The sequence below is a fragment of the Oncorhynchus masou genome, chromosome 29, assembly GCF_036934945.1.
Source record: "Oncorhynchus masou masou isolate Uvic2021 chromosome 29, UVic_Omas_1.1, whole genome shotgun sequence".
In the NCBI taxonomy this organism is placed as follows: Eukaryota; Metazoa; Chordata; class Actinopteri; order Salmoniformes; family Salmonidae; genus Oncorhynchus; species Oncorhynchus masou.
Window position 1 is genome coordinate 21,636,924 of NC_088240.1, and position 72,089 is coordinate 21,709,012.

Consider the following 72,089-nt stretch of genomic DNA (forward strand, 5'->3'; position numbering starts at 1 on the left):
GCTGCAAAAGGAAAAACTAAAACTAAAGAATAAAATTCTTCAACTGGAAATGCAACTAAAACAATCGCAACAAAAAAGCAACAAATTACGAAAGGGCATGCAAAGGTCAAATAAATTAAAACGCAATCCAAGTTAAAAATACAGGCCACGAGGGAAAAAATATATATCTTTAGTGAGGAAAACACAGGTCATTGCATTTCTCAGTGGAGATGAAAATAGTTGCTTTCTCTCAGGGAAGACACGGTCACACAAACGAAGAAGGTTCAGAGGCGCATACTCATGAAATCTCTAAAAGAACTCCATGCAGAGTACAATTCAGAGGTGGATGGGACACTCACTGTCATACAGACAGTTTTTACAACTGCGGCCATTTTACATTACAAAGCCGAAGGCACATGACCACAACACCTGTGCGTGTCTCGATCACGAGAATGTGAAACACATAGTTGACAGGTTGAGCCAAAGAGGGTTGCTGAAAACCTCAAGCGTTTCCGAGTTACTGTCTTCCATTATGTGATCTCAAGAACAAGCAATGCATGTACCGTGTTTGTGCAAAGTGTTGCTATGAGTGTCATTCAGTGTAACAAAATAGCGTCATACAGTATAACACCAGTATTTTATATTAAAATACAATAACTTTGTTTTGTTGACTCAGAGACAAAACAAATGTCATAGGATGAAGTGAAAGATATTTTCATAGATTTAGATTTTTTCTTAGTGCAAGGCAGGAAGGTTTTGGGAAAAACCTTTAACAAATTTTGAGTTGTACCTGTGACACATCAAATATGTGGTATTCAAAATAAAATGTAATTTTTTCTAGGTAGTTATATTCCTGCCAGTCTAAGCATGAACCTTGTGATTATGAAGATTTTTTAAAGATTTTTTTTAAACACTTAGTGTTTTACTGAATTACATTTTACTAGGGTACATTCATATGAATCACAATAAAAATGAATTATTGGCTTTATTCTTGAATATAACGGCCTAGGTGACACTCCACTGAACATTAAAAAAAGCCTTTTAAGGAATTGTAATTGCTGTTTTATTTTTTTGCTACTTTGAAAACCTTATACGTCTTTGACCCTTATACATTTTCTGAATATATAAATGTTTTGAATGTGCAAAGGGGCAAAGTTGTGAGTGACAAAGTGTACATTTTGTGGTTTACTGGGTATGTGATGCAAGGCAAATTATATAATCTCCTCTCATAAAATAACCAAGCTTGACAACAGAAAAGTTAAAACAAATGTAAACTTTATGGAGGTTGTGGGCTGAACAACCAGTTGAGAACATTAACTAGGAAGTTGATAGTGGAGGACGGTTTGTCTCTGTACGTAGCGGTGGCTTGTTGGTCCTGTATTCTTAGTGCAATGCACAGTAGCAAACATTCCTGGGTAAAATGCATATGTCATTTGAGGTGTGCTTGATTTAGTTAGTTCTGTACAATGGAACCATTTGAATAGTCCATAAAATGCAAACTCCAACCACCCTTGCACATAACTCAGCTAAACCAAGTTACCTCAGCTAAACCAAGTGCACCGCTAGAATTACAAAGGATTTGACATATGCATTTTCCCCAGGTCTTGTAGAAACGAGCATACTCGTTGGGATTAAGGCACCTCACAGGGACGAGGTGTGGGCTGACCACAGAGGTCAAGGTTCTACACTGCCAGCGGTCGGCCTGGTCAGTCAGTCATTTCTTAGACTCCGTACTTCCCTTTCAGTTCCTCTACCAAGGCAATGTACTCCTTCCTGCCATCCTCTTTGCTCTTCCCTATGGGAGTCAAGTAAGAAAAGGAAAACCCATTTAGTTAACAATGAGCTACTGTTTAAGAACTGTCTGTCTCAACCAGTATACTTTATGACAGTGTAAATGCATTGAGCTGAGGAGATCCACAGCTGTGTAACACTGATCCCCTAATTTAGGTGAAGCTCATCACTAAGCTAAGGACTCTGGGACTAAACACCTCCCTCTGCAACTGGATCCTGGACTTCCTGACGGGCCACCCCCAGGTGGTAAGAGTAGGCAACAACACGTCTGCCACGCTGATCCTTATCACTGGGGCCCCTCAGGGGTGTGTACTTGGGCCCCTCCTCTATTCCCTGTTCACTCACGACTGCGTGGCCAAACACAACTCCAACATCATCATTACGTTTGCTGATGACACAACAGTGGTAGGCCTGATCACTCACAACAATGAGACAGCCTATAGGAAGGAGGTCAGAGAACTGGCAGTGTGGTGTCAGGACAACAACCTTTCCCTCAATGTGAGCAAGACAAAGGAGCTGACCGTGGACTACAGGAAAGGCGGGCCGAACAGGCCACCATTAACATCGACGGGGCTGTATTGGAGCGGGTCGAGAGTTTCAAGTTCCTTGGTGTCCACGTCACCAACGAACTATCATGGTCCAAACATACCAAGACAGTTGTGAAGAGGGCACGACAAAACCTTTTCCCCCCTCGAGAGACTGAAAAGATTTGGCATGGGTCCCCAGATCCTCAAAAGGTTCTACAGCTGTAACATCGAGAGCATCCTGACCGGTTGCATCACTGCCTGGTATGGCAACTGCTCGGCATCTGACCGTAAGGCCCTACAGAGGGTAGTGCAAATTGCCCAGTACATCACTGGGGCCAAGCTTCCTGCCATCCAGGACCTATATAATAGGCGGTGTCAGAGGAAAGCTCATAAAATTGTCAGAGACTCCAGTCCCCCAAATTATAGACTGTTTTCTCTGCTACTGTACGTCAAGAGGTACCGGAGCGCCAAGTCTAGGACCAAAAGGCTCCTCAACAGCTTCTACCCCCAAGCAATTCATAAACATTGCCACCGGACAATTTACATTGACCCCCCTCTTGTACACTGCTGCTACTCGGTTTGTTGGCTACCTATGCATAGTCACTTCACCCCACCTACATGTACAGATTATCTCAACTAGCCTGTACCGCTGCCCTCTGACTCGGTTCCGGTGCCCCCTGTATATAGCCTCGTTATTGTTATTGTGTTACTTTTTATTATTACTTTTTATTTTAGCCTACATTGTAAATATTTTCGTCTTCTTGAACTGCACAGTTGGTTAAGGGCTTGTAAGTAAGCGTTTCACGGAAAAGTCTACACTTGTTGTATTCAGCGCATGTGGCAAATAAAGTTTGATTTGAGCAGTGCCCTCTACAGGCTAAATGAGGAAGGGCTACAGGAAACACACCTTTCTCCTTCTCCCAGGCGTCCCATTTGGCTTTCCCAGTGAAATCCAGCACCCCAGGACAAGCTTCAGAAACAAAGAAAAACACACACAATCAACTGACTATACAATGAGACTTCTAGGATGGAGGGGTATCACAAAGCACTGGAAGGACGCCGACTGGCTTACTGGTGTTGACGTCGCCCACTTTGGCCTGTTTGAACAGAGCGTAGACCCTGAGCATCTCCACATCTGCTGGCTTAGCCTTCAGCTGCTTCACCTCCTCTGCAGCCTTATCAAAATCCACCTGGATGGAGGGGAAGCAAAATATGCAGTTAAAGTCAGCTAAACATGCACATGAAAATTGCTGCTCCCAAGTTAAATCAGTTATATGATGGACAGGTTCCTGTACAGTGTCATTCGAAAATGGCAGCAACCTTACAGTAGAATGAGCAGATCTATGTCTGAAAAGGGTTAACCTTTCTAGGGCAGGGGTTCCGCTAGCGGAAAGGCAGTGCGCGAAAGGCAGCGAGCGAAATTCCAAAATATTTTTTCGAAATATGTAACTTTCACACATTAACAAGTCCAATACAGCAAATGAAGATAAACATCTTGTTAATCTACCCATCGTGTCAAAATATGATTATGTTAGGTCATAGCCAAGTCAAAAAAACACAGCCATTTTTCCAGCCAAAGATAGGAGTCACAAAAAGCAGAAATATAGATAAAATGAATCACTAACCTTTGATGATCTTTATCAGATGACACTCATAGGACATCATGTTACACAATACATCTATGTTTTGTTTGATAATGTGCATATTTATATCCAAAAATCTCAGTTTACATTGGCGCGTTACGTGCAGTAATGTTTTGATTCCAAAACATCCGGTGATTTTGCAGAAATACTGATACATAAACATTGATAAGTGTTATTCACAGAATTAAAGAAGGACTTCTCCTTAATGCAACCGCTGTGTCAGATTTCACTAAAACTTTACGGAAAAAGCATAATCTGAGAACGGCGCTCAGAACCCAAAACAGCCAGAGGAATATTCGCCATTTTGGAGTCAACAAAGTTAGAATTTACACCATAAATATTAACTTACCTTTGATGATCTTCATCAGACGGCACTCCCAGGAATCCCAGTTCGACAATAAATGACTGATTTGTTCCATAAAGTCCATCATTTATGTCCAAATAGCCACTTGTTGTTAGCGTGTTCAGACCAGTAATCCATCTTCATGAGGCGCAGGCACTTCGTCCAGACAAAAACTTGAAAAGTTCCGTTACAGTCCTTTAGAAACATTCAAGCGATGTATGGAATCAATCTTTGGGATGTTTTTAACATAAAACATCCATAATGTTCCAACCCGGAGAATTCCTTTGTCTGAAGAAAAGCACTGGAACGAAAGGTAACTCTGTCGGGAGCGCGCGTCATGAGACCAAGGCACTCTGCCAGACCACTGACTCAAATAGGTCTCATGAGCCCCTCCTTTATAGTAGAATCCTCATTCAAGTTTCTAAAGACGGTTGACATCTAGTGGAAGCCATAGGAAGTGCAACTTTATCCATATCTCAATGTGTATTCGGAAGGCCAAGCTTTGAAAAACTACAAACCTCAGATGTCCCACTTCTTGGTTGGATTTTTCGCAGGTTTTCGACTGCTATGAGAGTTATGTTATACTCACAGACATCATTCAAACAGTTTTAGAAACTTCTGAGTGTTTTCTATCCAATACTAATAATAATATGCATATATTAGCATCTGGGACAGAGTAGGAGGAAGTTCACTCTGGGCACGCTATTCATCCAAAGTGAAAATGCTGCCCCCTATCCCAAAAAGATTGAGCTAGATCAGGGGTAAGCAACTTTAATGGGAGTGGGGCCACAAAAAAGCTGAAGTCATCATGAGGGTCCACAGTTGCTCATTTTTTTTTTTTACCTTTATTTAACCGGGCAAGTCAGTTAAGCACAAATTCTTATTTTCAATGACGGCCTGGGAACAGTGGGTTAACTGCCTGTTCAGGGGCAGAACAACAGATTTGTACCTTGTCAATTTGGGGGTTTGAACTTGCAACCTTCCGGTTACTAGTCCAACGCTCTAAACACTAGGCTACCCTGCCGCCCCCATTGGTAAGTGCATTGATCAGAAAAACAATCAGTATCTGGTGTGACCACCATTTGCGTTATGCAGTGCGGCACATCTCCTTCGCATAGAGTTGATCAGACTGTTGATTGTGGCCTATGGAATTGTGTCCCGCTCCTCTTTAATGGCTGTGTGAAGTTACTGGATATTGGCTAGAACAGGAACACGCTATTGTACACATCAACCCAGAGCATCTCAAACATGCTCAATGGGTGACATGTCTGGTGAGTATGCAGGCCATGGAAGAACTAGGTCATTTTCAGATTCCAGGAATTGTGTACAGATCCTTGTGACATGGGGCAGTGCATTATCATGCTGAAACATGAGGTGATGGCGGTTTATGAATGGCACGACAATGGGCCTCAAGATCTCATCATGGTATCTCTGTGCATTCAATTTGATATCGATAAAATGCAGTTGTGTTTGTTGTCCGTAGCTTATGCCTGCCTAAACTATAACCCCACCGCCACCATTGGGCACTCTGTTCACAACGATGCAAACCTATCACCCACATGACACCATACACGCTGTCTGCCATCTGTCCAGTAAAGTTGAAACCAGGATTAATCTGTGAAGAGCACACTTCTCCAGCATGCCTGTAGACATCGAAGGTGAACATTTGCCCACTGAAGTCGGTTACGATGCCGAAATGCAGTCAGGTCAAGACTCTGGTGAGAACGGCGAGCATGCAGATGAGCTTCCCTGAGACTGTTTGTGCAGAAATTGTTTGTTTGTACAAACCCTGTTTCATCAGCCCTCCGAGTGGTTCATCTCAGACTATCTCGCAAGTAAAGAAGATGTTTTTTGGAGATCCTGGGATGGTGTATTTACACGTGGTCTGAAGTTGAGGCCAGTTGGACTTACCACCAAATTCTCTAAAACAACATTGGAGGTGGCTTATGATTAGAGAAACTAACATTAAATTATCTGGCAACAGTTCTGGTGCCAATTGCACGCTCCCTCAAAACTTGAGACATCTGTGGCATTGTGTTGTGTGACAAAACTGCACATTTTAGAGTGGCCAATTATTATCCCCAGAAGAAGGTGCACCTGTGTAATGATCATGCTGTTTAATCAGTTTCTTGATATGCCAAACCAGTCAGGTGGATGGACTACCTTGGCAAAGTCGAAATGATCACTAACAGGAATGTAAACAAATGGGTTAACAAAATTTGAGATAAAAATATGATTTTGTGCATATGAACAATTTATGGAATCTTTTATTTCACATGTTGCGTTTATATGTTTGCTTAGTTTACTATTCTAACTAGCAACAGTAAGCTAAGACCCCGACTGAGGAGGGAGGGGGTATCGAGAGGGGCGGTCCGTGGGCCTCCAGTTGCCCATCCCTGAGCCAGATAATCACTAGAGCAATTGATAGAGTCAGTGCTGGCATAAATTGAACTTTGATCTCATCTGGGTCCATTTTTCTTAGACTACAGGCAGTAAAACCACACCAAAGTCATGATGACATTATATTATATTGATCAACTTGAGCCCAGAATGTCAGAACATAGAAACTGGCCTCAAAACCTTCGTTCAGGGCGCTTCTTGCCTAGTTATCCTGTTATGATGAAATAATTGAACAAAACGCCAACACTTCTTCCTTCATCCTATAACTCCAAACCAGCTATACGCTAGTCGACGTTTGCTATAATAACTTTAACATGCTTCTTCTCACCATGATAATATATAGGCAAGTAATGATATACAACCCAGGAGCGTGTTTTTAGTCCACACACAATCAGCGCCTTGGGCTATGTCGAAAGCCGCTCCACACCCTTAAAGCAGGGTGACAGTTGTGGCAAACGCAATCCCCTGGTTTGGGAGTGAAACCAGACATTGAGCTGGCAAACAAATTAAACCGGGTCGTTTCATCGGGTGGGAGCATGTGAATGGCTCCGTTTAAAAAAAAGGCAATGACCGAGTTAGCGGAGTTTAATTCAAACTTGATACAAAACTGACGGGGACAACTAGTGGTGCAAAGTCAAGTGCCAGCTCCTTAGAATTTGTTATACTAAATTCAAAGCAGGTTGGCTAAAACATTAATACTATTTTGTTATAGCTTATTAAGTAGATAGCTAAACACAATTACGTTAACAGTGCTAACGGTAATGTTAGCCGACAAAGCCAAGTTGACACATTTTAGCGAACCTACACTTGAAACTGAAAATCAACATAATAATATAGCTATGCATGTCATCATTGATTATGGTAACTACAATATAATACCCAAAACAATACAAATTCGATACATACCTCAGACATGATTTAAAATTCCTTTTGAAGACCCTTCGTATAGTCCTAGAACACTAGTGGAGTCCACAGATCAGAAATAACGGAGTCGACAAAAAAATATGCTTTAGTATGAAGATGTCTAAACTGCTTCTCCAATAGAAATCCCCGATCGGGCCAGAGATACTTTTGAGGAGATGGGAAACTCATGTCATGGCTACGTTGGATAGCTAAACTCATGCGCAGAGAAACGCCTTCAGGTCTGACGGTCGTCTTGCGCCGAACTGCGCATGTGCACGCCGTCAAATCAAAAGGCACACCTTCGATATTAAGTCGTTTTGGAAGAAAATAATAACGTTTGTCACTTTCACGAGGTTGGACTACTAACATGTTCAAATACGTAATAAACTGTCTCGAATATAGGTTGTGCCTTTAGATTTCGAGAAAACTAACAACTAAGGAATACTTTTTCACTTCTCAAACCCCAAACCTGGTCTGCTTCACAAGCGTTCCCGGAATTCTCGCATTGTTGCGTCTCTACTTTTAGAAACTCTGTGATCATGCCCTGACTTTGAAAGAAGGTATTGTGTGAAGATTATTTTAGCAACCGCGTGCTGCACCACATTAACAAATATTGTATACCAAAGTTAAGTGCACTTTAAAATTTTACATAAGATTTTTCCATGTAATTCTATGATATCCAAATTTGTGGCAATTGATGGTGTAAATGTACATTTGTGTCCGAATTTTGGGAAAACCTTGCAAAATACATATTTACCATTATGAACACTACCTATGTTTTTGGCATGAAAGATATATGTTACTATTGCAATGATAACAAGGCCACTAAAACATTAACGCGATTGGTGGACACAGTACAGTCTACTATGTGAGGCGTAACACCACAGAGTTTATAACCCAGTTAATAAAACACGTTTCTTTTAGTTACTTTTTTTCTCTCAACTCGTTGCTATTACTTTCTAGCACGTCAAGCTAACTTACAGAGTAGGTAGCTAGGGTTCCCGAGTGGTGCAGCGGTCTAAGGCACTGCATCTCAATGCTGGAGGCGTCACAACAGACCCTGGTTTGATTCCCCCTGGCCCTGGATGGGAGTCCTATATGGCGCGCACAATTGGCCCAGCGTCGTCTGTGTCAGGGTTTGACCGTGGTAGGCAGTCATTGTAAATAAGAATTAACTGACTTACCTGGTTAAAAACAGCTAGCTTGCTTTGTAGCCATAGATTGTGGACCTTCCATATTTAATCAGGAATTTGGCTTAAACTGACTTAAGGTTAAGGACATTTTAATGTAAGATGTTTTATGCAACCACACCCTGGTTCCAAAGTGGCATCTACTGCATCTTGCCTATGCTGCACGGCCATCGCTCCTCCATATATTTATATGTACATATTCTATATTCCTTTACACTTGTGTGTATAAGGTAGTTGTTGTGAAATTGTTAGGTTACTGGTTAGATATTACTGCACAGTTGGAACTAGAAGCACAAGCATTTCGCTACACTCGCATTAACATCTGCTTACCATGTGTATGTGACCAATAAAATTGGATTTGAATGTTGAGCATATGTACTATGATGGCTCTGTCATTCAATCATTAAGTAAAAATGGGGTTTATCTAAAATCAATTTCCTTAATGTCTTACGACTAAAAAATCTTAATCAATCGCTTCAACAGAATCTGGATGAACCTAAACCATGTAACATTGAAAAAATACTGAAAGAAGCTGCAACACCAAAGAAGTTGATTGCCAAGTTCTATCAATAGTTGATTGAATATCCACCTGATAGCTCAGAAGCAATCAAGATAAAATGGGAAACTGATTTCAAGGAAGAAATTGAAGAGAGCTATATCACCTATATGTGAAAATGTTCATATTTGCTCGTACATCCTTATGTAACCGGTGTGAAATGGTGCTAGTGGTGTTTCAATCAGTGACGTCACTTGCTCTGAGACCTTAAAGTAGTTTTGACTCATACCTTTCAGACCATCAGCATGGTTGAAAGCAAGGATTATATCCCTCGCGCTCCACGCAGGTTGAGTAACAATAAAGTTATGTCATGTCAGTGACGTGACAGTGTGGGAGGATGTGCCCCCGTGGTTCATATAAAACCATACACCAGACCACGCACTGTGTCTTATTTCTTCTCGCAAAGTTAGCTTAGCCATATTCCTCCCATTTTTCGCATCTCATCTTCCCAGGTCCCGGTAGCGTAAACTAAGCTCTGTGTGAGTTGTGTGTACTGTCAGTCTGTCAGCAACAGCCTGTGACCTGTGGGTCAGAGCATGAACGGGTCACTTTCCCTAGATAACCGTGTCTAGGAAGGCTATTAGCCAATCCAGCTATATGACGTGAGATTTGGTATTACTTGCACGCTACAAGCTAGCTACAGTTGAAGTCGGAAGTTTACATACATCTTATCCAAATACATTTAAACTCAGTTTTTCACAATTTGTAACATTTAATCCCAGTAAAATTCCCTGCCTTAGGTCAGAGGATTACCACTGTATTTTAAGAATGTGAAATGTCAGAATAATAGCAAAGATAATTATTTATTTCAGCTTTTATTTCTTTCATCATATTCCCAGTGGGTCAGGAGTTGACATATGTAGCGGGTTTCTTATGTACCACAGGAAAACCAAGAAATGAAGAGCGACACCACAGCTGTCTTTTAGGCTTTTATGTTGATCTGCAATAGTATTGTGAAAAGATAGGACAGGAACACATCAGTCTCCAATGCACCATCTGACAAGTTGTTCTTTCTCTTTCAGTGTTTTCTCGGACTCACACAATCACACAAAGCCATAATGTATACTATAAAATAATAACCAATCCTTAATACAAAGTATGTATAATCTTAATTATTAGACAATAGAACCATACCTGCAATAGTATTGTGAAAAGACAGGACAGGAACACAGTCTCCAATGCACCAAGTTGTTCTACACAGGAGCATGAAGAAGGGTAAAACACATATCCTGTCTCACATCCCCAATACATTGCTAGGTGCTTTCAGTGTTGACGGTACCAAAATACAACAACTCATGTACAAAAACACTGCAACATAAACAAGTTACAACGTGAAATCGCCTCTATTCCATTTCGACCGTTAAGGACAAAACTACATCTCCAATAATGCAACGCCAGCACCAGTGTCCGCAGCTCAGCGAACCGTCTGCATCACAGAAAGGCATGCTAGCGAGCAACAGCAGCACTTTTAACACTCTGTAAACTATATTAATAACAACAATAAAACATTGAAAGTTACATGTTTCAATAGTGTCACACTTCCTTATAACATTATATACAGCACTAACCTTGGGATGATTTATTTATTTCACGTTATGGACTTCTACAAAGGAGTATACTGCAACACACCTTTCTCTCACAGTGTTTTCTCGGACTGAGGAGAACAGGAGCTACGGGTAGTACCAGGGTGTTAGTAGGTAACACAAGCACCCAGATGAAATAAAATACATTTAATGAAACAAAACCCGAAGATGTTAACATCATTCAGCTACTGCAGCTGCCTACCTAACATCAACAAGCAGCACCAGTAGCACAACAATTAAGAATAGAAACCAAAATAAAAGTTCCTGGCGATCATAGCGATCTGACTCCCCCCTTCTGTCTTGGAATATTACTGTTCACGGGCTTTGGCCACTGACCCTCAGCCTGGTCGTTCTGTTCTGCTTTGTGTACTATTCTAATAATTTGGAGTTTGATGGAATAACCATTTTAACTCTACTACACATACACTCAATTAGTATTTGGTAGCATTGTCTTTAAATTGTTTAAGTTAGGTCAAATGTTTCAGGTAGCTTTCCACAAGCTTCCCACAATAAATTGGGTGAATTATTCCTCCTGATAGAGCTGGTGTAACTGAGTCAGGTTTGTAGGCCTCCTTGCTCACACACGCTTTTTTCAGTTCTGCCCACAAATTTTCTATAGGATTGAGGTCAGGGCTTTGTGATGGCCACTCCAATACCTTGACTTTGTTGTCCGTAAGCCATTTTGCCACAACTTTGGAAGTATGCTTGTGGTCATTGTACATTTGAAGACCCATTTGCGACCAAGCTTTAACTTCCTGACTGATGTCTTGCGATGTTGCTTCAATATATCCACGTGAAGTGCACCAGTCCCTCCTGCAGCAAAGCACCCCCACAACATGATGCTTCCTCCCTCGTGCTTCATGGTTGGGATGGTGTTCTTCGGCTTGCAAGCCTCCCCCTTTTTCCTCCAAACATAACAACGGTCATTATGGCCAAACAGTTCTATTTTTGTTTAATCAGACCAGAGGACATTTCTCCAAAAAGTACGATCTTTGTCCCCATGTGCAGTTGCAAACCGTAGTCTGGCTTTTTCATTGCAGTTTTTGAGCAGTGGCTTCTTCCTTGCTGAGCAGCCTTTCAGGTTATGTCGATATAGGACTCGTTTTCCTGTGGATACAGATACTTTAAGACTTCAGATGACATTGAAGGACTCCAAAACCAGACCATTATCAAGGCTACACCTCCCCTACAAACTGGACGGAAATGGACATCATCCAAGGTTGTGCAGCAAGCAACATCAGCCCTGAGACACAAAGACATTGTGGGGAATATCCAGCATGGAAGAGCATGGCTACACCTGGAGGCACAATCAGGTCCTCAAGAGCCTGGTTGCATCACTCGAGACCAAGAGGAGTGCAACCAATTCATTACCTCCAAAAACAAGCAATCCCCTCAAAACAACAACATTCATCTGGGAGGGACAGAAAAGGCCCAAGCATCCTCCTACGAAGCCAGAAACTGGACACTTAGCCATGGCCCGGGACTGGAAGATGCTTGTCGATATTGGCCAGCAACTCATTTTTCCACCTGAGATTGCTTCTACCAACCTTAGGCCAGACATGGTACCCTGGTCCCCTTCACAAAAGGCTGTGTACATCATAGAGCTCACAGTCCCGTGAGAAAACTCTGTTGAAGAGGCCTACGAGCGTAAGAAACTGCGTTACACAGAGTTGGCAGCAGACGCAACTCAGCGTGGCTGGAATGCAAAAGTCTGGCCAGTTGAAGTGGGATGCAGAGGATTCGTGGCTCCTTCCACCATCAGGTTGCTGAAAGAACTTGGAATCCATGGACAGGCTCTGCAGCAGACCGTCAGAGCAGTTTCTCAAGCAGCTGAAAGAGGCAGCCAGTGGATCTGGATCAAACGGAAGGACCCTTGCTGGGCTATAACTTCATGACCCCCCACTCTCACCTGAGAATCCAATTCAGATCCCTCCAACTTGAGGAGGGCATATGAGATATGCGGTCAGCTGTAGGGCTGGCTCAGGGAAGTGGACGCCCCTGCCTTGCATAGTCCCGTGGGAAATCTTAATTGGGCATGGGACACAAGCTAATGCTTGATTACCCTTTAGCTGGCCACCTTTGGTGAGGGTGTTTAGTGATTAAAGGCCAAAACACCCACTGATTTGAAGGCACACTCCTGAGGATGTGTACCAAAATCGACATCGTAACCCAGTCTAAGAAATAAACCCCACATGCTACTCTGTCAACATCACAGCAATCTCATGTGAGTGCATTCCATCTATTGGCACAATGGACAGTTTTTAACATCTCGTTCCGTGTTTCATGATTCTTTTGTACCGGTTTATTACAGCAACTTCACAAGGTCCTTTGCTGTTGTTCTGGGATTGATTCGCACTTTTTTCACCAAAGTACGTTCATCTCTAGGAGACAGAACATGTCTCCTTCCTGAGCGGTATGACAGCTGCGTGGTCCCATGGTGTTTATACTTCCGTACTATTGTTTGTACAGATGAACGTGGTACCTACAGGCATTTGGAAATTTCTCCCAAGTATGAACCAGACTTGTGGAGGTCTACAATGTTTTTTTCTGAGGTCTTGGCTGATATCTTTTGATTTTCCCATGATGTCAAGCAAAGAGGCACTGAGTTTGAAGGTAGGCCTTGAAATACATCCACAGGTACACCTCCAATTGACTCAAATGATGTCGATTAGCCTATCAGAAGCTTCTAAAGCCATGACATCATTTTCTGGAAGCTGTTTTCCAAGCTGTTTAAATGCACAGTCAACTTAGTATATGTAAACTTCTGACCCACTGGAATTGTGATGCAGTGAATTATAAATTAAATAATCTGTCTGTAAACAATTGTTGGAAAAATTACTTGTGTCATGCACAAAGTAGATGTCCATACTGCCTTGTCAAAACTATAGTTTGTTAACAAGAAATTTGTGGAGTGGTTGAAGAACAGGTTTTAATGACTCCAACCTAAGTGTATGTAAACTTCCGACTTCAACTGTAGCTAGTTTACCAACTCAACCTAGCTGCCACTGTGTGTTGTCAGCTTGGCTTACTAATCAACGGCCATATGTGCGTGTTTCACATAAATAAGCCTACGTTTAAACATATTATATCTTTCCTGCTCCAGGCCTGTGGTTGGAGCTAGGCTCACCCAAAATTATTTTGCGGGGCTGTACAACTCCCGAAATATTATTGTAGCTCTCTAACTTTACTGCGTATTATGGTAGCTGTTGTAATACAGTCACCGGTTAGTATTAGATTAGTTAATTTGATTAATTTGTATATTGCATAAGAAATATTTATTTGTAAAATAATTAGTCTTTTACATTCTGAGCTGAGAGAACACCATATCTCCATGATGCTGGCCATGCATGGCTGCTCCTCTTGTGGAGCTGAATTACAAGTAGAAGATGGTCATGACCTGTGCCCCGCCTGCCTAGGTGTTGGCCAGCTGCATGAGGCCCTTTCTGAGACTTGCATTATGAAAGTGAGGGAAGCGCAGCTAGCCAGAGTTGAGGGCCTGGTTTTCACAGATAATTTACCAGCATCCGGCGTTGTTTACCAGGATCCATCCAGGGCCACCAAAAGAGGGATAGCCCACAAAACCCATGCTGGCCCCCTTGTGAAAAAGTTGAGAGCCTCACTAGAAAGGTTGATTCCTTATCCTCTGAGATAAGGCAGCAAAAAAATATTTTGCGTTCTTTCATGCCCCCTAGCACTCCCTCCAGCATATGGGATGCGACATAGGACTCAGATAGCCGTGATGATGAACTGCTTTCCACTTGAGAATCCAACCGGCACTTTAGTGACCAGGATGATGACACGCCCAACATGGCGAAGGAGGTGCCAACCAGTGTTGTGGACCCATTCAGTTTCAACGCTAAATATTGGTCAGAGGAGTCATTCCGAGGCTCTGATCACACAGAGTCAGAAGAAACCTCTGCCTCACTATGTGCTGTCCTGTGTGCGGCCTTAGCTAGGCTAGAGTGTGATGACCCTTAGAACAGAATGCTTCAGCCGGCATGCAGACCTCGACCTCTGAAACCTGAAAGACGCATCTCTTCAAGCGTTTGCGTTATAACCAGAGAGCTAGGCAGACGGATGTTCACCGTAGTTATCGTTATCAGGTCTGGCTCGCCAAAGCCCCAATGTCCGGTGACTCCAGACAGATGCTGAGAAAGCTATCAGTGGTCCCCGGACTGCTTTTTGGCCCTGTGGATGAACGGGCCATCGAACACAGCTGAGTCAGGCTACACTGCTATGGATCCCACAGCCCAAAAACCAGGCATCACAGAGTCATGTCATAGGGAGCCCTGACACGGGTGAACCTGGCCGCTCTCATTCAGCCCAGCCCTATACACGCCCTTGGCCCTAACACCAGCCTAACTCAGGTGCTTGCCAGCCCCAGACAGGGATGCAGCATTTTCTGCGGTTTGCCTTCCAAGGCCAGGCATACCAGTTCATGGTATTACCCTTCAGCCTCTCCCTAGGATCCTCGTGTCTTCACAAGAAGAAGCAGCCCTGAGCTCTCTCCACTTACAGGGGATCAATATCCTTCCTTACCTCTACGACGGGCTTATCTGCCCCCACCACTTGCGAGTGTGCAGCCGAGAGCACAGCGCTGACCGCACTGGGTCTTACCGTGAACAACGAAGAGTAACTTCACACCAAGCCAAAAGGTCACCTTTATTGGCATGGCTCTGAACTCCCGCACTATGAGGGCATGTGAGTGGACATCATTATTTTTCTTCTGCAACAATTCCAGTTGAACACGTTGGAGGGTACGAACGTTCTAACAATTAATGGGCATGCACGCGGCGGCCTCCATGGTGACACTGTTATGCTGTCTTTAAGACCACCGCGTGTGGTTCAATGACCTCCGCTTGGACTCCAAGCGGGACAGAAACACCCAAATCTGGGTGACAAGTGTGTGCTACTCTACTCTGCAGCCATGGAGGAAGAGAACCTACCTGACTACAGATGCCCTTCTTGGATCAATTATGGCAAGGCGGGAAGTAGTGATGACCTCCAGGTATTCGTAGAACCATAGTTACATTCATAACTTCCGCTTCCTTTGCTCTGCAAAAGCCGCAGCTTTTGTGCAGCGATAGGTAATGATGTTTAGTGGGAGGCCGTTGTTGATGTGTTCAGAGGGTCCCTGGTTCAAGCCCAGGTTGGGCGAGGACAGGGACGGATGTGACACTGTTACATTTAGACGTAAATGATTGCAACTAAAGATAATCCATAGTATTTACTACATTCCTGACAGAATGCATGTAATGCACCCAGAAATGTCATATCTCTGTTGGAGATGCAAAAAAAACAAAAAGGAACCCTATTACATATGCTGTGGACCTGTGACAAACTGACACCATTTTGGGTTAATGTCTGTGCTATCACATCATTGTGTTTAGGAATGTATATCCATCCATCTCCATGACTATGTCTGTTGGGAAAGGTAAATATTGGTGACCAATATCAAAGAAAGTTTTGTAACCTAGGTCTAATTGCTGCACCAAAATGTATAGCTATAATTTGGAAAGCATCATACTCACCTTCAATAACAAACTGGAGGGCTGAACTATGTAGTTCACAGGAGGTTGGTGGCACCTTAATTGGGGAGGTCAGGCTTGTGGTAATGGCTGGAGTAGAATCGGGGAAATGGTATCCAGACATTATTATGAGATGTCCTCCCCTCAGCAGCCTCCTGAGTTGTAGTTACATTCCACTAGATTCAGTGTTTTATAAGGTTGTGCAGAGAATGGATGTGTTCAATAAAGTCTGGAAGCCTTATTTTGACCATCTTGAGGAGTATGACATTTCTACATGAGGGGAATTTAATGTACAGTATGTTTGTGTATTGTAAGTGGAAGCTACTGTGTATTTTTGTGTGTTCATGGACAGGTGTGGCCATGTTGTGTATCAAGTATGGTGGTTATGTTGCGTTTCTGTTTATTTGTGTTTAATTTTTACTTTTTTGTTTGTATATAAAAAGAAAACGTGTCAGATTGTCACATTCACGAGGTTGGAGTAATAACATGTTCAGCTACTTAAGACATTGGCTAGAATTTGGTTGTGCCTTTTAGAAATCGAGAAAATGAACAACTAAGGAAGAATGTTTCACTTATCTCATTGACCTTACAGAACCCGGTCTGGTCTGTCGAGTTTGCTTCGCGAAGCGTTCCCGGAAGTATCCTAATGTTGGTCCTCTGGGTTTAGAAACTCTGTGGTAGACTGTTCATGCTCGCTTTTCGTTATTTCTTGAGGCTATACCGCCCCCTCAATTCCATTGGTAGATTCAATGAGTGGCACTTCACGCAACATCTCCATTGGTTGGGGTGAGTAAAGATAACCAATCAAAGCTCTCAATTCATTGTTACGAGTGGTCACACTAAAGTAGGGCATGGGGATGTGTGTGTCTGCCACATAATTAAATATGTATCTCTACTATGGTGTCTGCCACGTTGGCCTATATTACAAACTGGTATGCCCTTTGTTCCTGTATTACCCGCTATCAAAGCCAATCAGATATATTTTTGGTTCTACTCCTCCCCTTTATTTCCCTTTCCCCCTCAGGCAGCCTTATATCATATGACTTATCATATGCTTTTGGCAAGCAGGTGCTGCCATAGCATTTGAACATTCCTTGTCTATTGAGTCTCATAACAGTCACGAGGGAACGTTAGATAGACTAGGGATGAATTGTTGTTGTCAGGTTGGTCAGGAAAGTAACGTAGCAGCTGCAGGTTTAGGATGATGTCGTACACACCACGTAGTTGCCCTTAATAAGTACCAGATGAAGATGTACTTTTTGTATGAGTTTTCACAAGATGTAAAATATAATGAACTGCATTAACGGAAAAGCATTGTATCCAATTTACAGACGATTTAAGTAGTCCTTCGGGTCCCTATAATAGAGTGGACATAAAGAAATCTAAGTATATTCAGATCTTTTAACGATTTGAATAGTATGACACAAAACAGACAAACGATTTACTGATAAATATGTATTAAAGTAAAATATGTATTCATATTTATCAAGTACATATTTAAATATTTTACATAACCGTAGCTTTAATCAGAGGTTATGTGAACAAATATATATATTGAAATTATAGACATATCAACACATCGAGTCTGAGCACAAATTCGTTTGCTCTTCTCTTGCGGAAGGGCCGTCATCCCGGAAGCGCGTGTTTATTTGTTGTAACTTTATTAAGAACAGACAAATCTTTACCAGTATCTAGCAATAAAGGTTCGGCTCGGGTTCTAAATTAGTATGAACATCAATATATGCTTAAAGGGCTGCAGTGTCGACATTTCACTGTAAAGAGACATTTGCTTTGCTAGCTAGAAGTAAACAGTCACCTAACGTTAGCTTGCCAGCTACAGTATGTCCAGCGAGGCAGTCCTAACTGTTCGCTTGGTAAGGTCTTTTGAGCACCGAAATTTCAAGCCAGTTGTATTTAGTGGCGTGAATTTAGATCAAACGGTCCAGGAATTTATCCAGTTTGTGAAAAATGGTAAGTATGATTTATCTTTTTGGTAGCTAGCTAAACATTATGTAGGGTGTTCACCCATAACATAATTAATTCAAGGTTTATATAAATATGTGAATGCACTAGAACATTCAGTCAGAAAAATAATAGGCCAAACACCATGTCTCTACCATATATGGTTCAAAAGTTACCGACGATTTACTCTGAGAATTTAGCATGTTTAGAGTGAATGGAATGTCATTAGATGCATGATCAAAAAGTGGTAACTGCTCAATATAACTCTGTGGCGCTGCTCGGCGGCTAACTTTGAACCTCAACTGACCGGCTAGTGGCTGAAAACATGGCATTTTTCTAAATGAAATCCGCTATTAAAATTGTGTGTGTATATGTGTGTGTTATTTCCAATTAAAATGCCATAGAAGCGGCTCCTCTCAACGTAGATTGATTGCGGTTACAGGCAATGAAAGTCAAGGATCACCTCACAACACCAAATATGAGATGCATCCAAGAGCGGTGCAGTCTAAACTAGCTATGGTTTCGGCAAATGAACGTTCTTATTTCAACACTCAAGTACAAGTATATTCAAGTTAGAATATTGTAGAAAAGTCTGATTAGTTGTCATTTATAATGACATAGGGCAAAGAAAATTACGTTTACATTCATTTCGAGAGCCAACCTCTACCACCCTCTTGAATTGCCCCGAATTGTCTCTTGAATTGCCGTGAGTGAACGCCAGACATGAAAAATATTACTCAACATTCCATCATCTGCCTTTCTGATTCCATACATGTTGATTTGTCCCTTTTAGAAGTTAGCATGAGAGCCGGTTTACCACCCCCCTTCAAGAATTTTGGCTACGGTAAGTAATGGCTGCATTTTTAGTAGTGGCTTCTGCTGCTTACTTCCAAATAGCTATGATTAGTGTGGGCATTCTGGAGCTCCGACGTTACATACGATTACGTTAATTTAAAAAAAGACTTATTTCAGCATCAAAAGAATAGTACGCAATTACAAAGAACAATGTAATTTGTAATTGCTGGCTATTCTTTGGGTGCTGAAATCAAAAAAATGTATAACTTAATTTTGTGACGTTGGGGCTCCAGTCCAGTCGTGGATTTGAGTTATCGGCTACCCTACCATTGGCATTGCCCCGTATGGTGTGGCCCCTAGACCAGGGGTGTCAAACTCATTCCATGGAGAGTCTGGTGTCTGCAGGTTTTTCTTTCAATTAAGCCAGAGATAACCAGGTGTGGAGAGTTCCAGTGACCTTAATGCATCAATCAAGGGAGGAGTGAAAACCTGCAGACACTCAGCCCTCTGTGGAATGAGTTTGACACCTGTGCCATAGACATTTAATATTAATGGTAGGGTTTAGGAGTCGATTATCTTCTGAGAATGATGCCCGCAACATTTCAAGCTTATCCTTCACTAAACATTGTTGGACCCATTTGGCATGCATTCTTGATACATGCAGTATATTGATATGTCTTAACTTCTACATAATGTATCATTTGAAGACACAATGAAGATCATCCACCAGGCACATGGAGCAAAGGTATCCTCCTTGACACCTGACATATACACTCAGTAGTTATATCAATAAGCCTGTTGAATCTCTCCCATTGTCTATTCTAAATGTGTTTTACAAAGCCAATCAAAATAATAAATGTCCTGTTTACAGACGAATGAGTTGGTGATGAGTCTGGAGGATGATGACAAGCTTATTCTGCAAGATGGACTAACCCTAAGAGATGCGGGCATTGGTATAGTCATCTTGTTTTTGTACACGGGGGGGGGGGGGGTTGTTAGATGGGGTCTTCCTGGAGCATACCGCTATACATCTACATTATAAAAAGACTATACAGTGCCGTTGGAAATTATTCAGACCCCTTGACTATTTCCACATTTTGTTATATTACAGCCTTATTCTAAAATGGAATAAGAAAAATAGAATCTGATCCATGAGGTTGAAGCAATTGTCCTTAGAGCTAGCTCTGAGACAAGTTTGTGTTGAGGCACAGAACTGAGGAAGGGTACCAAAACATTTCTGCAGCAGTTTGGAACCACCAAGACTATTCCTAGAGCTCGCCGCCCGGCCAAACTGAGCAATCGGGGGAGAAGGGCCTTTGTTAGGGAGGTGACTAAGAACCCCATGGTCACTCTGACTGAGCTCCAGAGTTCCTCTGTGGAGATATAAGAACCTTCCAGAAGGACAACCATCTCTGCAACACTCCACCAATCAGACCTTTATGGTAGAGTGGCAAGACGGAAGCCACTCCTTGCACATGACAGCCTGCTTGGAGTTTGCCAAAAGGTACCTGAACGACACTTAGACCATGAGAAACAAGATTATCCACAGAGGAACTATAGCTCTGTTAGTGACCATCGTGTTCTTGGTCACCTCTCTAACCAAGGCCCCTCCCCCAATTGTTCAGTTTGGCTGGGCGGGGAGCTCTAGGAATAGTCCCCTTCCCCCATGACAGCTTTACATTCTCTCAACCAGCTTCAAAGGCAAAGGGTGGCTACTTTGAAGAATCTCAAATATAAAATGGATTTGGATTTGTTTAACACTTTGTTGTTTGGTTACATGATTCCATGTGTTATCTCATAGTTTTGATGTCTTCACTATTTTAAAATATAGTAAAAAAGAAAGAAAAACCCTGGAATGAGCAGGTGTCCAAACTTTTGACTGGTACTGTATGTGTATTTGGAAAGTATTCAGACCCCTTGACTTATATTTTTTTGCAAGTGTTTTAAAAATAAGATACCTTATGTAAATAAGTATTCAGACCGTTTGTGTATTTTGAGTTGGAACTGCATTCAGGCAACATCCTGGTAATTAAATATTGTCAAAGTGAAGGGTCTTATTTTATTCCTGTTTTTTTGTTTCAGCAAATGAAACAGAATTGGCCTTCTTCAGGAAAGAGGATTATAACCTCTTTAAAGCCAACCCCCAACCGGCCTGGTGGTAAGGTGTTTACTGGCCTTCATCCCCCACTTCACCACGGAAGAGGAGATTCTGATCTGACATGGAGGATACACATGGATGGAAGATTGGGGGGGGGGTGACATGTGCCTTCAGACCTAAGTTTGAGTATTTTAATTTAACATGCCATTTATATATATAAAATATGTTTTTGCCTCTTTTATACATCTCCACTGAAATGCACTTTCCATTTATTTGGTGGTGTTGAATATGATTATGGTTGTACATGGATTTTCTTTGTACTTATTAGTTTCCTGTAAGACCTGTTTTATTACTGTAAACATGATTCCAAATTAAATCACTGGTTTGAAATGATTCATCTAAAAAGCTTTATTGCATAAGTACAGTGAAGTATTTCCCCCCTTGCTGAAATGGGTCCAAATATGGCACATAAGCTTTAATATTCAATAGAAAAAAGAAATGTGTTCTTACCCAAGGAGAAACCACTGGCTTTGCGCATTCTAGTTTTTACAAGTAAATACGGTACTGCATTACACACACACACACACACACACACACACACAAATGAATCACAAAAAGGCCCTTTACCACAGCTATACACTGTACCAGACAACATGGGTCCATAGACTCCTGCTGCTTCATGCCAAGTTTTGACTCCACAGGAACCGGGATTTGTCAGACCAGGTGATGTTTTTCCACTCAATTGTCCAGTGTGGGTGATTGCGTGCCCAATGGAGCATCTTATTTTTAGCTGCTCGGAGTGGAACCCAGTATGGACAAGGATCGATGAATTGTGCGTTCCACGATACCTTTCTGCACACCACTTGTACTGCGCAGTTGTTTGTCTGTTTTTGGTCCGCCTGTGCACGATTCTTGACATTTTCCTTCGACCTCTCATCAACGAGCTGTTTTTGCCCACAGGAATGCCGCTGACTGGGTATGTTTGGTTTGTCGCATCATTCTCGGTAAACCCTAGACATGGTCGTATGTGAAAATCCCAGGAGTGAGGCTGTTTTTGAGATATTGGATCCGGCGCACCTGGCCCAGACGATCATACCACAATCAGTTGCTTAGATTACTCGTTTTGCCCATTTTAACGTTCAATCGAACTGTAACTGACTGGCTCAATGCCGTTTCCATTTTCATAAACTGGGTGGTGTACCTAATAAACTGTCTGGTGAGTGTATATCGCACCTTATGTGTGCGCTGAAGACACTTTCCTTCAGTTAATTGTTCATTTCCCAGGTTGACAGTAGTATAAGGCCAATATGAGTTGTTCATGTACATACAAGGAGTGACTGTGCAATGTAAAGACGGGAAAAACTATAAAGTCGGAACTCTGTGATTAGAGAATTTAGTATTTTCCATGGAAAGGCTCGGCTCTGTTACATTTGTAATAAAGTCTAAATTGAATTCACAAGTTCCGGTATCTGTGCAAATATTTGACTCAAGATATTCCACAACACTGCACACAGACTGTCTGTCTGGAACCGACAGCGCAGTAACACACAGCTGAACAACAAAGACGGACCGTATTAACTAGGTCTCTAACACTAATCCTTATACAGACTTCTGTCTATAATTTTTTTTCTATTTCAGGGTCAAGTGCAGCTTCTCAGTTGAGGCTCAATTCAGGCACTTCTGGTTGGTAAATCTTGTCGAATAGTGGGTTTGGAGATTTGAACATGCTGAAATTGACCAGAAAGTGGTCACATCCTTCTTCACTTTACCCAAGAGAAGCTTAGAGGTCTAGTCAAATATGAAATGTCTTGCTATGATACTTAGTGAAAGTGATACATATTTCTGTTCATGTTTCTTAACCCAGTTAAACAAAGCGCGTACATCATTTATCATAACAGAAGGTAGTTGTATATTGGACTTGTGAGGTAACCTTTCAGTATTTCAGTTTCTAGAAAAATAGTAACACTTTTCTTGAGTTTGTTTCTTATTTGGATTTTAAAATGAAGTTGCATTAAAAAGTGCCATAGTGTGTGTCAGACAAAATATGTACAACAAACCATCCCTTTCATCAGAGCTAGAAAATGGATTTGCACTGAGTCTCTACTTGATTGGACCATCACACATCACCACTTAAGTCCCTGGGCAGCACGCCATTGGCTGTGTCCTCTTGGGTTTGAGGAGGGTGGTGGCATGGACTCTCCCAGCCTCGACGTATCTTTGCCAATCTGAACGCCAGGCAGGGCAGTGCCAGGAAGAGCCGACCCACCAGGACCAGACAGGGCAGGATCAGTGCCAGCAGGTATGTGGGTGGCATGTAGTAAGGGTAAGCAAATGAGAAGATGGCAAAGTCCCAGCTGAAGAAGAGGGTGTGCATGATGGAGAGAGTCAAGGCAGCGTACCCCAACCCTGACTGGAGACATGATAGAAAACCACTCAAAATGTTGCAATAAACTACGGGTGCATACAAAAGTGTCAAGTATCGTGCTGTTAGCTACTCACCTGTACAAAAGTGTCAAGTATCGTGCTGTTAGCTACTCACCTGTACAAAAGTGTCAAGTATCGTGTTGTTAGCTACTCACCTGTACAAAAGTGAACTCTCTCCAACTGAGAGCGTTACCCACCGAGGGTAGAGATGTGATGGCCAGAAGAGTCAGAACACCAAGTCCCAGAATGCCAGAGGACAGATAAAAGTCCGATCTCCACACCTGAGGCTCCTCCCAGGAATGCTCCACTCCCGCCTTCACCTGAAGGGGCACAAAGGCCGGTTAGTGGAAAACCAAATGATTCGCTGATGCAGTTAAAAGCATTAAAACACTGGGAGACTGTGAGAAAAGTGTGAGAGGAACACTTAATCTGTGGATCAACTAATGAGCGCGCACTGCCTTCTCCCACTTGTGAACAACGCTCTATGGGAGAGCTGGATGCGTGAGAGCATCCTGCCCCCAAGAAGCAGCTTTTAACGGAGTCAGTCTGTTAATTAGGCCTCAGCCACACTCTGTCACGTCTAGTTCACACTCATAGAGAGTTCAAAATGCAGCCCCGGCCTACTGCTCCACAGCAGTGACATCACCAACCACGGTTGGTAACATTTTATTTGGATAGTCCCCTACTGATGGATTATAGATGATCAACTAGCTATGAGTTCAACCTGTTCAACTGACTCCAACCACTCACCTGTCTGTACGCTGCATCCAGCAGCCTGTATTGGGAAGCCTTGCGCAGGGTCAGACACATACTGTAGACCGCATGCAGCCCGGCACATAGGAAGCTCAGCAGGCCTAGCTGTTTGCGTCTCCCCATCCAGTGGTCCAGCCAGCCAGGGAAGTGGCTGTACTTTGTTCCCCGGACCAGCTGCAGTGCGGCAGCCCACAGTCCCGGGAGGTAGACCAGCGCCAGGATCACCAGGGCCACTGCTGGTAGCGTCTCGTTCACCGTCTCCAGGGGTAGCTGGTAGAAGTTGTTTTGCCCCCGGGACAGATAGGGCATGAGAACACCACGCAGGAAGTTGTACCCGTAGAAGAAAAGGATGAGGAGGAAGGTGACCATTAGGGGGCCGCCCCAGGATGGGAAGAGGCGCAGGGGGGCGTCCTCAATGTGCCTAGAGCTAGCAAGGCCTCCCATGTCCACTGCCAGGAAACTCATACAGCGAGCCAGCTGGATCACAGTTCTCTTGGCCTCAGGACAGTCACTGCTGATCAGGACCTGGGAGGGGCATGGGGGAGAGGACTGATTAGGAGAAATTGAGGCTCACATTGTGTGGGTGAGTGCCTGTCGGTGTGCCAAGTCTATAACTACATACAGTGGCAATAAAAAGTATGTGAACCCTTTGGAATTACCTGGATTTCTGCATAAATCGGTCATCACAATTGATCTGACCTTCATCCAAGTCCCAACAATAGACAAACATAGTGTGCTTAAACCAATAACACACAAACTATTGTATTTTTCTTGTCTATATTGAATACATATTTTAAACATTCACAGTGTAGGTTGGAAAAAGTATGTGAACCCCTAAACTATTGACTTCTTCAAAAGCTAATTGGAGTCAGGAGTCAGCTAACCTGGAGTCCAACCAATGAGACGAGATTGGAGATGTTGTTAGAGCTGCCTTGCCCTATAAAAAACACTCACAAAAAGCATTGCCTGATTGCTATTCACAAGAAGCATTGCCTGATGTGAACCATGCCTCGAACAAAACAGATCTCAGAAGACTTGCATAAAGCTGGAAAGGGTTACAAAAGTATCTCTCAAAGCCTTGATGTTCATCAGTCCACGGTAAGACAAATTGTCTGTAAATGGAGACAGCTCAGCACTGTAGCTACTCTCCCTAGGAGTGGCCGTCCTGCAAAGATGACTGCAAGAGCACAGCGCAGAATTCTCAATGAGGTTAAAAATAATCCTAGAGTGTCAGCTAATGACTTACAGAAATCTCTGGAACATGCTAACATTTCTGTTGACGAGTCTACAATACGTAAAACACTAAACAAGAATGGTGTTCATGGGAGGTCACTACGGAAGAAGTCACATCTGAAGTTTGCGAAAGAACACCTGGATGTTCCAGCGAGCTACTTGCAAAATATTCTGTGGATAGATTAAACTACAGTTGAGTTGTTTGGAAGGAACACACAATACTATGTGTGGAGAAAAAAAGGCAGAGCACACCAACATCAAAACTCCTCCCAACTGTAAAGTATGGTGGAGGGAGCATCATGGTTTGGGGCTGCTTTGCTGCCTGAGTCCTGGAGAGCTTGATATCATCGACGGAAAAAATAATTCCCAAGTTTATCAAGACATTTTGCAGGAGAATGTTAGGCTATCCGTCTGCCAATTGAAGCTCAACAGAAGTTGGGTGATGCAACTGGACAACGACCCAAAACACAGACGTAAATCAACAACAGAATGGCTTCAACAGAAGAAAATACGCCCCCTGGAGTGGCCCAGTCAGTCCTGACCTCAACCCAATTGAGATGCTGTGGCATGACCTCAAGAGAACAGTTCACACCAGACATCCCAAGAATATTGCTGAACTGAAACAATTTTGTAAAGAGGAACATCTCCTGACCTTGCAGGTCTGATCCGCAACTACAGAAAACGTTTGGTTGAGGTTATTGCTGCCAAAGGAGGGTCAAACAGTTATTAAGGGTTCAAATACTTTTCCCACCCTGCACTGTGAATGTTTACAGCGGGTTCAATAAAGACATGAACATGTATAATTGTTTGTGTGTTATTAGTTTAAGCATACTGTGTTCGTCTATTATTGTTACCTAGATGAAGATCAGATCAAATTTGATGACCAATTTATGCAGAAATCCAGGTATTTCCAAAGGGTTCACATTCTTTTTCTTGCCACTGTATACAATGTGTGGAGTTGTATGTACAGTATATACATGATTACTCTCTTACCTGCCTGCTGCCGTCATGAGCTCCAGTCTGTAGGGCCCAGGCTGAGACCACATTGAAGCCCTTCACCACTCTGCTCTCTGGGAACAGCTCTGCCAGCCTCTCAGCGTTAGACGGCTCTCCACTGTTAAGCTTGGTGGCGTTGCTCACATCCACCAGCACCTTCCCAGCCAGCACATCCCTCAACCCCACCAGGGTGTGGTAGTATTCAGGGTAGAGAGCAGCAAAGACAACTTTCTCTGTGCCAACCATCGCCTCCCGCTGTGTGAGAAGCTGAACCCCATCAGGAAACTGTCCGGTGGCTATATGCTTTGGGTCACGGCTGCCGACCACTACCCTATAACCACAGGCAACTAATCGCATAGCCAGGGAGCGGGAGTAATCACCTGAGCCTAGGATGCCCACTATGGGGTTTCCCGGGTCACAGGGCAGGGATTCCTCTGGGGTGTCAAATGAGTTGGACAGCAGGGGTGTCCTCATGTCGCCAAGAGGCATGTTGGACCTGTAGACCTGGAAGAGGCGTTGAGGCTGTTATTACATACTATTAATACTACACATTGTAATTACATAGTTTTTTCATATATTCATAGTAACTATATTAAGTTCAACTATGGCACTATAATGCAAACAAGAGCCATATCCACATGAAATAGCCATATCATTCTTGGAGTATTTCACATTATGCTACACTCGCATTAACATCTGCTAACCATGTGTATGTGACAAATAATATTTGATTTGACAAATTGAATATGAGTACTACTTGTAGCCTACATCTCTGCTGTAATACTGCCACTAAATTCTGGAATGGCCTTACATTTTCATCATGCAACCATTCAAATATCACACGCCCTTTTCCCTGTCCAAATATCAAATGATGTAGTGTCCTCTGCCAACTACACAACATCAAATCAAAGTTTATTTGTCATGTGCGCCGAATACAACAGGTGTATGCAGCAGTGAAATGCTTACTTACAGGCTCTAACCAATAGTGCAAAAAAGGTATTAGGTGAACAATAGGTAGGTAAAGAAATAAAACAACAGTAAAAAGACAGGCTATATACAGTAGCGAGGCTATAAAAGTAGCGAGGCTACATACAGACACCGGTTAGTCAGGCTGATTGAGGTAGTATGTACATGTAGATATGGTTTAAGTGACAATGCATATATGATGAACAGAGAGTATCAGTAGCATAAAAGAGGGGTTGGCGGGTGGTGGGTGGGACACAATGCAGATAGCCCGGTTAGCCAATGTGCGGGAGCACTGGTTGGTCGGCCCAATTGAGGTAGTATGTACATGAACGTATAGTTAAAGTGACTATGCATATATGATAAACAGAGAGTAGCAGCAGCGTAAAAAGAGGGGTGGGGGGAGGGGCACACAATGCAAATAGTCCGGGTAGCCATTTGATTTCCTGTTCAGGAGTCGTATGGCTTGGGGTAATAACTCTTGAGAAGCCTTTTTGTCCTAGACTTGGCACTTCGGTACCGCTTGCCATGCGGTAGAAGAGAGAACAGTCTATGACTGAGGTGGCTGGGTTCTTTGACAATTTTTAGGGCCTTCCTCTGACACTGTCTGGTGTAGAGGTCCTGGATGGCAGGCAGCTTAGCCCTAGTGATGTACTGGGCCGTACGCACTACCCTCTGTAGTGCCTTGCGGTCGGAGGCCGAGCAATTGCCGTACCAGGCAGTGATTCAACCATGCTCTCGATGTTGCAGCTGTAGAACCTTTTGAGGATCTCAGGACCCATGCCAAATCTTTTTAGTTTCCTGAGGGGGAATAGGTTTTGTCGTGCCCTCTTCACGACTGTCTTGGTTTGTTTGGACCATTCTAGTTTGTTGTTGATGTGGACACCAAGGAACTTGAAGCTCTCGACCTGCTCCACTACAGCCCCGTCAATGAGAATGGGGGCGTGCTCGGTCCTCCTTTTTCTGTAGTCCACAATCATCTCCTTAGTCTTGGTTACGTTGAGGGATAGGTTGTTATTCTGGCACCACCCGGCCAGGTCTCTGACCTCCTCTCTATAGGCTGTCTCGTCGTTGTCGGTGATCAGGCCTAACACTGTTGTGTCGTCTGCAAACTTAATGATGGTGTTGGAGTCGTGCCTGGACATGCAGTTGTGGGTGAACAGGGAGTACAGGAGGGGACTGAGCACGCACCCCTGGGGAGCTCCAGTGTTGAGGATCAGCGTGGCAGATTTGTTGCTACCTACCCTCACCACCTGGGGGAGGCCTGTCAGGAAGTCCAGGATCCAGTTTTAGAGGGAGGTGTTTAGTCCCAGGATCCTTAGCTTAGTGATGAGCTTTGAGGGTACTATAGTGTTGAACGCTGAGCTGTAGTCAATGAATAGCATTCTCACATAAGTGTTCCTTTTGTCCAGTTGGGAAAGGGCAGTGTGGAGTGCAATAGAGATTGTATCATCTGTGGATCTGTTTGGGCGGAGTGCAAATGGGAGGGGGTCTAGGGTTTCTGGGATAATGGTGTTGATGTGAGCCATTACCAACCTTTCAAAGCACTTCATGGCTATGGATGTGAGTGCTACGCGTCTGTAGTAATTTAGGCAGGTTGCCTTTGTGTTCTTGGGCACAGGGAATATGGTTGTCACGACTTCTGCCGAAGTCGTTGCCTCTCCTTGTTCGGGCTGTGCTCGGCGTTCGACGTCACCGGTCTTCCAGCCATCATTGATCCTTTTTTCATTTTCCATTGGTTTTGTCTTGTCGTCCCACACACCTGTTTTCAATCCCATTCATTACCTGTTGTGTATTTAACCCTCTGTTTCCCCTCATGTCTTTGTCAGAGATTGTTTTATTGTCAGTGTCGTGTGATTGTTGTATAGGTGCGCGTCGGGTCCTCGTACCCATGTTTGTTTGTTTATGTACATTTAGTGTTATGGAGCATACTCCGTGAACTTTATTAAAAGACTCCATTTTACACTCCATTTGACTCTCCTGCGCCTGACTTCCCTGCCACCTATTACACCTATGCATGACAATGGTGGTCTGCTTGAAACATGTTGGTATTACAGACTCAAACAGGGACATGTTGAAAATGTCAGTGAAGACACCTGCCAGTTGGTCAGAACATGCCCAGAGCACACGTCCTGGTAATCCGTCTGGCCCCACAGCCTTGTGTATGTTGACCTGTTTAAAGGTCTTACTCACGTCGGCTATGGAGAGTTTGATCACACAGCCGTCCGGAACAGCTGATGCTCTCATGCATGCCTCAGTGTTGCTTGCCTCGAAGCAAGCATAGAAGTGATTTGGCTCGTGTCACTGGTCAGCTCGCGGCTGTGCTTCTCTTTGTAGTCTGTATTAGCTTACAAGCCCTGCCACATAAGACGAGCGTTGGAGCCGGTGTAGTATGATTCAATCTTAGCCCTGTATTGACGCTTTGCCTGTTTGATGGTTCTTCGCAGGGCATAGCAGGATTTCTTGTAAGCTTCTGGGTTGGAGTCCCGCACCTTGAAGGCGGCAGCTCTACCCTTTAGCTCAGTGCGAAGGTTGCCTGTAATCCATGGCTTCTGGTTGACTGATGTGGTGTACTCCTCAATGCCATCGGAAGAGTTCCTGAACATGTTCCAGTCTGTGATAGCAAAACAGTCCTGTAGTTTAGCATCTGCTTCGTCTGACCACTTTTTTATAGACTGAGGCCAAAACTATGTGGACACCTGCTTGTCGAACATCTCATTCCAAAATCATGACCATTAATATGGAGCTGGTCTCCCCTTTGCTGCTATAACAGCCTCCACTCTTCTGGGAAGGCTTTCCATTATATGTTGCAACACTGCTGCGGGGACTTGATTCCATTCAGCCACAAGAGCATTAGTGAGGTTGGGCACTGATGTTGGGCGATTAGATCTGGCTCAGTCGGCGTTCCAATTCATTCCAAAGGTGTTTGATGGGGTTGAGGTCAGGGCTCTGTGCAGGCCAGTCAAGTCCTTCCACACCTATCTAGACAAACCATTTCTGTATGGACCTCGATTTGTGTACGGGGGCATTGTCATGCTGAAACAGTAAAGGGCCTTCGCCAAACTGTCATTGTGTGCTGTAGCGTTACAATTCCCCTTCACTGAAACTAAGGGGCTTCGCCCGAACCATGAAAGTCAGCCTCAGACCATTATTCCTCCACCACCAAGCTTGTGAGGCCTACCACTTCGCGGCTGAGCCATTGTTGTTCCTAGACTTTTCCACTTCACAATAACAGCATTTACATTTGACCAGGGCAGCTCTTGCAGGGCAGAAATTCGACAAACTGACTAGTTGGAAAGGTGGCATCCTACAACTGTGCCACGTTGAAAGTCATGGAGCTCTTCAGTAAGGCCATTCTACTGCCAATGTTTGTCTATAAAGATTGCATGGCTGTGTGCTTGATTTTACACGCCTGTCAGCAACGGGTGTGGCTGAAATAGCCGAATCCACTTATTTGAAGGTGTCCACATACTTATGTGTAAGAAATGCATTTATTTAACACTGCCAAACAGCACGACAAGCAGTGGCAACTTGTCATTCAGGGCAGAGTCACACCTGTTTTGAGCCCTGCATTTTAGTATGTTTTTTGGGGGAGGGGGCCCTTCCTGTTTTGCATGTTATTTTGGCATTAAACGTGTCACATATCAGTTTGCAAACAATGTAAAAAAAGATATATACATCATTTAGTTAGTAACGCTGCATATAATCATGGTCTTTTTTTTGTTTTCTTGAGTAAGGCAGCTCCAAAATGCAGGTGTTTCAGCCTAGCTCAGTGCTTTTTGTGGTGGTGGGGCAAGCCAGCAGAAAATACGGAGCATTGCGGCGTCATTGGCTCAGTGTTCTGTCACTCATGGGGACACTACGTCACCACCAAGTCTAAGGGGAGACCTCAAATTCCAGCCCCTTGAGTGATGCCATAGAGTTACATTAGAAGGGCTCATCCAAGAAGGCTCAATGTCATTGGCCACAGATAAAATTACGTCAAATCACGTTATACGTACAGTAGCTTTTTGCACAATAGCCTTGATTGGACTGATCATGTCAACATCATACTTTAACATTTTTAGCTAGCCGTCATCATCATGAATTAAGTCGACAATCTACTGGCAAATTCTTTTTAATCCTTGTCATATGAAGAGAAATTATAGATAAAATGTATTGGGGCTCATTGGCCATTGGACATAAACATTGGAAATGTTGGAAATCTCAAATTCAACAATGAGTGGTTTGGAAGGAATCAGTGGCTAACTGCAATTATTACATAGCAATCATTAGCCTGCTATTCAGTGGAGTGGCTGTGTGGTGGAGTGGCTCTTTTCCTAGTTTTAAAATTATAAACATTCAACATTGGCCATGCTGTCAATGAAGCATGATTTGTGCCGCACTCAAAACAACTGTTAACTCTGAACTGCAAAATCTGACTTTTGTGAGTTCAAGACAATTGGAAACTCGGGGAAAAACTTTTGAACTTTCATCCAACTCGGAATTGTACATTCGGAACTCGGGCATCTTTCTAGAGCTACAACCTGAACATTACTGACGTCATTATGATTCTACCATTTTTCCCCCTGAGTTCCCAGTTGTCTTGAAAGCACCATAAATCCAGAGAATGCCAGACATTGATGACAAAGTTTGATGATCAAATTTGCCCACGAAGGACCGCCACGCCACCTTCCTGTTCAAGTGAGCACAGCACAACAAGGTGAGTCTAATGTCTTGTATGCTGCTGCATAAATTATGTAATATGCCAGGGAGATATGTATACTGTAGCTAAGAAAGTAATACTAAGTGTATGTTGTGTAGTAAGCTTTTAGTAGCCCATGTGCCTCACCCTAATAATTTGGTCTATTTTCCACTCTTAATTTTGCCTACTGTTCTGACTTGGTGGTGCACATGTAGCCTATAACCTGTTTAAGAGAAATGTAATCATTGAAAATTGTAAGCGCTTTCATTGTTTACATGCCCCCTTTATTTATCCTATGGTTCTGACTTGGTGTACAGGGAGAACACTGTAAGAATGGCCCATGTTCTGAATTATGTTGCTGTATATTTCAAAAGTGCTGAACAAACAGTTATATTTACTCCGTCCGTCCTAGCTCGCTCATTAATGTCTTAATCCAAATGACAGATTGCCTCTTTTCTGCTTGTCGTCCACTTATGCCATAGTTTATACATCAATTGTCAGTAGAAACCACACTTGTTTAACCTTCCTGCTGTGTTCCAGTCGAATTGGACCGATTTTAAAGTTCTCTCTATGAAAAATGTAGTTAATTTAATTGTCATATGGTTCCATGACTTTGTCCACACAGGGCATCTGAACACACAAAACACATTTTGGGTGTTTTATTTAACCTTTGTATACCTATGGTGTTCCCAGTCATTAGATGGGTGAGACTACAATTAGTGTATAAAATTGAGTTCCAGCACATGCCCATTCATCAGATGGACACACTTCTCCTCCCAGCCCCCACATGGATGTGTTTGAGCACACACATACACACACACACACACACACACACACTCCCCTTCTTGGCTTCTATGGCAACCCCCACGGAAACCTTTTCCCAATAGAATCTTACCCCCAGGGAAACACACCTGTGGCATTCTCACAAGCAAACGCAACATTGTTTCAACAATATATAGAACTTTTATTGCAGCTATTGTATATAAAGCTTTTTTGGGGTCTTGCTCACAATTAATTCTGTGGCAACACAATGACCAAACGATATACTGTATGTGAGGCTCTTGATCATATCTTTGATCATGACACTGGAGAAGAGGAGAGAGTCCTTATTAAACTTCGACACAAAGTAGTCTGTGATAAATATCACAATATGTTTCATCTGAGAATTTATTAAAGTCAAAATAATCCATACATGATGTGTTTCTTTTACTCAAAAACGAGTTGTATGAGCTCAGGTCAATGAGGCTTACAGGCCATAAATAGCAAATAGAAGTTGTAATGTTCTTGTAAACTTGTAATGTTCACAAGAACTTAAGTTTATAAAAATATCTAACAACATTAGGTGATCATATATTTATTATTATGGATTTATAATCAGCTATAATTGGGCGGCAATTTGGACCGGGAACACAGAATTAATTAACATGAAACGAACACAACAGGAGGATTAACCAAGTTAGACATATCAGCTATGTTTTTTTAAAGGCCGTAAAAGAGACAGAATGAACTCTTTCGCTGCAAGACAAGGCTCCGTTGATAGCCAGGTGTAGCAGTTGTGCGGTTTTGGGACTCTGCTGTTGGGACAGCTTTATGTAGGCTCTAACAGTTTGTGGGAAACATTTGTCACCATTATAGTGCAATTCATGTATTGTTTAATGTTGTTTTGGGTTGTGTAGTGGCTTTGCTGGAATTGCATCCCACATGTTGTTGTTTTTTGCTCCACCAAGATTTCCATTCTAAAATCGCCACTGACGACAAGGGAATAATATCATAAGTATTTTATGCCAATAGTTTGTTATTCGAGGCGCATATTCATTGCACTTACGTGTGTTGTTTATGAAGCAGAATCCGTCATATGCCTTGCAGATGCAGAACAACGTTACAACAAGTCTCTGCCCACATCGCTCCGCCCGTCTGTGTGCGGAAGATAACTGTGGCCGTGCAGAACACCCGTACAACATGCAGTTCCTTGTGATCCGATGAGACAGATAATATACACAGAAGATAATAATAGCTAAACGGTTTCATAGTATATTATGAAATTAGCTGTTGTGTAAAATGTGCCATGTAAAAACACACTGGTATATGATATGAAAGGTTGCTGTATCTTTATTGGACTTTCAGTCACATAATTCGTTATTTAAAAAAATATATATATTATATTAGATTTATATGTAATAATATTATGTCATAAAGTTGTTACATATGCGGTTTGTACAATTGTGCGCACTTACTAACGCAGGAAAGTAAAAACAATTTCTGGGCAACAGATTACAGACTTTTCCCGACAGGTGTCACTGTTGAACTGTGCTTGGACAGAGTCAGAGAGAGGTGACTGAGGTGCCTTACCAAACGTTGGAGGTGCTGCTCACTTTGAGATGTTTTCAACATCAAAACTGTAGTGTACCTATGAAATAAGTCCATGTCCCAGGTAATTAATTAACATGAAACGAACAGGCAACCTGTTATGTAGAATCATATGATTCAATCCAAAGAGAATGGTACAGATAAGAGGTGCAAATTCAGGATTTTATTCAGCTCTGATCTTTTCTATTCATTTGAGGTTTAGGCAGAAATACCATACCAATGACATGGGATGTGAATTCAACTTATAACTTTAAGGTCAGAAAAAAGCCGTGTTGGGGACTGGAAGGAGACTCCCACATGGCTGACATCGGTTCCTGTCCTGGGGTGTGTGTGTTGGGGTTAGGCGTGTTACCTGTCACTCTGCTGAGCATTGTGGGCTCTGTGGAGTAGAGGTGCCAAAGTCACCCCGAGGAGGGCAGAGAAGTCTCCCTCTCATAACTCAGGTCACAGCTCTGACACCTAACTACCTAATTAGGCATCATCTACAATATCCCTTCGCAGTTTAAGCATGCTAATACGCATGCACGCGCACACACACACACACACACACACACACACACACACACACACACACACACACACACACACACACACACACACACACACACACACACACACACACACACACACCCCTACCTACATGTATTGGAGCTTTCTGACTTTCATGGTCATCTGAGATAGTCATCGCCAGGAGAACGCTACCTGCCTGAATGCATAGTGTCAACTGTAAAGTTTGGTGGATGGAGGAATAATGGTCTGGGACTGTTTTTCATTGTTTGGGCTAGGCCCCTTAGTTCCAGGGAAGGGAAATCCTAACACTACAGCATACAATGACATTCCAGACAATTCTGTGCTTACAACGTCGTGGCAACAGTTTGGAGAAGGCCCTTTCCTGATTCAGCATGACAATGCCCCCATGCACAAAGCAAGGTACTTACAGAAATGGTTTGTTGAGATCGGTGTGGAAAAACCTGACTGGCCTGCACAGAGCCCTGACCTCAAGCCCATTAAACACCTTTGGGTTGAATTGGAATGCTGACTGCAAGCCAGGCCTAATCGGCCAACATCAGTGTCCTGGAATCCGCCAAACCAAGATTAGTCTGTCAGACTTCTAGATGGTGAAGTGTGATGTATCTCTCCAGAGAACGCGTTTCCATTGCTCCAGAGTCCAATGGTGGCAAACTTTACATCACTCCAGCCGACGCTTGGCATTGCTCATGGGGATCTTAGGCTTGTGTGCGGCTGCTCGGCCATGGAAACCCATTTAATGATGCTCCCAACGAACAATTGTTGTGCTGACATTGCTTCCAGAGGCAGTTTGGGAGTGCCACATTGAAAGTCATTGAGCTCTTAAGTAAGGCCATTCTACTGTCAATGTTTGTCTATGGACATTGCATGGCGGTGTGTTCGATTTTATACACCTGTCAGCAACAGCATCCGTAATGGGTCTGCGAGCAAACGACCACCCCTCATCACTGTCAAACGCTCCCTAAAACACTTCTGTGAGCAGGCCTTTCTAATCAACCTGGCCGGGGTATCCTGGACCAACATTGACCTCATCCCGAAAGTAGAGGATGCCTGGTTATTCTTTAAAAGTGCCTTCCTCACTATCTTAAATAGGCATGCCCCATTCAAAAAATTTAGAACCAGGAAAAGATATAGCCCGTGGTTCACTCCAGACCTGTCTGCCCTTGACCAGCACAAAAACATCCTGTGGCGTTCTACATTAGCATCGAATAGCCCCCGTGGTATGTCATGTTTCAGGGAAGTTAGGAACCAATATACACAGGCAGTTAGGAAAGCTAAGGCTAGCTTTTTTAAACAGAAATTTGCATCCTTCAGTACAAACTCAAAAAAGTTCTGGGACACTGTAAAGTCCATGAAGAATAAGAGCACCTCATTCCAGCTACCCACTGCTCTGAGGCTAGGAAACACTGTTACAACCGACACATCCACTAGAATTGAGAATTTCAATAAGCATTTCTCTACGGCTGGCCATGCTTTCCACCTGGCTACCCCTACCCCGGTCAACTGCCCGGCACCCTCTACAGCAACCCGCCCAAGCCCCCACCATTTCTCCTTCACCCATATCCAGATAGCTGATGTTCTGAAAGAGCTGCAAAATCTGGACCCCTACAAATCAGCCGGGCTAAATCTGGACCCTCTCTTTCTTAAATGATCTGCCGAAATTGTTGCAACCCCTATTACTAGCCTGTTCAACCTCTCTTTTGTATTGTCTGAGATTCCCAAAGATTGGAAAGCTGCAGCGGTCATCCCCCTCTTCAAAGGGGGAGACACTCTAGACCCAAACTGCTGCAGACCTATATCTATCCTACTCTGCATCTCTAAGGTCTTCGAAAGCCAAGTTAACAAACAGATGACCGACCATTTCGAATCGCACCCTACCTTCTCCGCTATGCAATCTGGTTTCAGAGCTGGTCATGGGTGCACCTCAGCCACGCTCAAGGTCCTTAACGATATCATAACCACCATTGATAAGAGACATTACTGTGCAGCTGTATTCATTGACCTGTTCAAGGCTTTCGACTCTGTCAATCACCATATTCTTATTGGCAGACTCAACAGCCTTGGTTTCTCAAATGATTGCCTCGCCTGGTTCACCAACTACTTCTCTGATAGAGTTCAGTGTGTCAAATCGGAGGGCCTGTTGCCGGACCTCTGGCAGTCTCTATGGGGGTGCCACAGGGTTCAATTCTCAGGCCTACTCTCTTCTCTGTATACATCAATGATGACGCTCTTGCTGCTGGTGATTCTCTAATCCACCTCTACGCAGACGACACCATTCTGTATACTTATGGCCCTTCTTTGGACACAGTGTTAACTAACCTCCAGATGAGCTTCAACGCCATACAACTCTCCTTCCGTGGTCTCCAACTGCTCTTAAACACAAATAAAACTAAATGCATGCTATTCAACCGATCATTGCCCGCACCTGCCCGCCAATCTAGCATCACTACTCTGGACGACTCTGACTTAGAATACGTGGACAACTACAAATAGCTAGGTGTCTGGCTAGACTGTAAACTCTCTTCCAGACTCACATTAAGCATTTCCAATCCAAAATTAAATCTAGAATCGGCTTCCTATTTCGCAACAAAGCTTCCTTCACTCATGCTGCCAAACATACCCTCGTAAAACTGACCATCCTAACGATCCTTGACTTCGGCGATGTCATCTATAAAATATCCTCCAACACTCTACTCAACAAACTGGATGTAGTCTATCCGTTTTGCCACCAAAGCCCCATATACTATCCACCACTGCGACCTGTCCGCTCTCATTGGCTGGCCCTCGCTTCATAATCGTCGCCAAACCCACTGGCTATAGGTTATCTACAAGTCTCTGCTTGCACACGCTCCAGCAGGTATATCTCACTAGTCACCCCCAAAGCCAATTCCTCCGTTGGTCGCCTTTCCTTCCAGTTCTCTGCTGCCACTGACTGGAACGAACTGCAAACATCACTGAAGCTGGAGATTCCCATCTCCCTCAATAGCTTTAAGAACCAGCTGTCAGAGCAGCTCACAGATCACTGCACCTGTTCATAGCCCATCTGTATACAGCCCATCTATCTACCTCATTCCCATACTGTATTTATTTTGCTCCTTTTGCACCACAGTATCTCAACTTGCACATCCATCTTTTGCACATCTACCATTCCAGTGTTTAATTGCCATATTGTAATTACGTCGCTACCATGGCCTATTTATTGCCTTAACTCCCTTATTTGACCTCACTGTATATAGCCTTTTTTTTCTACTGTATTATTGACTGTATGTTTTGTTCATTCCATGTGTATCACTGGGTTGTTGTGTCGATCTGCTATGCTTTATCTTGGCCAGGTCGCAGTTGCAAATGAGAACTTATTCTCGACTAGCTTACCTGGTTAAATAAAAGGTGAAATATATATATTTTTTAAAACAGGTGTTACTGTGTTCTTCGTTTGTCGAAAGAGAGTCGGACCGAAATGCAGCGTGTTGGTTAACCATGTTTTTAATAGACAAATGACGATACATGAAATAACAAAAACAACAAACGGAACGTGAAAGACCTATACAGCCTGTCTGGTGAACACTAACACAGAGACAGGAACAATCACCCACGAAATACAAAGCGAAACCCAGGCTACCTAAATATGGTTCCCAATCAGAGACAACGAGAATCACCTGACTCTGATTGAGAACCGCCTCAGGCAGCCAAACCTATGCAACACACACCCCTAATCAGCCACAATCCCAATAACTAAAAAACCCCACTAAGAATTACAACAAACAATAAACCCATGTCACACCCTGGCCTGACCAACTAATTAACTAAAACACAAAATACTAAGACCAAGGCGTGACAACAGGTGGCCGAAATAGCCAAATCCAATTTGAAGGGTTGTCCACATACCCTAATATATACAAAAGTATGTTCTTATTGTCTTCTAAAAATTACAATAGGCCTTGTACCATGGCTAATACTGATTGGATGCTTGCCATTTTCTTTATATACTACCGTTCAAAAGTTTGGGGTCACTTAGAAATGTCCTTGTTTTTGAAAGAAAAGCAATTTTTTTGCCCATTAAAATATCAAATTGATCAGAAATACAGTGCAGACACTGTAAATGTTGTAAATGATTATTGTAGCTGGAAACAGATGATTTTGTTATGGAACATCTACATAGGCACACAGAGGCCCATTATCAGCAACCATCACTGTGTTCCAATGGCACGTTGTTAGCTAATCCAAGTTTATCATTTTAATAGGCTAATTGATCATTAGAAAACCTATTTGCAATTATGTTAGCACAGCTGGAAACTTTTGTTCTGATTAAAGAAGCAATTATTTAGTCTAGTTGAGTATCTGGAGCATCAGCATTTGTGGGTTCAATTACAGGCTCAAAATGGCGAGAAACAAAGAACTTTCTTCTGAAACTCGTCAGTCCATTCTTGTTCTGAGAAACGAAGGCTATTCCATGCGAGAAATTGCCAAGAAACTGAAGATCTCGTACCACGCTGTGTATTACACCCTTCACAGAACAGTTCAAACTGGCTTTAACCAGAATAGAAAGGAGTGGGAGGCCCCGGTGCACAACTGAGCAAGAGGTGTGGTGGTTAATTTCTTTACAATCAAATGAGGAGAGACAAACTTATCACACAAGTCAGAGTAATATGTAAACAAAATCTTTATTCACTTATTAATAAAGGAGCAGGTCAATACAACACACACATCGATGGTCGACGAATCACCCTCAGATGAGTCATTGAGAGCCCCGAGACAAAGGTCTTTTATAGCCAAGATACACCCCTTTCAGTCTACATGACAAACAACAGATGTATGGAGTGGATCACAAGGTTAAGATTTTTATCTTTATTTTTGAAAATTTTACTCCATTTTCATGGTATCCAATTGTTAGTAGCTACTATCTTGTCTCATTGCTACAACTCCCGTACGGGCTCGGGAGAGACAAAGGTTGAAAGTCATGCATCCTCCGATACACAACCCAACCAAGCCGCACTGCTTCTTAACACAGCGCGCATCCAACCCGGAAGCCAGCCGCACCAATGTGTCGGAGGAAACACTGTGCACCTGGCAACCTTGGTTAGCGCGCACTGCGCCCGACCCGCCACAGGAGTCACTGGTGCGCGATGAGACAAGGATATCCCTACCGGCCAAACCCTCCCTAACCCGGACGACGCTAGGCCAATTGTGCATTGCCCCACGGACCTCCCGGTTGCAGCCGGTTACGACAGAGCCTGGGCGCAAACCCAGAGTCTCTGGTGGCACAGCTGGCGCTGCAGTACAGCGCCCTTAACCACCCGGGAGGCCCCCCCCAAGGTTAAGATTTGTATGAAAAATACTTAGAATTCACAGCAGACAGTATCTGCTGTAAAAACAGTTCTCTTTGTATATATAGAGACTAAGGTCTGGCCTTGGGGTCATCTCTCCCTGGTACCTTGTACAACAAAACATTAACTAATGCTCTGGGATGCGGTCTCTTTAGGTTTTAACACCCAAAGGTCATCTTAATTTAAATCTCCTGTCAGAGTCATCTCCCAGAGGCCCACTTTCAGTTCATACAGACACAGAGTTGTAAGAACCCTCTATTCTTTTGCATAAAACAACCATGCAATAAAAGTATTATAACGTAATCGTGCAATTTTTCACAGAGGCCAAGTACTTTAAAGTGTCTAGTTTGAGAAACAGATGCCTGTGAAGTTCGTCGTAATGAGTAGACCAAGGCGCAGCGTGAATAGAGTTCCACATATTTTTAATAAACTGAAACTCACCAAAACAATAAAGCATAGACGAAATGTGAAGCTACTGGTGTGCACTCAGGCAACTCAATGTAGACAAGATCCCACAAACAAAAATGAGGAAATGGCTACCTAAATATGATCCCCAATCAGAGACAACGATAAACAGCTGTCTCTGATTGGGAACCATATCAGGCCAAAATAGACATACAAAAAACCTAGATGACCCACCCTAGTCACTATCATGCCCCAACCAACATAGAGAATAAACAGCTTACTATGGTCAGGGCGTGACAACGCCTTACAAGTCCTCGACTGGCAGCTTCATTAAATAGTATCCACAAAACACCAGTCTCAACGTCAACAGAAAAGAGTCGACTTTAGGATACTGGCCTTCTAGGCAGAGTTGCAAAGAAAAGTCCATATCTCAGACTGGCCAATAAAAAGAAAATATTAAGATGGGCAAAAGAACACAAACACTGGACAGAGGAACTCTGCCTAGAAGGCCAGCAAAGTATTCACACCCCTTTACTTTTTCCACATTTTGTTGTGTTACTGCCTGAATTTAAAATGGATTACATTTAGATTTTGGCCTACACATCATACCCCAAAATGTCAAGGTGAAATTATGTTTTTAGAAATTTTAACTAATTAATTAAAAATGAAAAGCTGAAATATCTTGAGTCAATAAGTATTCAAGCTCTTTGTTATGGCAAGCTTAAATAAGTTCAGGAGTAAAATGTTGCTTAAGTCACATACATTTTCATCGATTATGTGTGCAATAAAAGTGTTAACATAATTTTTGAATGACTATCCAATCTCCGTACCCCACACACAATTATCTGTAAGGTCCCTCTGCAGTCAAGCAATGAATTTCAAGCACAGATTTAACAACAGAGACAAGGGAGGTTTTCCAATGCCTCGCAAATAAGGGCAACTATTAGTAGACATTGAATATCCTTTGAGCATGGTGAAGTAATTAAAAATGCTTTGGATGGTGTAGTAATACATCCAGTCACTCACTACAAATATACATATATATAACTCAGTTACCAGAGACGAAGGAAACTGCTCGGGGATTCCACCTTGAGGCCAATGGTGATTTTAAACAGTTACAGAGTTTAATGGCTGTGATAGGAGAAAACTGAGGATGGATCAACAACATTGTAGTTACTCCACAATACTTATCTAAATGATAGTGGAAAGAAGGAAGCCTGTACAGAATAAAACATATCCCTAAACAAGCATGCTGTTAGCAATAAGGCACTAAAGTAATACTGCAAAAAATGTGGCAAAGAAATTACATTTGACCTTGAATAGAAAGAGTTATGTTTGGGACAAATCCAACACAACATATCACTAAGTACCACTTTTCATATTTTTAAGCATAGTGGTGGCTGCGTCATGTTATGGGTATGCTTCTCATCGGCAAGGACTAGGGAGTTTTTTGTTGTTGTTGATAAAAAATAAACTAAATAGAGCTGCATGTAAGCACAGACAAAATCCTAGAGGAAAACCTGGTTCAGTCTGGTGAAGGAGAATAAGACGTGGGAGGAGGCTCTGGAGTACTGTAAGGAGAACGATACTGACCTGGTCAGCCTGCTCTCTGAGACTAAGCTGGATCTGGCCTGTGAGGACAGCCAGAGGCCCAGAAGGACCACTTGTATACGGGCCTGCGGTACCTGGCTGGCAGCTGGCAGTGAGTGAATGGACTTTGACATTGCTCGTCCTAATTCCATTATTTAACTTTTAGATTTGTGTGTATTGTTGTGTTTTGTTAGATATTATTGCACTTTTGGAGCTAGGAACATAAGCATTTCGCTAAACCCGCAATAACATCTGCTAAATATGTGTGTGCGACCAATAACATTTAATTTGGTTGAATGGTGACCCCCTGGAGTTTGAGGCCTGGTTCCAGGGACAGGCTCCAATGTTCAGCCTGGACCCTCCACTGTCATGGGAGGGAAGATGCTAGGAGAACAGAGACTGTGAGGAAATGCTCAACTTCTTCTGCTACTGAGACAGAGAGATTTTTAAAAACTTAAACTCTACTGTAGTCCTGAAGAAGGTCGATGGCATGACAGGTAATGGTAATAATATTACATGAGAGAAAGACAGATCACAGTGAGTCTCTAGATCTGATTAAAGATGCACTTAGAAAATCAAACAAATGTAATTTCTGTTTATCTGTATATTGATATATTATCAAATTTTTTGTTCTGATGTCGTTGAAAAAATATGAGTAGACCTTTTACCATGGCGAATAATGATTGGTTGATTGCCATTAGCTATCTTTCTAAACCATTATTAAATATTATTTTCTCGATACATGTTTTGTGTAAGAGTGAAATTGTCTTAAGGCTTAAAAATCCTTCTTTAACATGTCTCCTCCCCTTCATCTACGCTGATGGAAGTGGATTTAACAAGTGACATCAATAAGGGATCATAGCTTTCACCTGGATTCACCTGGTCAGCCTATGTCATGGAGAGAGCAGGTGTTCCTAATGTTTTGAACACTCAATGTATGTCTTCTCTATGCAATGTTCAAACACATCACCATAACACATGTAGATGATCCAAATTACAAGGCTTTAAGACAATAGAGGTTGGTCATCCTTAGTAATAGGAGAGTAGAGTTAAAGGTGCAGTCAACTGTTATTCTCTGTCAAAAGTGCTGCACCTGACACACAAATCACCATAGCGTATTACCACATGTTCCTAATGCTTTGTACACTCACTGTATATCTGTAAAATGGAGTAGTAGTGTCCCTCTCTTTGCTAAATGTCAAACACTTCTTTAAAAGACTCCACTGGCTGCAGTCTCTTTGTTACATAAAGCTGGTGTCTGTAGGACCCTGAGCGATGGGTCCATGAATGTCACAGCACAATGTCCACGGCTCCCCATATAGGCAGTGTGTGTGTGTTTGTGTGTGATTCTGTGTGATTAACATGAATATCACAGCAGAAACTCTGCTGTTACCTCTAAAGACAACAGGATGCAGTGATGAGATGGGGGAATGTGCCGGGGTGGTGGGGGTGACAGGGGGAGCACCTGTTGAGTTACATAACTATGAGTGACATAACCCGAAGTCTGAACATATCAACGTTGTTGCCTCAGTTGATTCAATAAGAAAGTGACATTTTCAAGTGGACTAAAAGGCAGCCATTAATTTCAATGCATAGAATATTGCATACTTACTCGAGTGATGATCCCACTGTAAAAACCTACAGTAACATACTCTACATCTAAGGACTTGTTTTCAAACAAGGGTGTTGTCTCTTTCTGTGTTACCCCTGGGACTGGGTCATCATGGTTTGGACTGGGTTTTCTGACCTGGGGGAACCATTATTATCCCACATGTATCCGAGTCAGGCTCTGCATCTCATTCTACCTACAGCAGAAGCCTGAAACTGGGTCAGAATCATAATACAGGCTCCCTGGCCTACAATGGACCAAGCCATAATAATGTGACACACCTATAGTCACACACACTCTGTAAGTGGGTCAAACTGGACAGAACAACAATCATATGAAACAGACAACTCTACAATTACATGACTACATTTATGTTAATATTGGGCTCAGACTGCAGCAACCAAATCAGGAAACAGACCAATAACAGATTATTGGAGTCAGTCATCTGGCCACAACTTTGTTATTGCCAGACAACAGAGACATATCATATTTCCACAGCAGACAGCCAGCCATGGGTCTTCAATCTAAAGGGCTTTATTGGCATGGGAAATATTGCCAAAGCAAGTGAAATAAATAATAAACAAAAGTGAAATAAACAATAAAAAATTAACAGTAAACATTACAATCACACAAGTCTCTCTCTCTCACACACACACACACACACACACACACACACACACACACACACACACACACACACACACACACACACACACACACACACACACACACACACACACACACACACACACACACACACACACACACACACACACACACACACACACACACACACACACACAAACTCTCTCTCTCACTCACACATACAAACTCTCTCTCTTTCTCTCTTTTTCTCTCCCTCACTCTCTCTCTTACACACAAACTCTCTTTTTCTCTCACTCTCTTTCAAAACTGTCTCCTTACCCATGTCTGTCTCTTTTTTGTCTGTCCTGTCTAGATACAGATGTAGATGCTCCCAGTATGATGTAGTGCTGATATGAGGAGAGGAGAGACAGGCATGATTCAGGCGGGTTTTATTTACATTCCTTTCAATCAACCTTCCTCAGAGTTATCTCCAAACTTAACAACTACTACAGACAAATCTATGCTGGGTGGGAGACTGGAGCAGAGTTGAATAATGTTGTACCTCGCCTGAAGATGACTGGAGTACAACTCTGACAAGAGCTGACACAAAGAGAGCTCCAAACAATGACATGCTGATGCTGTAGAACAATTAGAGTAAACCCCACAGGCATGAAGAGAAGGCAAATACTGACCCAGAACAAAACAAATATGTACCAGGACAAACATAGGCTCAAAGCAATGAAAGGATGCACAAAATTGTCCTTCAAACTTTACGAAGGATATACCTGATACCCGAAGATGGTTTCGAGCAAAATGAGATTAGACAGGGATGAACTACAGCTTTTGTTTATTTTTCAAGGTAAAGAAGAACATACAGTGCATAAATAAATGTATAATAGTATTGTATCTAATATCAATAACTCCTCATCTCACATTGATCTTGAAAGCTCTTCTATCATGAAGGAACCAAAAAATGCTTTATGTTTGATGAAACTGAACTTCTCAACCGTCAAGCTCATGATCTTATCCTCCTAGGTGAGGGGAGGAACAGGATTAAAGGGTACAATTGCAAATCCCTTTTTCTCAGGAAAAGTTCTAAAGCTATCAAGAGCCAAACCCGAGAAGAGTGTTTGAGGAGGATTGATTTGAAATGTCTTTGCCTTTGTCTTGTTTATTTGGCAGCCACAGCTCACAGACTGCTTGGTGTTCTCCACCATGTCCCAATGGCAGCTACAATGTCTTATAGTCTTAATACTCAACAGTAACTGAGCTCATTCCCTCACCCTCTCCTCTTGTGTCTCTGCACACATGTATAATGGCAGTTCAATCAAGTACAAGCTTAACTGAATGACCAAAGAGAAAGAATACATTATAGAATTGTATTGAATAGTTTTGGGTAGGCCTCGTCTCTGAGGAATGCTCCTCAGACCCAGATGCTGATGACAGGTTGCCCTATGTTGGGCACCTGCCATAACCCTCCCTCCCTGCTGGGAGAACAGGGATCCGATGACAAGCCTTCAGTTTGTGGTGGTGGGCAGGTGGAAGGTCGTTAGAAGACTGTTGCTGCAAAACAGCAAGTGGGAGACACAAGGTTTGAGTTGACATACAAATACTCCCCTAGATTCATGCCCATGGGTGGAAAGAAAGGAAACTGATTATTGCAGGAGTGATAATGAGCATGCGTTCCTAATGTTTTGTACACTCAGTGTAAATACCTGCTATGTTGATGAGTGAGATAGGAAGCGATGTGAATTTATGAGTTTATTAGATGAATATAAAGTGACGAGCCATTCAGACCAGGCTTGCTTATTGAGCTTTCATAAACTACATTATATTGGTGTGTTGAAGTGGTGGTGTGTAGTCAGTTCTTTGAACATGACTTGGAAATAAAATGCATTCATTTCTCAGTCTCAGTCTCTTCAGCATAGTGACAGACACAGGCTAAATACTATGGAGCAGAGATGTTGGCTGGTAGCAGGTTCCATGTTAACCTTGGGCAGTGGCAGTTCCAAACATGCCTGCCTCTGGTGATGATATACAGAGCGACATACCAGACGGATGTGCGTGTTATGTATTTGAAAGTATTACATACAAGCATATCCAGTGTTTTTAAGGAGGACACTGGATATTAAAAGATATGTTCAATAAAAGGTTTATCAAAACAACGCTTCATCAGGTCTTACACTGGTCAACCTTCGAGGTTCATGTACAGTATATTTCATTACATAAGAATTGTCTATGGAGAAAACACTTGAGTGCCTTTGAGGTAACTGTAATGGGCCCTCTGTCAGCTGCTGACTGTGCCATGCAGCATTAGGAAAGCGTTTGGGGAGGGCCTGTGGCTTTCTGGGAAGGGTCACAGCTGAGCACACAGTTTGAGAACAGCAGAGCCCCATGGTCCTGGCTGTATGCAAGGCTGACCATGCATTTGTTTTATTAATATCTCCGATGTTTCACAAACAATTTAATTAAAATGGAAACATTGTTTGTAAGATCCATTAATTATACAGAGCGTCTTGTAGATCACCAGTGGGCTGGAGTTTTTTCCTTTTTATATAGTATTATAAAAGGTTTGTGCCTCTAAAACTGAACGGCCTTATGAACTTTATTAGCAAACGCTACAATTGAATAATTGACCAGTACATCAAGTACACAGTCCATGTCTGCTTCCACCAATCACCCCTCAGGGCAGCTTCAAGAGAGCAGTGTGATAGGTGGAGACAGTTTGACTGGACTGTGTGGTGCTGCCACAGCAGTGTGTGGTGATATGTGTGTGACACACAGAGCTGGCATCTTGCTCTCTTGTGGCTAGGAGGTGTGTTGAATTCAAGGAGGTCACAAAGTGGCCTGGTGGTGTAGTGCTGTAGTGTGGCCCTTGCCTGGAGTCCAGTGCTGCACTGTGCCACGTTGTGTGCTATAAGTGGCAAACTGACATTTACATAAGAGTGGAATAAGAGACTGTTTACATTTAGGTATTGGCCACTGATATTTTTACTGCTGAAAATGTGTCATGGTACAGACGTGAATTGTGGTAAAGTCTAGAGCAATGCTGATTTCTGTTTACACTGCATGTGTGTATGTTTACGTGACTTGTATTAGCTCCCCAAGCAAATGCCAAGGCTTTAGCTCTGTGGGATAACAATCCAAACCCAGGTCCAAACCCAAGCCCAGGTCCAAACCCAGTCAGTCATACAAGCTTTAATTTCACCTTCAACTGTCCCCTGCAGGGTCTATGTGTGTATATTTTCCTTGTTGGGTGTTTGTTACTCAACCAGCCTTCACATTGATTCATCCCTCAGCGTCAATTCTGTTTACCAAAAGTGGCCCGCTAGGCGGCGCACATTCCGCCAAGAGGCTCAGACAAAAAAACACATTGAGCTGTTTAATGCCATGTTGTGAGGTTGTCTTTCCCCAGAACCCCTAGCCCATTGCCACAAAACAGTATTGACTGTCTCTCAATCTGACAGGAAGTCTGTTGTGGAGAGAGTTAATTTCATCTGTTGTAAGAGATTGTAGAAATGACAAGAGAAACAGAAAGAAAGATCTACCCACCAACATCAGATAGCATTGCTCTCTTTGTATCAGATTGGTAGTAAACCGTGGTGACACAGTCATATGTTGCCGACCGCCTCGATTCGGTCTAATGTAGCAAAATTTGAAATTGTGTTTTTTTTATATTGGAATAAAATAGAGACTCAGAGCTAGAAAATGGTATAGCATAAACTGCAGTTGAGGAACAATGGGAAAGTCATTCTGCTTTGAAGGTTGATAAACTTGTAACCCCACTTTTGAGAAAATGTCCCTTGAATGTTTTGGTACACCTACTGGAGAGCTCTTCTTTGTCTACCTCCATTCAGCATCATTCACACCCTCTTAAACCTTAGCCCCACCCATCTCTTTAAGGATTCACATGTGAGGCCATTTTGTAAACACATGCTATATCAAATAAAATCTAAGTTAATTTGCCACATGCACAGGATACAGAAGGTGTAAACGGTACAGAGGTTAATTGCATAGTAGCAATAAGACGAACAGAAAGTGTCCAGATAAAAATTGTTTATCATTATTAGATGACGCTTACCCAACACACTTGTCTAAATCGATGGGTCATGTTAAGGAAATGCTATAACCACCCCTCACTATTGTCTAGACATGTACACATGTTAATGAAATAGAACAAATGGCTGTAATCATGCCCAGACACACCTGGGCGTGATTAATTTGATGGGTCATGTAATAATCCGGCTGAAGTGGAGTCTTTTGTTTAGACATGTAGCTAGCTAGGTAGCTAGCTGGCTAAACAATGAACCGACATAATCCCAACTCATACTACTACCAATACAAACATTGCCATGAATCTGCCTTCTCACACACTCCAATTTCACTCTAGTAGCGCTCCATTAAGGCTCACTTCACGAGCTCAGGGCATGCCTGGCCCAGCATGCATTTTAGTAGTCTAGTTGTGTGCTGCTATAGCCCATTGCTTTAGCTACTATCACATTACTTTTATAAAGAAATTGATAAAACACGTGCTAAATCAAGGTGACTCACAATTATGAGGACCAAGAGAAAGATAGGGAGTGCAGTAATGTAGTGCCCACAACTAAATAATCATTGTGGAATCTGAAAAGGCATGTATCCCAGAAGCATGACGGTGTACTTACTATGTGCACATGCTAAAAGAAAGGAATATGGTGGGTAGATAACTAAATGTGTCATTGCGGCAAAGTATTTATAAACAAAAAATTAGATCTCTTAAACGTTTCGTTACTTTTTGTTCTATTATCTATACAAAAAGCCATGATTGATTTTGGCCCAATTGGTCTGGCATATTCCCAAGTTCAAGGAGCTTTTCATTTTGATTTGGTTATTTTGTCTAAAAACCTTTAGGACTACCTATATATATATGTTGTTGTTTTTTAACTCTGCATCTCTGCCCAGCCTGGCAAGAGTGTCCAAAAGGGTGTTTAGCATCCCCAGTGGCTCTGCAGGTGTGGAGAGGGTATTCTTCGCTCTGGCCTGCTCTCCAGGCAACGTCACATGAGCCTGAAACCACATACTGGCCAAACGTGTGTTTCAAAAAATAAATTCTAAAAATAAATTCAAGGGCACTAATAAGTAATTTTTTGTTTAATTTGTATTTAATTCTAAGTAAGTTACAGCCTACACTACCGTTCAAAAGTTTGGGGTCACTTAGAAATGTCCTTGTTTTTTGGTCCATTAAAATAACATCAAATTGATCAGAAATACAGTGTAGACATTGTTCATGTTGTAAATGACTATGGTAGCTGGAAATGGCAGATTTTTAATGGAATATCTACATAGGCGTACAGAGGCCCATTACAGAGCAACCATCACTCCTGTGTTCCAAAGGCACATTGTGTTAGCTAATCCAAGTTTATCATTTTAAAAGGCTAACTGATCATTAGAAAACCCTTTTGCAATTATGTTAGCACAGCTGAAAATGATTGTTCTGATTAAAGAAGCAATAAAACTTGCCTTCTTTAGACTAGTTGAGTATCTGGAGCATCAGCATTTGTCAAGCTCAAAATGACCAGAAACAAAGAACTTTCTTCTGAAACTTGTCAGTCTAGTTTTGTTCTGAGAAATTAAAGCCATTCTATGCGAGAAATTGCCAAGAAACTGAAGATCTTGTACAGCGCTGTGTGAGGTAGAGGTAAAAAACAACAACACTCCTGCTGCTGTTCCCACATCCCATTAGCCTTGCTTCATAACCACAGTACAGAGAGAGTAAAGCAGGTTGTGCCAACTATGATGTAGACTGAAACCTTTCGAATGTGCATGTTGTCTCAAACCAGGCCATCTAAGGCATTACTCATGAAAAGCCTGATGGGCCTCGTAATATTAGAATGTGCCAAACAATCTCACACCCACAGGCACACTCTTATGACTTTGTATTGCAGCACTGATAAAACTAGTGAAGAGCTCAGAGTTTGTTCAGAGACACTTTCTCCATATCCAAGAGAAGGATGCTAATCACAAAGTATATTGACTTAATTACCGCTCCCAGGGGGTGTTGATCGGGGTGGGACACGATGCCCCCCCTCCTCCCTCCCTCCACCGCTTCCTGCTCCTTGCTGTGTCTGTGAGAAACTCATCAGTGAGGAACGAGGGGAATAAACACTGGTGCCTTGTTAGCCACTAGTTTAGCCTACTGAGACAGGGGTGTTCGAAGTTAAACCCCGGATCTAGGAGATAAGGATTAGCTGAGCCCAGCAACAGAAGGAAAGCTGGTGCTCTGTGCCAGATTACAGTGGAGAGTGCCAGCCAGCCGCAGGGTGGTGCCACTTTGCAGCCCTCTCATGCATGGGCTTTCAGACTACAAATTGCATGTAGACCCACTTGTATTTAGTGGTATACTGTACATTCGGAAAATAATCAGACCACTTCACTTTTTCCACATTTTGTTACACTACAGCCTTATTGTCATAATCGTCGTAATAATTAGACCAAGGCGCAGCGTGTGTAGAGTTCCACATATTTTTAATAAATCGAAACTCATCAAAACAAAAACAAAATCAAACAAGCACAAACTAAACGTGAAGCTACTGGTGTGCACAAAGGCAAATAACATTAGATAAGATCCCACGAACACAAAAGGGAAATGGCTGCGTAAATATGATTCCCAATCAGAGACAACGATAAACAGCTGTCTCTGATTAGGAATCATATCGGGCCAACATAGAAATACAAAAACCCTAGTTTAGCCACCCAAGTCACTATCACGCCCCAACCAACACAGAGAATAAACAGCTTACTATGGTCAGAGCGTGACAGTACCCCCCCTCAACCCCCCCCCCAAAGTTGTGGACTCCGACCGCAAAACCTGACTCAATAGGGGAGGGTCCGGGTGGGCATCTATGATGGATGACGCAGGGTGTCGGGGGCGGCTCCGGTGCAGGGCGAAGTACCCACTCCCTACGCTGATCCCTCCGCTTCTGTGAAACCGGACCGTAACTCGTTGCCAGAGGAAGGCTCTGAACTGGGAACCACCGCTGGAGGCTCTGCTATGACATCATTGCCACCTTGGAGATGAAGTGCACTGCTATGACCACCGCGCCACCTTGAAGATGAAGTGCACTGCTATGACCACCTCGCCACCTTGGAGATGAAGTGCACTGCTATGACCACATTGCCACCTTGGAGATGAAGTGCTCTGCTATCACCACATCGCCACCTTGGAGATGAAGTGCACTGCTATGACCACCACGCCACCTTGGAGATGAAGAGCACTGCTATGACCACCTCGCCACCATGGAGATGAAGTGCACTGCTATGACCACCGCGCCACCTTGAAGATGAAGTGCACTGCTATGACCACCTCGCCACCTTGGAGATGAAGTGCACTGCTATGACCACATTGCCACCTTGGAGATGAAGTGCTCTGCTATCACCACATCGCCACCTTGGAGATGAAGTGCACTGCTATGACCACCACGCCACCTTGGAGATGAAGAGCACTGCTATGACCACCTCGCCACCATGGAGATGAAGTGCACTGCTATGACCACCGCGCCACCTTGGAGATGAAGTGCACTGCTATGACCACATCGCCACCTTGGAGATGAAGTGCACTGCTATGACCACCGCGCCACCTTGGAGATGAAGTGCACTGCTATGACCACATCGCCACCTTGGAGATGAAGTGCACTGCTATGACCACCGCGCCACCTTGGAGATGAAGCGCACTGCTATGACCACCGCGCCACCTTGGAGATGAAGTGCACTGCTATGACCACCGCGCCACCTTGGAGATGAAGTGCACTGCTATGACCACATCGCCACCTTGGAGATGAAGTGCACTGCTATGACCACCGCGCCACCTTGGAGATGAAGTGCACTGCTATGACCACATCGCCACCTTGGAGATGAAGTGCACTGCTATGACCACCGCGCCACCTTGGAGATGAAGCGCACTGCTATGACCACATCGCCACCTTGGAGATGAAGTGCACTGCTATGACCACCGTGCCACCTTGGAGATGAAGTGCACTGCTATGACCACCGCGCCACCTTGGAGATGAAGCGCACTGCTATGAACCACCGCTGGAGGCTCTGAACTGGGAACCACCGCTGGAGGCTCCGGACTGCAGATCGTCATTAAAGACTCTGGACTGCGGATCGTCGCTGGAGGCTCCGGACTGCGGCTTGTCGCTGGAGGCTCCGGACTGCGGACCGTCGCTGCGGGCTCCGGACTGGGGACCGTCGCTGGAGGTTCCCGGATTGGGGACCGTCGCTGGAGGTTCCCGGACTGGGGACCGTCGCTGGAGGCTCCGAACTGTAGACCGTCTCAGGAGGTTCCGGACTGTGAAACGTCACCGGAAGCTCTGGACTGGAAACTGTCATGGGAAGCTCTGGGCTGGGAACTGTCGCCGGAAGTTCTGGACTGGGAACTGTCGCCTGAAGCTCTGGACTGGGAACTGTCGCCGGAAGCTCTGGGCTGGGAACTGTCGCCGGAAGCTCTGGGCTGGGAACTGTCGCCGGAAGCTCTGGACTGGAAACTGTCACCGGTAGCTCTGGACTGTGGAGGTGCACTGAAGGCCTGATGCGTGGGACTGGTACAGGTGGCACAGAGCTGATGACACACATCTCAGGGCGAGTGCAGAGAGGAGGCACAGGACATACTGGACTGTGGAGGGGCACTGGAGGTCTAGAGCGCAGAGCTGGCACAACCCTTCCTGACTGGATGCTCACTTCAGTCAGGCAAGTGCGGGAGCTAGCACAGGATGCACTGGGCTGTGAAGGCGCACTGGGGATACCGTGCGTAGAGCTGGTGCAGGATATCCTGGGCCGAAGAGACACACTGGAGGCCAGGAGCGCTGAGCCGGCACAACCCGTCCTGGCTGAATGCCCAATCAAGCACGGCAACTGCGGGGAGCTAGAACAGAGCGCACCGGGCTATGAATGCGTACTGGAGACACCGTGCGCATCACTGCATAACACAGTGCCTGACCAGTCACATGCTCCCCACGGTAAGCACGGGGAGTTGGCTCAGGTCTGAACCCTGACTCCGCCATTCTCCCCGTGTGCCCCCTCCAAAATTTATTTGGGGCTGCCTCTCGTGCTTACTTCGTTGAGCTAACTTCTCTTATCATCACCATTCCGCTTTCGCTGCCTCTATCTCCTCCTTTGAACTGCGATACTCCCTGGCGTGCGCCCAGGGTCCTTTACCTTCCAGGATCTCCTCCCAAGTCCACTCCTCCTGTACATGCCGCTTGGTCCATTTTTGGTGGGATCTTCTGTCACAATCATCGTAGTGATTAGACCAAGGCCCAGCGTGCGCAGAGTTCCACATATTTTTAATAAATCGAAACTCATCCAAACAAAAACAAACCAGCACAAACGAAACGTGATACTACTGGTGTGCACAAAGGCAACTAACTGTAGACAAGATCCCACGAACACAAAGGGGAAATGGCTGCCTAAATATGATCCCCAATCAGATAACGATAAACAGCTGTCTCTGATTGGGAACCATATCAGGCCAACATAAAAATACAAAAACCCTAGTTTACCCACCCAAGTCACTATCACGCCCCAACCAACACAGAGAATAAACAGCTTACTATGGTCAGGGCGTGACACTTATTCTGAAATGGATTAAATATTTTCCCCCCCTCAACAATCTACACATAATACCCCATAACGGCAAAGCAAAAACAGGTTTTTAGACATTTTTGCAAATATATTAAAAATTAAAAACTGAAATATCACATTTACATAAGTATTCAGACCCTTACTCAGTACTTGGGGAGTTTCTCCCATTCTTCTCTGCAAATCCTCTCAAGCTCTGTCAGGTTGAATGGGGAGCGTTGCTGCACAGCTATTTTCAGGTCTCTCCACAGATGTTCGATCGGGTTCACGTCCGGCCTCTGGCTGGGCCAATCAAGGACATTCAGAGACTTGTCCCGAAGTGACTCCTCTGTTGTCTTGGCTGTGTGCTTAGGGTTGTTGTCCTGTTGGAAGGTGAACCTTCACCCCAGTCTATGGTCCGGAGTGCTCTGGAGCAGGTTTTCATCAAGGATCTCTCTGTACTTTGCTCCGTTCATCTTTCCCTCGATCCTGACTAGTCTCCCAGTCCCAGTCATGTGCCTTTTACTGAGGAGTGGCTTCTGTCTGGCTACTCTACCATAAAGGCCTGATTGATGGAGTGCTGCAGAGATGGTTGTCCTTCTGGATGCACTATTGTAAAGTGGCTGTTCCACTGGATGTCATAAGGTGAATTCACCAATTTGTAAGTCGCTCTGGATAAGAGCGTCTGCCAAATGACTTAAATGTAAAAATGTAAATGGAAGGTTCTCCCATCTCCACAGAGAAGCTCTGTCAGAGTGACCATCGGGTTCGTGGTCACCTCCCTGACCAAGGCCCTTCTCTCCCGAGACTTGATTACACACAGGTGGATTGCATTTATCATCATTAGTCATTAGTCATTTAGGTCAACATTGGATCATTCAGAGATCCTCACTGAACTTCTGGAGAGAGTTTGCTGCACTGAAAGTAAAGGGGCTGAATAATTTTGCACGCCCAATTTTTCATTTTTTGATTTGTTAAAAAACGTTTGAAATATCCAATAAATGTCGTTCCACTTCATGATTGTGTCCCTCTTGTTGTTGATTCTTCACAAAAAAATACAGTTTTATATCTTTATGTTTGAAGCCTGAAATGTGGCAAAAGGTCGCAAAGTTCAAGGGGGCCGAATACTTTCACAAGGCACTGTATATTATAGAATAAGGCTGTGATGTAACAAAATGTGGAAATAGTCAAGGGGCCTGAATACTTTCCGAATGCAATGTACCTTGCGATTTCCAGTGTAATGGCAGTGTAATGTTCTGTTATGATGCAATGTTCTTATGATGAGTAACAAAGCCTGACATCTAAAGGCTTCTGTAATCTCCCCAAGCTAATTCCTGGGCTTTTGCTCAGCGGGTTATCACACTCTTATGACAGTGTGATACATTTAATAAGACTCACAAGAGACCCGAGCTGGACAACTAAAATTTGTCTCAAAGTAACCCCAAAGTTGACTTCTTTGACCTTTGACCAGTGTTCACAGAAAGTACTCTGTGTCAAAGTGAAATAGGCCTATTTTAGCTGTTTTATGCATAATCTCGGACTAAATGCTCAACATTACGTGTAGCATCAACACAGGGCACTGCATTGCTTCAGCCTTGGCTTTATGGTAAAGATTAGGCTACTGTGCGTGTGAAGACACAATTTGTCATTGTGGATTCCAGGTATGTAAAGGGGCTGCTGTGAATTTGACAGTAACTTACAGGCAGCTCATTGGCAAGTTAAATTCTGTCTTTCATATTACAGTACACCTACTGTAATATAAATATGATATCAAAGCAAGTAATGTGCAATGACACTGCACAATACCATACAATTGACTGTATTATACTGGAAAAAAAGTTAATTCGGCTGTAATATGATTGACTGACTGAATGAATGAATGGAGGAAATTCATTGAGGGGAGGCTGGGTTTGTATATCACAAAATGTTTCTATAATTGCAAGGGATTGGTGCAAGCAGGTTGGCTGCTTGGTAGATTTTACACATTACAGCATACAGTACTAATTAAGATTTGGTGTTTTATATCACTTGCACTTCTAGAAGCTGTAAACAAAGACTTTCAAACTGGCAGCGACTACATGGCAAAACAGACCAAAAGGACATGGCATAATGCTCAACCATTTAAGGTTAAAGACTTGCTTTCACTCCAATCTGTCCCCAACCTATACATTTTAAATTGAAAGGGCACTATGACCACATGCAGGTTAGCGTTTTTCATCATCAATCTTGTTCTGGAGGCAGCTCTGCAGTGGTCACTCGCAAGCACAGCCACAGAGTCATAAAATCGGATTTTAAACCTAACTCTAACCTTACCACACTGCTAACCCTAATGCCTAACCCTAATCTTAAACTATGACCAAAACACTCATTTTAGTTTTCATTAATTTTTACAATAATTTTGACTATCGAGTGGAAAATTGCTCAGTTCTGCCTACAGGACAAGACTCATGACAATAAATATCAACCTGCTAAAGATGTAGGAGTTAAATTGGTACAGCATTCCCAGTCATGGGTGCAACAAAAATAGCCTCTTACAAAGCATACCTCAAAATATGTTAATGAGACGGAAACAACAATACCATGCACCCACTAGCGGTCAAAAGGTTTTTTGGCATTCCAAAGATACTGTACAATACTGTATTATGTGGGGTGGAATTACAATACCATTGGAAATACAGCTATTATTCCACCGACGACAACATTTTCCCACAATGCACCATCATTTTCAGTATGATGCAGTTAATAATCTACCATGCACCCAGAGCTGATTACCATGCACCCAACCTGATTACCACGCACCCAACCTGATTACCACGCACCCGACCTGATTACCACGCATCCGACCTGATTACCACGCACCCGACCTGATTACCACGCAACCAACCTGATTACCACGCACCCAACCTGATTACCACGCACCCAACCTGATTACCATGCACCCGGCCTGATTACCACGCACCCGACCTGATTACTACGCACCCAGAGCTGATTACCACTCACCCAACCTGATTACCACTCACCCAGAGCTGATTGCCACGCACCCAGAGCTGATTTCCACGTACCCAACCTGATTACCACGCACCCAGAGCTGACTACCACGCACCCAACCTGATTACCATGCACCCAACCTGATAACCATGCACCCAGAGCTGACTAACACGCACCCAGAGCTACCACGCACCCAACCTGCTTACCACTCACCAAGAGCTGACTACCACACACCCAGAGCTACCACGCACCGAACCTGATTACCACACACCCAGAGCTGATTACCACGCACCTAGAGCTGATTACCACTCACCCAGAGCTCATTACCACACACCCAACCTGATTACCACTCACCCAGAGCTGATTACCACGCACCCAGAGCTAATTACCAAGTACCCAACCTGATTACCATGCACCCAATCTGATTACCATGCACCCAACCTTATTACAACGCACCCAACCTGATTACCACTCACCCATCCTGATTACCACTCACCCAGAGCTGATTACCACGCACCCAACCTGATTACCATGCACCCAAACTGATTACCACTCACCAAACCTGATTACCACTCACCCAGAGCTGATTGCCACGCACCCAACCTGATTACCACTCACCAAACCTGATTACCACTCACCCAGAGCTGATTGCCACGCACCCAACCTGATTACCATGCACCCAACCTGATTACCATGCACCCAACCTGATTACCATGCACCCAACCTGATTACCACGCACCCGACCTGATTACCATGCACACGACCTGATTACCACGCACCCGACCTGATTACCACGCACCCAACCTGATTACCATGCACCCAACCTGATTACCATGCACCCGACCTGATTACCACGTACCCAACCTGATTACCACGCACACAGAGCTGATTAACACTCACCCAGAGCTGATTACCACGCACCCAGAGCTGATTACCACGTACCCAAACTGATTACCACGCACCCAGAGCTGATTACCACGCACCCAACCTGATTACCACGCACCCAGAGCTGACTACCACGCACCCAACCTGATTACCACGCACCCAACCTGATTACCACGCACCTAGAGCTGATTACCACTCAACCAGAGCTCATTACCACACACCCAGAGCTGATTACCACTCACCCAGAGCTGATTACCACGCACCCAGAGCTGATTTCCACGTACCCAACCTGATTACCACGCACCCAACCTGATTACCACGCACCCAGAGCTGATTACCACGCACCCAGAGCTGATTTCCACGTACCCAACCTGATTACCACGCACCCAACCTGATTACCACGCACCCAGAGCTGATTACCACGCACCCAGAGCTGATTACCACGCACCCAACCTGATTACCACGCACCCAGAGCTGACTACCACGCACCCAACCTGATTACCATGCACCCAACCTGATAACCATGCACCCAGAGCTGACTACCACGCACCCAACCTGCTTACCACGCACCCAGAGCTGACTACCACACACCCAGAGCTACCACGCACCCAACCTGATTACCACACACCCAGAGCTGATTACCACGCAACTAGAGCTGATTACCACTCACCCAGAGCTCATTACCACACACCCAACCTGATTACCACTCACCCAGAGCTGATTACCACGCACCCAGAGCTGATTACCACGCACCCAGAGCTGATTACCATGCACCCAACCTGATTACCATGCACCCAACCTGATTACCACGCACCCGACCTGATTACCACGCACCCGACCTGATTACCACGCACCCGACCTGATTACCACGCACCCGACCTGATTACCACGCACCCAACCTGATTACCACGCACCCAACCTGATTACCATGCACCCGACCTGATTACCACGTACCCAACCTGATTACCACGCACCCAGAGCTGATTACCACTCACCCAGAGCTGATTACCACGCACCCAGAGCTGATTACCACGTACCCAACCTGATTACCACGCACCCAGAGCTGATTACCACGCACCCAACCTGATTACCACGTACCCAACCTGATTACCACGCACCCAGAGCTGATTACCACTCATCCAGAGCTGATTACCACGCACCCAGAGCTGATTACCACGTACCCAACCTGATTACCACGCACCCAGAGCTGATTACCACGCACCCAACCTGATTACCACGCACCCAGAGCTGACTACCACGCACCCAACCTGATTACCACGCACCCAACCTGATTACCACGCACCCAGAGCTGATTATCACGCTCCCAACCTGATTACCACGCACCCAGAGCTGACTACCACGCACCCAACCTGATTACCATGCACCCAACCTGATTACCATGCACCCAGAGCTGACTACCACGCACCCAGAGCTACCACGCACCCAACCTGCTTACCACGCACCCAGAGCTGACTACCACGCACCCAACCTGATTACCATGCACCCAACCTGATAACCATGCACCCAGAGCTGACTAACACGCACCCAGAGCTACCACGCACCCAACCTGCTTACCACGCACCCAGAGCTGACTACCACACACCCAGAGCTACCACGCACCCAACCTGATTACCAAACACCCAGAGCTGATTACCACACACCTAGAGCTGATTACCACTCACCCAGAGCTCATTACCACACACCCAACCTGATTACCTTTCACCCAGAGCTGATTACCACGCACCCAATCTGATTACCACGCACCCAACCTGATTACCACGTACCCAGCCTGATTACCACTCACCCAGAGCTGATTACCACGTACCCAACCTGATTACCATGCACCCAACCTTATTACCATGCACCCAGAGCTGACTACCACGCACCCAGAGCTACCACGCACCCAACCTGCTTACCACGCACCCAGAGCTGACTACCACACACCCAGAGCTACCACTCACCCAACCTGATTACCAAACACCCAGAGCTGATTACCACACACCTAGAGATGATTACCACTCACCCAGAGCTCATTACCACACACCCAACCTGATTACCTTTCACCCAGAGCTGATTACCACGCACCCAATCTGATTACCACGCACCCAACCTGACTACCACGTACCCAGCCTGATTACCACTCACCCAGAGCTGATTACCACGTACCCAACCTGATTACCATGCACCCAACCTTATTACCACGCACCCAGAGCTGATTACCACGCACCCAACCTGATTACCACTCACCCAGAGCTGATTGCCACTCACCCAACCTGATTACCACTCACCAAACCTGATTACCACGCACCCAGAGCTGATTACCACGCACCCAACCTGATTACCATGCACCCAACCTGATTACCATGCACCCAACCTGATTACCACACACCCGACCTGATTACCACGCACCCGACCTGATTACCACGCACCCGACCTGATTACCACGCACCCAACCTGATTACCAAGCACCCAGAGCTGACCTACCACGCACCCAGAGCCGATTACCACGTACCCAACCTGATTACCACATACCCAACCTGATTACCATGCACCCAATCTGATTACCATGCACCCAACCTTATTACCACTCACCCAGCCTGATTACCACTCACCCAGAGCTGATTACCACGCACCCAACCTGATTACCATGCACCCAACCTGATTACCACTCACCCATAGCTCATTACCACGCACCCAACCTGATTACCACTCACCAAACCTGATTACCACTCACCCAGAGCTGGTTACCACGCACCCAACCTAATTACCATGCACCCAACCTGATTACCACGCACCCAGAGCTGATTACCATGCACTCAACCTGAATACCATGCACCCAACCTGATTACCATGCACCCGACCTGATTACCACGCACCCAACCTGATTACCACGCACCCAACCTGAGAGCGAGAGTTGCACCCCTTCTGAAAAAACCTACACTCGATCCCTCCGATGTCAACAACTACAGACCAGTATCCCTTCTTTCTTTTCTCTCCAAAACTCTTGAACGTGCCGTCCTTGGCCAGCTCTCCCGCTATCTCTCTCAGAATGACCTTCTTGATCCAAATCAGTCAGGTTTCAAGACTAGTCATTCAACTGAGACTGCTCTTCTCTGTATCACGGAGGCACTCCGCACTGCTAAAGCTAACTCCCTCTCCTCTGCTCTCAGCCTTCTAGACCTATCGGCTGCCTTCGATACTGTGAACCATCAGATCCTCCTCTCCACCCTCTCCGAGTTGGGCATCTCCGGCGCGGCCCACGCTTGGATTGCGTCCTACCTGACAGGTCGCTCCTACCAGGTGGCGTGGCGAGAATCTGTCTCCTCGCCACGCGCTCTCACCACTGGTGTCCCCCAGGGCTCTGTTCTAGGCCCTCTCCTATTCTCACTATACACCAAGTCACTTGGCTCTGTCATAACCTCACATGGTCTCTCCTATCATTGCTATGCAGACGACACACAATTAATCTTCTCCTTTCCCCCTTCTGATGACCAGGTGGCGAATCGCATCTCTGCATGTCTGGCAGACATATCAGTGTGGATGACGGATCACCACCTCAAGCTGAACCTTGGCAAGACGGAGCTGCTCTTCCTCCCGGGGAAGGACTGCCCGTTCCATGATCTCGCCATCACGGTTGACAACTCCATTGTGTCCTCTTCCCAGAGCGCTAAGAACCTTGGCGTGATCCTGGACAACACCCTGTCGTTCTCAACTAATATCATGGCGGTGGCCCGTTCCTGTAGGTTCATGCTCTACAACATCCGCAGAGTACGACCCTGCCTCACACAGGAAGCGGCGCAGGTCCTAATCCAGGCACTTGTCATCTCCCGTCTGGATTACTGCAACTCGCTGTTGGCTGGGCTCCCTGCCTGTGCCATTAAACCCCTACAACTCATCCAGAACGCCGCAGCCCGTCTGGTGTTCAACCTTCCCAAGTTTCTCTCACGTCACCCCGCTCCTCCGCTCTCTCCACTGGCTTCCAGTTGAAGCTCGCATCCGCTACAAGACCATGGTGCTTGCCTACGGAGCTGTGAGGGGAACGGCACCGCAGTAACTCCAGGCTCTGATCAGGCCCTACACCCAAACAAGGGCACTGCGTTCATCCACCTCTGGCCTGCTCGCCTCCCTACCACTGAGGAAGTACAGTTCCCGCTCAGCCCAGTCAAAACTGTTCGCTGCTCTGGCCCCCCAATGGTGGAACAAACTCCCTCACGACGCCAGGACAGCGGAGTCAATCACCACCTTCCGGAGACACCTGAAACCCCACCTCTTCAAGGAATACCTAGGATAGGATAAAGTAATCCTTCTCACCCCCCCCCCTTAAATGATTTAGATGCACTATTGTAAAGTGGCTGTTCCACTGATGTCATAAGGTGAATTCACCAATTTGTAAGTCGCTCTGGATAAGAGCGTCTGCTAAATGACTTAAATGTAAATGTAATTACCACGCACCCAGAGCTACCACGCACCCAACCTGCTTACCACGCACCCAGAGCTGACTACCACACACCCAGAGCTACCACGCACCCAGAGCTGATTACCACACACCCCGAGCTGGTTACCATGCACCCAACCTGATTACCATGCACCCAACCTGATTACCATGCACCCAACCTGATTACCACGCACCCAGAGCTGATTACCACGCACCCAACCTGATTACCACGCACCCAGAGCTGATTATGAAGGTGCTGGAGACAAAAGGCAAAGCTGGAGAAACGTCTGCACATGTCCAGTCAGATGCAAATGTATTTTGGTCAGTCAACATTCATCAGAGCATGTCTTCACATACCAGTATGGTGCAGTAAAACGTTACATATGATTAAATTTTTTGTTGTTGTTGATGTTACCCAAAATGACAGTTTAAATGAGTTTTCCGTTACAGAGTATGGCTTTTGGTATTATCACAGATGTAGATTATTTTCTCCAATATTCTTTGGTTCTTCTTTGGAATGGATACCTTCCTCACATTGATGCATTGAATATAAAGGGGGAATTGGGATCTTTAACTAAATAATGCCATTTCCCAGGACACATTTATAACAAAAACGTGCACTCACAGTGCCTTCAGAAAGTATTCACACCCCTTGACTTTTTCCAAATTTTGCTAAACTAAAATAATAAGTTGCATGGACTCACTATGTGTGCAATAATTGGTTTTAACATGATTTTTAAATGACTACCCCATCTCTGTACCCCACACAATCATCTGTAAGGTGTCACGCCTGCTCCCGCTCCTGCTCCCCCTCTCTGGTGCCAAGGGCGCCAAGCGACACATCATTACGCACACCTGTCACCATCGTTAAGCTCATCAGTGCTTCATTGGACTCACCTGGACTCCTTCACTTATCGATTGCCTCCCCTATATCTGTCTATTGTTCAATTTAAGCCCCGTGTCAGCATTCATGTCGTTTTGCTCCCCCTGTCCTTGTTTTGTTTCATGTCGGTTAATTATTAAATATTCACTCCCTGTACTTGCTTCAAGACTCCCAGCATCTGTCCTCACATAAGGTCCCTCAGTCGAGCAGTGAATTTCAAGCGCGGATGCAACCACAAAGACCAGGGAGGTTTACAAATGGTTCACAAAGAAAAGCAACAATTGGTAGATGGGTGAAAATAAAAAAGCTGACATTGAATATAATTTTGAGCATGGTGCACTTTGAATGGTGTATCAATACACCCAGTCACTACAAAGATAAATGCGCCCTTCCTAACTCAGTTGCCGGAGAGGAAGGAAACCGAGTTTAATAGGAGATAACTGAGGATGGTTCAACATTGTAGTTACTTTACAATACTCACATAAATGACAGATTGAAAAGAAGGAAGCCTGTACAGCATAAAACATATTCCAAATCATGCATCCTGTTTGCAATAAGGCTCTAAAGTAAAACTACTAAAAATATGGCAAAGAAATGTACTTTATTTCCTAAATACAGAGCGTTATGTTTGGGGCAAATCCAGCACAACACATCACTGATTATCACTCTTCATATTTTCAAGCATGGTGGTGGCTGCATCATGTTATACGTATGCTTGTCATCAGCAATGACTATGGGTTAATTATGATAAAAAAATCAACGGAATAGAGCTAAGCACAGGCAAAACCCTAGAGGAACTTGGTTCAGTCTACTTTCCAACACTGGGAGACAAATTATTGACATGAAAATAGCTGTCTGGCAATGATCAACAACCAACTTGACAGAAGGTTAAGAATTCTTTTAAGAATAAAGATAAAATATTGTACAATCCAGGTGTGGAAAGCTCTTAGAGACTTCCAATAAAGACTCACAGCTGTAAGTGCTACCAAATGTGATTCTAACATATTAGTGTTTTAATTTCCATTATTTTTTTTAATGTTAAAAGGTTTCTTTCACTTTGACATTAGAATATTTTGTGTAGATCATTGACAAAAAAAAGCACAATTAAATCAATTTTAATCCCACTTTGTAACACAACAACATGTGAAAGCACTGTAGATGTGTCTTCTCTCAAATAATCAGAAATAAAGGGGAGAGAATTCACTGTCAACATTTCAATAATGGGGTTTAAGTGTTAGTGAGGCTTTTAAAACAATTCCATATGTCATCTTAGAACCCCCCTACCCCTCCCCCATTATACTTTTAAGAATTAGAGACGCTTTCTGATCTAATATTCTCCTGGTAGGTGCAGAGGATGTATAATTCAATAATTCATACATATAGATGGCATGATTATTATTGCAGTCTTAATCTAAATGGCAACAAGCTTTGCCCTCAACTTCTGTTACGTCAGCGCCGCTCTACTCCCCTCTGTTGTTGCAGACGGGCAGAAATCGCTCGAAGCTTTTTCTATTCAGCTCCGAAATCCAGCGAGTGTCCAGCCATGCCAAAACGAATACTTCCCCTGTCAACTCTGTGAAGCGTAGTGATACTGGCACAGCGTTAAGCGCCCCAAGGTGAACTAAGCTTAAGGTTACAACACATTTGTTGTTTTCATATTTTTTTTTAAATATTCCTTGAATAGAGTGATTCGTTTTTGGAGCACTTGCTTTTTCTGCATTGAATTTGAGCGCAATCACAACCTTTCACCATTACTTCCCAAAGCAAAACAGACTTTTTAGCCCTTGCTTCTCGGACTCTCCAGAGGAAGCGTGTTGTTGCTGCTGTGGTTGGCATCGTCATGGTGTTAGCACTTATTATAGCGATACCGCTGCTGGTCCAAGCATCCAAGACGGACGCACACTACGAGATGATGGGCACCTGTAGGATGATATGTGATCCATACAACCCCAAACCCAGCGCCAATGCTCTGGAAGTTATGCAGGACCTGAGCGCCATCCCATCCCCGGCGTTCTCGCATGGGACTAAAGGCGATCCGGGTCGTCCGGGGAAACCAGGACCGAGAGGTCCGCCAGGCGAACCGGGTCCACCCGGTCCAAGAGGACCGCCGGGGGACAGGGGGAACTCGGGGAAACCGGGTTATCCCGGCCTTACCACGGGGGAGACGGCTAAAGGGACCGTGAGTAGCGCTAGGACCGAGAATGGCGAGGACCGAGACTCCGCAATTGGCGGCACAAAAATCGCATTTTACGTGGGTCTGAAAAACCCCCACGAGGGATACGAGGTGCTAAGGTTCGACGACGTGGTGACAAACCTGGGGAACCATTACGACCCGTCTACCGGCAAGTTCACGTGTGAAGTGTCCGGGATCTACTACTTTACATACCATGTGTTAATGCGTGGAGGCGACGGGACCAGTATGTGGGCAGATTTGTGCAAAAACGGTCAGGTAGGCTATACCTTATATTACGCAATTATATTTCCTCTTATGCAAAGTCAACATTATATGCTATACACTTCTGTAATTGGAGAGCGACCGCATTCCACTGTGCATTGATCCAGATTGATATTGGAGAGTTTTTACGCGCAGAAAGCGCTTGTCTCTCTAAAACGGCATCTACTCCGCGCACTTAATCTCACTCAGTGAGTTCAGTCAGTGAATGAAACGGCTTGGGCCACTTCATTCACCAGCAACGACAAACGAATCGCTTGGTGGTGTTTACAAGACCATTGTCGTCTACTGTAGCGGTTAGCCCTACCCTGGTCACACCATCTGGAGCCGTTTGAGCTGTCTAGCCTATGGACATTGCCAACATAAACAAACAAGACGTCCTTTATTAGTTTGGTAGGTTCAAAGTGGAGAATCTATAATGTTTCAACATTGGGTCAAGGGTGGACACGAGTTAGTCAATAGCATAATAATTCATGTTGCAAAGTCCTTCACTACTCTAATAATGCATCTTATCCGCAGGTCCGCGCGAGTGCAATAGCCCAAGACGCAGACCAGAACTATGACTACGCCAGCAACAGTGTAGTGCTTCATCTAGACTCCGGGGACGAGATCTACATCAAGCTGGACGGAGGCAAGGCGCATGGGGGAAACAACAACAAGTACAGCACGTTTTCCGGTTTCATTTTGTATCCGGACTAAACCTAGACATACAGGGATGTACTATAATTATTAGACTCTATCATACCTAGAGCAAGTTGCCCGTTGTCCGGGCGCCCCTGTAAGCGGTTGTGCGTCATTTGTTTGTATATTTGTGGGGGTTGGGGAGCCAAGACATGCCATTCGCCCGTATACAGAAGACATTTCCGTGTGATGTGGTATATTTTGCTTGAAAATCTGTCTGTTTCCACTCAAGATATATAGCCTATTAAAATATATACGTATAAAAAATAAGCAACGAAGATGGAAGTAAGGAGTCAGACGTCATATTTATTGTTCCACCAAGGTCCGTATGTTACAAAAATGTTTTATGTCATATAGTAGCTTATTCCAGTACACTACGTCCACTGAATATAAGTATTTCAATAAATTATGTTTTCTATTATGTCAGTTTATTTGTGGAATTTGTTGTCATGTTTAAGATCACATTCATCCTTCAAATAGATTGTAGATTATATATATCATTTTAACCATACATTAACCACCCTCCCAATAGATTTAGCCTAGAATGTGTGGTCTAATACACGTTTTTAATGGAGTGTTAGCTAAGAATGCCATTGCGCTGCGTTTTTGTCTGACTCTGTCTGGAGCTGTCATCCACTCCACATTATAACTACAAATAGGCTGTCCCTAGGCGGGGGAATCTGTATTCTTGTCTCACGCCTCCAGTCTCCATCCAGGGGTGTCACTGCCGGTGTCACTGTCAGTGTTTGTGGTGGGGACGGTTGGAGATGGATGTCCTACGGGGCACAGACTAAGGCCTGCATGGCTTAATTTACCTCGACACTGATCTATTCACGCCCAATTAATATTGGAGGGACGTGGGTCATAGCACCTCATGTTCTACGAAGATGTCTGGGACAACAGTAGCAATCATACTCCACTATGGTCCCGTCCATATACTGAACAGATAGCACAACAGACCTGATGGCTTATGATAATTCGCCTGCATGCTAATCCTGTATCAAGATCTCTAAAGCATGCCCCCTCACAACCACTGGGTAAACATGTGTTATTCATCAAGCACATGTTTTTATTTTCTGCTTGCACTTGGCTTTGAATGCCGTTATTGTTTGCACAAATACATTTGAATATGTTTGAGTGTTTTTTCGAAGGTTGGCATTTATTGTCATGAATCTTGCCCTGGAGGCAGCTCTGCAGGGTGGTCGAAAGGTGGCACAGACACAAAGTCATAAAATCTCATGTTAAATCTAACTCTAAACTTAACCCTAACCTTAATCAGACTCCTAACCCCAATGCCTGAACCTAATGCCCAACCCCAACCTTAAATTAAGACCAAAAAGCACAATTTTGTTTTCATGAATTTTTACGATAAAGCCATCTTTGACTTCGCAGCTGTACCATCTCGCAGAAATCGATCGCTCAGTTCTTCCTCAAGGGCAAGATTCATGGCAATAAACGTCAACCTGCATGTTTTTCACGTGTCTTGGTAGAAGGCTGATTAGCTGATTAAGATCCACAGGTTAACAGTGGTTCATGTTAACATTTAGTTAATGATGCCATTCTTCTTCCTCGAAATAATGCACACACATCTAAATAGCCTTTTATACGGATTTCCGAAGTCAAGCTATTGGTTGCATTTGCTAAAGTTGTTGCGCTGCAGAGGGCTTAAGCACCGTGGACAGCAACCGCCGCCGGACAAGTGGTTTCAGCACCATGGACAGCGCAGGTTAGGCAAAGACAGACCGTGAATCCCAAACCACCCTCTCGCCCCTACCAACTCGCTCGGAAGGTCCTCCTTTGTCATTGTTGCTGATGAAACTCCGAGGGTGACTTCCAGAGAGTGGCGATGGGATCAATGAACCCATCAACTTCGGGACACACTCGCCGGGGTAGCAGGTAGCCTGGCTGGTAGGAGCGTTGGGCCAATAACCGAAAGGTTGCTGGATCGAATCTCCGAGTTGACAATGTAAAAATATGTTGTTCTCCCCCTGAGAAAGACAGTTAACCAGCTATTCCCCGGGCGCCGGAGACGTGATTGGCGAATAAGGCAGCTCTGCGGATGACACATTTTAATTTTACAACTAACTAGGTTGACTTGAATGATACAATTCATGTTCCACTTTTAAATAATAAAAGGAGCATGATATTCAAATGAACAACCCTCCTATTGATTTTATCCCCCCCCCCTATCATTTTACAAAATATAAACCTCAGTAAGTGTAATATTTTTATGTGGGGGGCATTTAATCTGTTACATGTGCCAAGTATCGAAATCAGACTTAAACAAATGCACGTGTAATTAGCCACGCCTCTCCGTGATTTTGTATGAGTTTGTCCAAACTCCAAACATATCACAGTGGGTCTCGGGATAGCACTTCGCTCTGAAACCTGCATCCTTCCTGGCTCCGTCGAAGTGGCTATCTGAGGGTCTAATTAGCTCCGACAGCTTCAATAATTTTCACTCCCTGACGTTTGGGACACTTTTTCAAATGCTGGAGGCGCGTGAGAAAGCACAAATGGCGGGGCGTGGCGAAGGGGGGATTTTGGATTCAACAGAAACATTTCCCCCTATGCCAATAGGGGGCGCGCAATGTGGGCTATAGACGGGGTGACTCATAAAGGCGTCTGCATGCTATGGAGCCAGATAGCTGCCAACAGTTTGAAATCATGTACATAACAACTATTGAATTAGAACCACAGAGAGTTACAGGAGCTGCCCCCACTATTCCAGCACCATTTCAACATCATCAAACAACCTATGCTTAGTCTAATACAGTGACAACTAAAATATAGGCTATCATTGGACAGGAAAGTGCACAATGCTCGCTCACCAGTAAAAATGCAGTTTTATTAGACACGTTTTAAAAGATTGACATTTAGGCCTTCAATGGCCTTCTTCAGAATCCTGAATTTTTACTGGTGAGCGAGCATTACGCACATTCCTGTCCAATGATGTCTACACATGCTTAGGTTGCACCTCTACTCACATTGCTTGAGCACCTTTCTACTTCTTCCCAACTAAAAGATACAAAAAAAATATTTAATCCAATCAAGGTAAGCTAAATATGATGTGGCTGTCCATGGTTCTGATTTCTGTGCTTGCATTCATGCAAGTAGAAAAAACATGTTGACTCACCCTACTTGATAAGAAAGCCAATGCCATCATCCTCTTTCATGTTGACTAAACAGTATATCACTCTGTCGTACAGCACACACTTTTATTTTTTGATGTCCTGGGCTACCTGGCTAAAGTGCTTGCTCACTAGCCTAACTTCCTTTCTATGGGGAACATTAGCTAGTTAACATTAGCCTTTTATATCTAGCTACATACTGAACTTCCATCTGCTCAGGCCAGGGGCACAATGTAGGAAATTATGGTTGGATCAGAATCAATTCTAATTATTGGCCAGTACAGTGAAGTAAAACCACAAGTCCAAATCCCTATCTCAATCCATGGCTTATTTAGGAAAGGGTCAATTTTAGTTAGCGAGCAACCTGACAACAACACAACAAGATCCAACAATTGAAGTTGTGTCTGTCAATGACATATTGCTCTCATTCAATGTAGTTAGAGAGAAACCAAATCCAAACGGGCTTCCCTTGACCCTTTTTTTGGTGCGCACGGACCATTCGCAGTTGAGCTCGCTCAATTTAGCTCCATGCTGATGAGCTTTTATTTTATACAAAAAAATCAAGGGTGGCCAAGTGCTCGCTGGCTTCCTTCCCTTGCATTCAATGCTATAGGTGGCAAGTCATACTCTTGGCCAGATAGACGGCCTACACATACAGAGACAAGGGGGTGATGTTTCGTTGACTCGGATGGCTTTCTCTGGGGAGATACATTCAACCTCTTGCTATTTGAAGGAACATTCTGAAACACAGAGAGACGTGAGATACATTCATTTATATATTTTTCTTTTTTTCTTGGTAATTTTGGTTTCTCTTGACAGCCATGAAAACATGCCCCTACTTTTAGCCCACAGTCCCCGCAGATACAACCATGGGGTGGGCGGGTTTAGGGTCATGAAATATTTATATCTAGGCTGATATAGGCTACATTGAGGTTTTCTTTAATTATTTTTAGGCTATCTGGCATTAGTGCGTAAGCCTAATCTCTAGGGCCTAACTTTATGGGGGCCAAATATCCTACACGCCAATGTCCAAATGCTTTTGGGAATGGGCAGAAAAAGTTCATGTCGATCCACTGAGGCAAAAAGGACAATATCAGAATTTAATTCAGTAAGAGAAAAGCTGCAAAATGGAGAGTTGAAAACAAAGAGAATGGAGGGGCCAGAAAAGTAATGTCTGGGAAAGATTTTGTGAAGTGGTAAAAGAGGATGAATCCTATGGTATGTGTGATGATTGTGAAGTGGTAAAAGAGGATGAATCCTATGGTATGTGTGATGATTGTGAAGTGGTAAAAGAGGATGATGCCTATGGTATGTGTGATGATTGTGAAGTGGTAAAAGAGGATGATGCCTATGGTATGTGAGATGATTGTGAAGTGGTAAAAGAGGATGATGCCTATGGTATGTGTGATGATTGTGAAGTGGTAAAAGAGGATGAATCCTATGGTATGTGTGATGATTGTGAAGTGGTAAAAGAGGATGAATCCTATGGTATGTGTGATGATTGTGAAGTGGTAAAAGAGGATGATGCCTATGGTATGTGTGATGATTGTGAAGTGGTAAAAGAGGATGAATCCTATGGTATGTGTGATGATTGTGAAGTGGTAAAAGAGGATGATGCCTATGGTATGTGAGATGATTGTGAAGTGGTAAAAGAGGATGATGCCTATGGTATGTGTGATGATTGTGAAGTGGTAAAAGAGGATGAATCCTATGGTATGTGTGATGATTGTGAAGTGGTAAAAGAGGATGAATCCTATGGTATGTGTGATGATTGTGAAGTGGTAAAAGAGGATGATGCCTATGGTATGTGTGATGATTGTGAAGTGGTAAAAGAGGATGAATCCTATGGTATGTGTGATGATTGTGAAGTGGTAAAAGAGGATGAATCCTATGGTATGTGTGATGATTGTGAAGTGGTAAAAGAGGATGAATCCTATGGTATGTGTGATGATTGTGAAGTGGTAAAAGAGGAGGAATCCTATGGTATGTGTGATGATTGTGAAGTGGTAAAAGAGGATGAATCCTATGGTATGTGTGATGATTGTGAAGTGGTAAAAGAGGATGAATCCTATGGTATGTGTGATGATTGTGAAGTGGTAAAAGAGGATGATGCCTATGGTATGTGTGATGATTGTGAAGTGGTAAAAGAGGAGGAATCCTATGGTATGTGTGATGATTGTGAAGTGGTAAAAGAGGATGATGCCTATGGTATGTGTGATGATTGTGAAGTGCTATACAAATTTGACAGTCACAAGATGGGGCCTTCTGCCGTGTTCATGTG

At 44.0% G+C, this 72,089-nt stretch overlaps 4 protein-coding genes across 5 annotated transcripts; 2 read left to right on the forward strand and 2 right to left on the reverse strand.

The window, feature by feature from the left end:
- Positions 1-1,237: 1,237 nt before the first annotated feature.
- On the reverse strand, positions 1,238-7,759 carry LOC135519185 (acyl-CoA-binding protein-like). Its single transcript, XM_064944275.1, has 4 exons — positions 7,590-7,759; positions 3,370-3,487; positions 3,205-3,267; positions 1,238-1,774 (listed from the first exon to the last, which is right to left on the reverse strand). Exons 1-4 carry the CDS (start codon positions 7,596-7,598, stop codon positions 1,701-1,703), a joined length of 264 nt encoding a protein of 87 aa, XP_064800347.1. The 5' UTR covers positions 7,599-7,759; the 3' UTR covers positions 1,238-1,700.
- Positions 7,760-18,036: 10,277 nt separating this feature from the next.
- c29h2orf76 (chromosome 29 C2orf76 homolog) lies at positions 18,037-21,691 on the forward strand. 2 transcript variants are annotated; one of them, XM_064944277.1, is made up of 6 exons: positions 18,037-18,414; positions 19,199-19,249; positions 19,908-19,945; positions 20,072-20,153; positions 21,032-21,082; positions 21,283-21,691. In XM_064944277.1, the coding sequence occupies exons 1-6, from the start codon at positions 18,285-18,287 to the stop codon at positions 21,360-21,362; spliced, it is 432 nt and encodes a 143-aa protein (XP_064800349.1). In that variant the 5' UTR covers positions 18,037-18,284; the 3' UTR covers positions 21,363-21,691. The 2 variants fall into 2 exon arrangements, with proteins under 2 accessions (XP_064800349.1, XP_064800350.1); XM_064944278.1 differs by lacking the exon at positions 21,032-21,082 and having other exon boundaries at positions 18,039-18,414.
- Positions 21,682-34,283, reverse strand: steap3 (STEAP family member 3, metalloreductase). The gene is made up of 5 exons (XM_064944276.1): positions 34,177-34,283; positions 26,702-27,208; positions 24,473-25,000; positions 23,878-24,042; positions 21,682-23,708 (listed from the first exon to the last, which is right to left on the reverse strand). Exons 2-5 carry the CDS (start codon positions 27,191-27,193, stop codon positions 23,415-23,417), a joined length of 1,479 nt encoding a protein of 492 aa, XP_064800348.1. The 5' UTR covers positions 27,194-27,208; positions 34,177-34,283; the 3' UTR covers positions 21,682-23,414.
- Positions 34,284-65,044: 30,761 nt separating this feature from the next.
- Positions 65,045-67,098, forward strand: c1ql2 (complement component 1, q subcomponent-like 2). The gene is made up of 2 exons (XM_064944279.1): positions 65,045-65,993; positions 66,516-67,098. Exons 1-2 carry the CDS (start codon positions 65,385-65,387, stop codon positions 66,693-66,695), a joined length of 789 nt encoding a protein of 262 aa, XP_064800351.1. The 5' UTR covers positions 65,045-65,384; the 3' UTR covers positions 66,696-67,098.
- The last annotated feature ends 4,991 nt before the right edge of the window (positions 67,099-72,089 follow it).

Bases quoted from the DNA above. Each gene is read 5' to 3' on its own strand.
- LOC135519185 (XM_064944275.1), bottom strand. The intron at 3,268-3,369 runs GTAAGCCAGTCG...TTGTTTCTGAAG, and splicing joins AGTGGGCGACGTCAACACCA to CTTGTCCTGGGGTGCTGGAT. The intron at 1,775-3,204 runs GTGTGTTTCCTG...TGACTCCCATAG, and splicing joins CGCCTGGGAGAAGGAGAAAG to GGAAGAGCAAAGAGGATGGC.
- c29h2orf76 (XM_064944277.1), top strand. From the start codon at position 18,285: ATGTCCAGCGAGGCAGTCCTAACTGTTCGCTTGGTAAGGTCTTTTGAG. The intron at 19,946-20,071 runs GTATCCTCCTTG...TCCTGTTTACAG, and splicing joins ACCAGGCACATGGAGCAAAG to ACGAATGAGTTGGTGATGAG. The intron at 21,083-21,282 runs GTACTGTATGTG...TTTTTGTTTCAG, and splicing joins GGTGTCCAAACTTTTGACTG to CAAATGAAACAGAATTGGCC.
- steap3 (XM_064944276.1), bottom strand. From the start codon at position 27,193: ATGCCTCTTGGCGACATGAGGACACCCCTGCTGTCCAACTCATTTGAC. The intron at 25,001-26,701 runs GTAAGAGAGTAA...TGCCCCTCCCAG, and splicing joins CTCATGACGGCAGCAGGCAG to GTCCTGATCAGCAGTGACTG. The intron at 23,709-23,877 runs GTGAGTAGCTAA...TCATGTCTCCAG, and splicing joins GAGAGTTCACTTTTGTACAG to TCAGGGTTGGGGTACGCTGC.
- c1ql2 (XM_064944279.1), top strand. From the start codon at position 65,385: ATGGTGTTAGCACTTATTATAGCGATACCGCTGCTGGTCCAAGCATCC. The intron at 65,994-66,515 runs GTAGGCTATACC...TCTTATCCGCAG, and splicing joins ATTTGTGCAAAAACGGTCAG to GTCCGCGCGAGTGCAATAGC.